Raw genomic sequence first — 72,089 nt, 5'->3', positions numbered from 1 at the left:
ATTAGTTTTGTGGTGCACCACTTTAATGACATAGATATTAATATGTGAATAGACATTACCATTTCCTGCATTGTTGTCTTTAGTGTAACATTTTTTCTGCTTGAGCTTTGTCATGTTTAGGTATAAGTTATAGCATTTGCTGCGGCTGTTTGCCATTCATAGTGCTACTGAATCTCACTTTGTATTACTAGATTAAGCCAATTTTATTACTGATTTATTTTTCTTGTTTGCTGCGCATTGCCTTATATTAGTTGTAATATTGCTGCCTTTTTTGTCAATTTCCATTTTTTTATCATTGCTGTTTGTGTTAATTGTTTTGTGCTGCTGCATTGCCTCGTCCCTTAGTTAGGCATCTTGTGGCGTCGCAACTAGTGCGAGCGCACAGTTTTCTATCAAATATTTACTGTGAAATGTAGACAGACTGTAAAGTAGCCATCAGATTAGCATATGTGCTGTAGCGGGCAGATTACCGGTGTCCGTTCGTCTGACGTCACGACCATATGGCATGTCTGTACCGTGAGAATGTAAGACCTGTGCGCTAACTAGCCGCGTGTATAACGTGGAACTTTCATCTTTAATAACTTCTAACTGAGGAACCTGAGGAAATTAAAAGTTAATATACTAGTTTCTGTTATGAATAAAAATAAGTCATCCAAATTTGAGCTTTGAAACCTGCATATTTTGGAAATTAGAAAAATCTTACAGAAAACGCAAATTTCTACAATTTTCGAGTCTAAATAAATACCATTATGTATAGATCACCTTCAGTGACCATCCAACTATGAAACAAAATCACCTTCCGTGCTTTTGTATTTATTTTGAGAATTTTACTTTTAGAAATTCACCTATAACTTTGTTAAAACCATAAATGTTTTGAATTTTTGTGAACAGTTATTTTATATGAGTAGGTGAGAGTGAATGAGTGTGCCTGAGTGAATGAAAGAGGGACATTCGCCATTCTTTGCAAGTGTATAAAATCTAGGTTGGAACTCGCAAGTGTTCAGACGATGTAACCGTGGGAACAGAGTCGCCAGTGGTTCCCCATCTTAGTGAATGTCGGATGTCCAAGAGTGTATGGTATTGTACAAGCAGCCAGAACGTTCGCGAGTATTTAAATAATTTCTGGAAATAAAGTAAAGTCTAGTTTTCCTTTCGGTTTGTTAAATTATACAGTAAATTTTGTGTAACAAGAAATCATGACGTAAATGATTCAGAAGTCATGACTGGTGCGTGCTAGATTTTGGCGCGAGGCGCACCCAAAGAGTTAATTCTGATTGGCTGTGTGATGTGTGAGCCAATGAGATGCGAGGACGGTTAGCAGACTAGGAGAGTGAGTCGCGAGTGGATGAGGAGTCGCGAAGGAACTGTGATCGAGAAGAGACATGCTTGATGTGTCCTCGCGAATAATGTGTAAAATGAAGTCATAAAACGGCTTCATCGGTTCGGTACTGTGCGATTTGAGACTGGAAGAGTCCAGTAACGCGTAGTGTGAGTTTGAGCGAGTTGTGACTTTTCGTTCCGCGAAAGACGCGAGTAACTTTAATAATTAAAAGCGTGGCGGTACTTCGTAAACTTTTACTAAGTGCTTATGGCGAGCATTAACGTTAAAAAACGAACTATTATTGAACATCGACTGCAAACGTGTATGTTAGAAAATCGTCTGTGTTGCAGTTAAGTAAATTCCGTAACTTTGAAAGCTAATTCTGGCGGGGTTTGAGTGTGGATAGAATTGTGAACTGAACTTTCTTCAAACGTAGATTAGCGGGCTGATGATCAGGCTTAAAGACAATAAAGAGCTTAAATAGAATTACCAACTTCGCGTTCTCGTTTGAGTAAACAATTACTACCATTCCAATAACTCAATTTATTTAGGAAGATTGCTCATAGATTGTATTTCAGCAAACATGTATCGCGGCCTCCGGTGAGCGGCTATTAAATTGCAGTTTCTTCAACACTGCTTTTCTGCAATTTTTCCAGTAGCTGCAGCAACTACCTAAGAAACGAGGTAGGTGGATTTTCTTTCAGGGAAAGGAAACTGCGCGATAAGAGCCTGACCCGTCGCAATCTGAGCTCAGTAGATTTAAGTTAGCTTAAGAGGGGTAGACTATATAAGAAACTAACTATGATGAATTGGAAGAAAAGCATTGAGAAGCTTTAAGAAAATTGTTTGGCCAAAAAAGTAGTGTACAGTGGAGAAAAACTATTTTTGAAAGAGGATGTGAACAGAATACAGAAAGCAGGTTTAGATAGGACTTTTTGGGAATAATGATGAACTAAGCGAGATCTCTATGCAAAATACTGCAGTAAAACAAACCCTGTCCTTTCCTTTCGTATTATCCCGTTATGTGTTTGTGTACTCTTGTGTATTTGTTTTCTCCCTGTCTCTGTGTACTGTTTCATAGAATTTTTGCTCTTCTAATACTAAGCTACATTCAGTATGATGGGGAATACTGTTATCCTCAAATACAATTTGCATTAATAATATGTTATTTACTTTGTAAAGACGTTTACACATTATTTATTCTGTTTTGTACTAATGCTCATGTTTGAAGTTGGTGTTGCAAAAGTTGTTCTGATCTTTTATGTATGTACTTATGTCATAATTTTTGTAACACTGATGTATTTGCTATTTCGATTCCTTTGTAAAGCCTGTACTACTACAAATGTTATCTGTATTATTATGTTCTTCAATGATATATTTTGTACCTTTGTTATTGTATTCTCATATTATAAAATTGTAATTGACACCAGTTCATCAAATTAAGTAACTTGTAAATTACATTTCACCTCACACGTTTCTGTTGGTCATAGTATATGGACAGTATGTGAGAAGTAGGGACTGATAGTGTTTGCACGTGTGTTAATAATTCAGTAAGGGACTGGATAACAGCATTGCTGGTTGTAAGAACATTTCAAAAACATTTTTTGTGAGTCCACAAGTGGTGGTTATGGACTTGCTATATTATACGCAAGACTCTTCAATGGTGATTGTGCACCTGCACAGTCAAACAGATGGCTGCTGGCCATCTCTACAAGGACTACAGTGGGTCTACACCTTTGATGACCCACCAATACCAACATTTCTACAAGGACTTCAATGGGTCTGCACCTCTGGTGGCCCACCAATAGTAATCTCTACCAGGACTACAGTGGGTCTGCTCTGTGCTGACCTACCTACCGATAGTCTTCAACGTCGACTGACTCTGCTGTGGCCTATTACCTGTCTGCATGTCAAGAGTCAGCACTGTCTCTCGTTGGAAGGACAACACTACTTCTTCAAGACTGCTTAGAAATCCACTACTTCCCAGTGCAATTTCTTTTATTGCTCAGACTTTGAAAAAAACACTGCAATTTTACTATGATGAACGATCAGGACTGTCTTTATGGACTGTGAGAGAATTTTAGCTTTTGACCAACATTGTATCGATAAGTGTGTGCATTTCATTTCTTTGTTATTGTAATTATGAAAAAAATTTTCAAATCTGTATTGGCCATGGCCCAAAACAATTTGTAAATTTTTTGTGGGGAGCATGGGGGCTATGTAAGTAGGCTGTTTACATTTTGTTATTGGTAACGCCACGTAGCTTTCTGTATGAAAAATCACTGGCTGTGCTGTGCGCAGTCTGTGGCTGGTTTGCATTGTTGTCTGCCATTGTAGTGTTGGGCAGCGGCAGCTGGATGCTAACAGCGCGTAGCGTTGCGCAGTTGGAGGTGAGCCGCCAGCAGTGGTGGACGTGGGGAGAGAGATGGCGGAGTTTTGAAATTTGTAAGAATTGGTGTCATGAACTGCTATATATATTATGACTCGTGAAGTAAATACATTGTTTGTTCTCTATTAAAATCTTTCTTTTGCTAACTATGCCTATCAGTAGTTAGTGCCTTCAGTAGTTTGAATCTTTTATTTAGCTGGCAGTAGTGGCGCTCGCTGTATTGCAGTAGCTTGAGTAACGAAGATTTTTGTGAGGTAAGTGATTTGTGAAACGTATAGGTTAATGCTAGTCAGGGCCATTCTTTCGTAGGGATTTTTGGAAGTCAGATTGAGTTGCGCTAAAAACAATTGTGTGTCAGTTTAAGCACATTCGTGTATAATTTTTCAAAGGGGAGGTTTCAGAAGTTGTGAACTAACGTAATACTACTGTTGTAGTTGCGAAAAAGAGAATGACTTCTTATTTACTTTATTAAGTAAGAATTAGGACGAACTAATTTTACCAACAGCATCAGTATTGTTTAGTGAGATGAATAATTGCGTATAATATCCAGAGGAGTTAAAACGATGTAAAATTTAGGTACTCCGTTAATTTTTCTCCAGTCTTACGTTATATGTGATATACTAAAAACAGCTGCAAATAAAGGACGGGATTAGCCTCGATTGAGGATAACAAACAATTACATGCAAGTCTAGCTTAGGTATCGAAAGAAACTTATCGAGAATAAGATTATATTTACTTCTGGGTTAATGTTGAATGTGGAAATTACGTGCCCGTGTGAGCAATAGTTGGAACTTCAGCTTTTCAGTAATATTACTGTTGCTATTGAAACTGTATAGAATACCTACTCTATTTGAGCCTAAAACTAATTGGTTCTCACTTGTGTGAACCAGCATGCTGGTAATAAGACCAATTGCAAAAAAAAAAAAAAAAAAATGTAGCGTACCTCCACAGTCGTAGTAACTCAAGAATTATCAATACCGCGATTGAACAGGTAACCTAAACCACAGAGAGGGTAAGTGTTCATAATAGCTCAAGTGAAAATTACCTTACATAGAACTATGTTATGATTTTTAGGTTAACAACAAATAAAATCATAGCAACACATGTTTTTGACGCTTAGCATGTTTTTACTACAAGTTTTGTTTTAATTTTAGTACTTCGACTTGGGGCACTATTTATCTTTAATGTATTCATCTTGGGAACTTATCACTGTAGTTGGTAATGACAGGACACTAGGATAGTTACCAATTTCCCAGAAAAGAAATATTGCCCTTTGGGCTATACTGAGAGAAATTTTTCAGCGTGGAGTAATTACTTCCAACAGAGAATGGTTGTGAAAAGGGCAGCTTCCTCACTATTACAGTTGGAATGAAATTTTGCAGACAAAATAGAACCGCAGTCTCAGGCTACGCAGCAGATGAAAGAAAAACAAATGAGTCTAGAACATCGCCGAAATTGCTTTAAGCAACCGGACTAGGATTACAAGGAGGATTAAATTACTGTCCGTGTTATATTGTGTTAGAGACACGAATTCGCTGCTAACGTAGAAGTAATATTTGGTGAAGAAATGGTTAGTAAAACACCAATTCCAAGAAAATTACAAACTGGTAGAAATAAGCAACGGATGTTTTCTTTCTCAACTCTTTCTAGCGTATGGTAGCAAGCGTTTCGTGCCCTGAAGACAGAAAAGAGATTGAGCCTTGTCTCTGAAACAAAGTGGAGCGCTAAATTTCGATTTCGATTCATTATTTCACCATTATGTTTCTTTCGTCTTTTGCTCACATTAATTGGTGGGAACTGCAAACCATTGTCATTGGATTGGAAAGAAAGTAACCTTCTCTGGTTTTAACGCGGTGCGTTCGACTCCCAGTTGTAAAATCCGTAGGAAATCGAAAACAGCACACTAAGAAAGGAGGACTGCAGAATCAGACGACACTAATTGTGACTAAGTGGATGCTCCCTGGTCTGTGTGGTCTGTAGGATACAAATCATTATACACTGCATTTCATTTGACTGGAACACAGGTTTTCATTAAAGACTGGACGTCTATTGTTTGCTGAGAAAGAGACGCGGATGGTCAGCTTTAAAAGATTTTGTGTAGTGACTGGACTTCTGGCTACGTCCTTAGGCTGTAGATTTTAGTGTGTAGTTCGACAGAACTGACATTAATATGATTTACAGTGTAGCGTGCACGCTCGTAGTTTTGTATGTTTGTGTGTGTGTGTATGTGTGTGTGTGTGAGTGTGTGAGTGAGAGAGAGGGAAACGGAGAGAGGGGGGAGAAGGATGGCTCTTAGGATATTATGTTTTCATTTTCCTTGAATTTGTTACTTATTTACCAATTTTAACCGCACTCGTTTCACAAGCCAATTTAGTACGTGGGTTAAGATCATCAGTGTCGACTGAACTCAACACGGGTCGGGATAGTCATGTCCTCGGAGATCTCAAGTGGCAGTCGAGTCCTTTAACCCTCGCAATACCAAATTTCTTAAAATATTGTTGTACAGGAACAGACTTTATTGTTGCTGTTGTTTTTGTTGTGGTCATCAGTCTGGTTTGATACAGCTGCCCGTACTACTCTATGCCTTGTGATGCTCTTCATTTCCAAATAACTACTGCAATCTTTCTGAATCTGCTTACTTTATTCCTCTCTTGGTCTCGCTCTCTTATTGTTACCCCACACACTTCCCCCCAATACTAAACTGATGATCCCTTCATGTCTCAGAATATGTCCTATCAATTGGTAACGTCATGTTTTTCCAATTCTATTCAGAACTTCCTCAATCGTTAAGTGATAGACCTACGTAATATACACAATGCTTCTGTATCACCACATTTTGAACGCTTCTATTCGCTTTTTACCAAAACTGCTAACGGTACATGTTTCACTTCCATACGTGGGTACAATACTACAGAGATTTAGGAACTAGGTTTTAAATTGTAAGACATTTCCAGGGGCAGATGTGGACTCTGACCAGTGATTGTACAGAGTTTCAGGGAGAGCATAAGGGAACAATTGACAGGAATGGGGAAAAAACAGTAGAAGAAGAATGGGTAGCTTTGAGGGATGAAGTAGTGAAGGCAGCAGAGGATCTAGTAGGTAAAAACACGAGGGCTAGTAGAAATCCTTGGGTAACAGAAGAAATATTGAATTTAATTGATGAAAGGAGAAAATATAAAAATGCAGTAAATGAAGCAGGCAAAAGGAATACAAAAGTTTCAAAAATGAGATCGACAGGAAGTGCAAAATGGCTAAGCAGGGATGGCTAGAGGACAAATGTAAGGATGTAGAGGCTTATCTCACTAGGGGTAAGATAGATACTGCATACAGGAAAATTAAAGAGACCTTTGGAGAAAAAAGAACTACTTGTATGAATATCAAGAGCTCAGATGGAAACCCAGTTATAACCAAAGAAGGGAAAGCAGAAAAGTGGAAGGAGTGTATAGAGGGTCTATACAGGGGCAAAGTTCTTGAGGACAATATTATGGAAATGGAAGAGGATGTAGATGAACATGAAATGGGAGATACTATACTGCGTCAAGAGTTTGACAGAGCACTGTAAGACCTGAGTCGAAACAAGGCCCCCGGAGTAGACAACATTCCATTAAAACTAATGACGGCCTTGGGAGAGCCAGTCCTGACAAAACTCTACCATCTCCTGAGCAGGATGTATGAGACAGGCGAAATACCCTCAGACTTCAAGAAGAATATAATAATTCCAATCCCAAAGAAAGCAGGTGTTGACAGATGTGAAAATTACTGAACAATCTGTTTAATAAGCCACGGCTGCAAAATACTAGCACGAATTCTTTACAGACGAATGGAAAAACTAGTAGAAGCCAACCTCGTGGAAGATCAGTTTGGATTCCGTAGAAATACTGGAACACGTGAGGCAATACTGACCTTACGACTTATCTTAGAAGCTAGATTAAGGAAAGGCAAACCTACGTTTCTAGCATTTGTAGACTTAAAAAAAGCTTTTGACAATGTTGACTGGAATACTCTCTTCCAAATTCTAATGGTGGCAGGGGTAAAATACAGGGAGCGAAAGGCTATTTACAATTTGTACAGGAACCAGATGGCAGTTATAAGAGTAGAGGGACATGAAAGAGAAGCAGTGATTGGGAAGGGAGTAAGACAGGGTTGTAGCCTCTCCCCAATGTTATTCAATCTGTATATTGAGCAAGCAGTAAAGGAAACAAAAGAAGAATTCGGAGTAGGTATTAAAATCCATGGAGAAGAAATAAAAACTTTGAGGTTCGCCGATGACATTGTAATTCTGTCAGAGACAGCAAAGGACTTGGAAGAGCAGTTGAATGGAATGGACAGTGTCTTGAAAGTAGGATATAAGATGAACATGGACAAAAGCAAAACGAGGATAATGGAATGTAGTCGAATTAAGTCGGGTGATGCTGAGGGAATTAGATTAGGAAATGAGACACTGAAAGTAGTAAATGGGTTTTGGTATTAGGGGAGCAAAATAACTGATAATGGTCGAAGTAGAGAGGATATAAAATGTTGACTGGCCATGGCAAGGAAAGCGTTTCTAAAGAAGAGAAATTTGTTAACATCGAGTATAGATTTAGGTGTCAGGAAGTCATTCCTGAAAGTATTTGTATCGAGTGTAGCCATGTATGGAAGTGAAACATGGACGATAACTTTGAGCGAGGGCGTATAGTGGGCATGCGGGAGGCCGGGTGGACGTACCGCCGAATTGCTCAACACGTGAGGCGTGAGGTCTCCACAGTACATCGATGTTGTCGCCAGTGGTCGGCGGAAGGTGCACGTGCCCGTCGACCTGGGACCGGACCGCAGCGACGCACCGATGCACGCCAAAGCCGCAGGATCCTACGCAGTGCCGTAGGGGACCGCACCGCCACTTCCCAGCAAATTAGGGACACTGTTGCTCCTGGGGTATCGGCGAGGACCATTCACAACCGTCTCCATGAAGCTGGGCTACGGTCCCGCACACCGTTAGGCCGTCTTCCGCTCACGCCCCAACATCGTGCAGCCCGCCTCCAGTGGTGTCGCGACAGGCGTGAATGGAGGGACGCATGGAGACGTGTCGTCTTCAGCGATGAGAGTCGCTTCTGCCTTGGTGACAATGATGGTCGTATGCGTGTTTGGCGCCTTGCAGGTGAGCGCCACAATCAGGACTGCATACGACCGAGGCACACAGGGCCAACACCCGGCATCATGGTGTGGGGAGCGATCTCCTACACTGGCCGTACACCTCTGGTGATCGTCGAGGGGACACTGAATAGTGCACGGTACATTCAAACAGTCATCGAACCCATCGTTCTACCATTTCTACACCGGCAAGGGAACTTCCTGTTCCAACAGGACAATGCACGTCCGCATGTATCCCGTGCCACCCAACGTGCTCTAGAAGGTGTAAGTCAACTACTCTGGCCAGCAAGATCTCCGGATCTGTCCCCCATTGAGCATGTTTGGGACTGGATGAAGCGTCGTCTCACACGGTTTGCACGTCCAGCACGAACGCTGGTCCAACTGAGGCGCCAGGTGGAAATGGCATGGCAAGCCGTTCCACAGGACTACATCCAGCATCTCTACGATCGTCTCCATGTGAGAATAGCACCCTGCATTGTTACGAAAGGTGGATATACACTGTACTAGTGCCGACATTGTGCATGCTCTGTTGCCTGTGTCTATGTGCCTGTGGTTCTGTCAGTGTGATCATGCGATGTATCTGACTCCAGGAATGTGTCAATAAAGTTTCCCCTTCCTGGGGCAATGAATTCACGGTGTCCTTATTTCAATTTCCAGGAGTGTAATTTGTACTCTATAAAATTAATAATTTTTCAATGCTGATTCATAAAACACAATACATGGAACATTATATGCAGTATAATAGAATATTCTGCAGTCTTTGATTCATATCTCATTCTACCAGAAGTCCACATATGCCCTCGCTGTTTCGCTGCATCCCAACAGGTCTTGGGCTGTGCACACTCTTGGATGGTTTACTAGTGGACATTGAAGCAGGTGGTTCATGGTCTGGATGGTTCCACACGGACACAAAGCCCTTTCACTAATTCCCCATTCCTGAATGCAGCTTGTTCAGGGTTTTCCATCTCTTCCATTCAAGTTCCACACCTGGTGGTAGCACTTCCTCAGAATCATGAGCAGACTCTTGTTGTTCCTGCCACAGTCTTTTTCTAGAAGTTTTTGGTGGATCTGTGAGTAGTTAAGTGGAGGAAATGTTCAAATGTGTGTGAAACTTTATGGGACTTAACTGCTAAGGTCATCAGTCACTAAGCTTACACACTACTTAACCTAAATTATCCTAAAGACAAACACACACATCCATGCCCCAGTGAGGACTCGAACCTGCGCCGGGATCAGCCATACAGAGTGGAGAAAACTATTTCTTAACTTCAGGCGTTTTGATCCCATTTGGTACCCATGTAGCAGTTGATGTTGATCTTGAACCTGTTTTGTTCGTTCGATTCTGCTCTCTATTGAACGTCAGACATTTGGTGGAGCAATTCCTGATAAGGAGTATAGGTGTTCTACTGTTGTTGGCTTAAGACATCCAGTAATATGCCTACATGTCTGGTTCACGACAGTGTCCAGTTTGTGTGTGTGGCATGACCGCTCCCAGATAGGACTTGCAAACTCAGCAGCAGAGTAACAGAGTGCCATTGCGGTGGTGCGTATAACTTCTGAATTAGCTACCCATTTTGATGTTCCTAGCTTGCCAAGTAAGTTATATCGTGACTGGACTTTTGCCCTGTGAGACGTCCTGCTAAACCAGCAGGACACGACAGGTAATTTAAGTTGTGGAAAGGGGGCTAAAATAAGGGGCTATCATTTACACTCGAACATACAACTTTATTATTGGATCAAACATTACAAAAGCCCAAAAAATTGTTTTAAACACACAGCTTTAATCTTTGGGACTTCATTACGAGCTGAAAGCATTTTAGATTAAAAATGGCTGAAGGCCAATAACTTAAAACGCAAGCATAATCAGAAATTTAAAAGGCAAGCCTTATCTTACAACAGTTCTTTACTTAGTCTGAAGGCTCAAAGAATCTCAGACTTTCAGAGCAAAAATTTAAATTCAGAGTTGACTGAAAGCCCAACACTTAAAGCTAAACAACATTTAAAAAAACCAATGCCTTATGTAAAGCAGTTCTTAATTAGGCAAAACTCAACCAAAACAGAAACTTAAAAGGCAAAGCCTTATCTTAAAACAGTTCATTAATTAGCCTGAACGCCCAAAGACTCAGACACTTCAAGAGGAAAAAAGTTAAATTCAAATTGGCTGAAGGCCTAACACTTAAAATTCAACTACATTAAGGCCTTCGAAAATTTCTGGAAATTTGTGGTAAGGTCTTATTGGACCTAAGTGCTGAGGTCATCAGTCCCTAAACTTACACACTACTTAATTTAACTCAAGCTAACCTACGCTAAGGACTACACACATACCCATGCCCGCGGGAGGACTCGAACCCCCGACGGGGGAAGCCGTGCGGATCGTGACAAGACGCCGAAGACCGCTCGGCTACCCCGCGCGGCATTAAGGCCTGTAAATGCCAAAGGTCTTATGTGAAACAGTTCTTTAAATTAGGCTGAAGGCCTAAAAAACCTTACGCCTGAAGCGAAAAACAACCTTAATTTTTAAAAAAATTGGCTAGAAGCCATAAAGTACAAACAACAAGAACAAAATAAGAAAAAGGCAGTACACCTTAAGGGTGCTCAAATGTTCGAAGCTCAGCATGGAATTCAAACTTCAACGCTCACTTAGGTGAGACCAGTCGGGCCAACCCAGCTAACCGTTAGTCAACGGACCCACCGACAAGATAACTTCCACTTCACCTGACCAGGACACAACAGGGAGTTCAGCGGAACAACGTAGAAGATATTGGCGCCCACAACCAATCATACATGCAGCTGTCAAAATACACACTGCTGGACAGAACCAACAAAATGAGGATACTACACTACTTGAAATTTACGTCAATGGCCAGGGCAGGTAAACGGAACGTTAACGGCCACAAATCAGAAGATTCTGCTGGTGCACTTCAATTCAAATAACCAAATACAGTGAAACTACACTGGAGGGTGGCTAGGATATTCCAACTTTAAAACCACGCTGTTGCTGGCGGGAATATCCCAACAGCCGACTCCAAACGACACCATGTGAACAGTCTTGACCTGGTGGTAGATTAAATGAAAACTGAACTTTCGTGTCTAGGGTCGGCGAGCCACGGACCTCGTAGCAATCGAAACAGCCCCACACACTCCGACACCGTGTAGAGATCGCCAACAGCCCCTGCCAATCTACGTCCCGCAGAGAATTCTTCGCTGCTCCATGCCAACCACCCAACTTCCCAGGCCCAGAAAACGGTGAAAGGACCAGATATACGTCGGGAGATGAGGCGACCAACCGAACGACCAAACAACGATCGTCCCGCTTTAATCTCCCTCCGTCGGACGGTTCATGTGTGTCACCAGCGGTTGGCGAGCACTGGCTGTAGGCGCCTCACCGGCGCTACATCCCCCCCCACCCCCCACCAACCGACTTCACTGCTGCTGCGTCCCGACTGCCCTGGTGGTCCGTCCCGAACTCTTTGACAGATACACGACGACCCGGATATACTATCGGTCGCTCCAAAGATGGTACGACAATGCACTTACCGATACGCGCTGCTGCTGCCACTCACGGGCAAATAAGGCAGGAAGTTAGTGACGCCAGTAAGTGGAATAAGAAAACGAGGCTGCAGTACTGTAATATAAAATGACAAACAATAATCGGGATGAACGCGAGCCGTTCATGGCTCACCCTGATCTTCTCAATGTTGCACTTGAATGACTGTGTCCTATCAAGAGTAACTCCCAAGTACATTGGGAAAGGGGAGTGTGTTACTCTTGTGTCATTCCACCAAACATTCAGTTCTCGTTTCGCCTCTCTGTTATTAAGATAGAATAGGGAAGTTTGGGGCTTACTTGAATTGGGTTTCAGCTGACTTTTATTGTAATAGTTGGTGACATTTGCCAGGTTCTGAGCTAGTATTTCCTCAATGTCCTTGTAGTTTGATGCCTGAACTGCTGTTACCCTATCATCAGCATAAATGAAAGATATTGACTGGGGACTAATAGGCTGGTCATTTGTTTAAATATTGAATAACATAGGGGCAAGAAATCTAACTGCCTTGGGGAAGCCCTTTTTTTTACTCGCCATCTGCTTTTTTATCCTGGAACTCAACAAAACATCTTTTGTTGAATATAACTGATTAGAGTACAGTAGTGGGTTCGGGACTTTTTGTCGTTTTTTGCACTTTCATGATATTTCTGAGCTTGATGATATCAGAAGCTGCCGTCAAATCTAAAACCACTACCCCTGTAGCTAGTCTTTTCTCAAACACATTTTTAATATATTCGGTTAGGCTGAGAGCTTGACTGGTACAAGATTTACCAGGCAGAAATCCTGCTTGCCCTTTTACTAGGATACCCTAAATCAGCTCTTTGAATCTGTTTAGTATCAGTCTCTCTAGCAGTTTGTAAGTTGTACACAACAGAGAGATCTGCCGATAATTCCTAGAATCTTTTGGGTCCTTACCAGGCATAACGACTGCAATAATTTTTCCTGCCTCCATATTTTAGGGATTCGTCCAGTTTCCCAACAGCAGTTCATAAGCTCCAACAGTCACTATTTAGAGCAAACACCAAGATGTATTAGCTGTTTATGTTTAATATAATCTATGCCTGCGGCTTCCCCAATCTTTAAACTTTTCATTGCTTCGTTTAGTTCTGATAATGTAAATGTGTGATCGAGTGTTTCATTATTTTCTTCCTGGCAAGCATTTAGTTTTCTTGTATGCCCTTTCTTCAGTATGTGTTCCGCTTTACCGCTTTTCAGCAACTGGGAGGCCATTTGGTTTGCTGTAACGCCAACAAAGCGTGGTGTACCTGCAGATATACCATCTAGGTTTATGAGCAGTCTCAACGCTTTCCCACTACCGTGGTTCATGTTAATGCTTTCTACAGTGTTTCGCCACTTATTTCTTCTACTTTCAATAATTGTTGTTATGACTTCTTCACCCACCTCCATTGTTTCTGGGGAGAAGGGATTGGCGTCAAAGAGATCACAATATACTTGGAAATTCTGTTTTGTCTCTTAGCTGTAGCCTGGAATTACGATTTTCTGATTCTTCTCGGTATATTTTGCCGTGCACAGTATTCTAAAGCCTTAACAAACTTACTTCTGATAGAGGTTGACGAAATGCCAGTTTGAAAAATCTTCCCAGTTAGCATTTTGGAAACACTGTTGGTTGTATCACTTAGTTGATTTTGCAGATTATTGGCCGGTGCTGGGACTTTCGGATGGGATTCAGTACGACCTTTTGTCTTATGTCCGCCAGAGTATTGGTAGTAAAACATAGATCTGGATTATAGCGTCTTTTCCATCTGCCGCTGTTGAATGATGGAGGCTTTTTTGGATCGTAAATCAAATGGAGCTTGTTGTTTTCAGCCCACTGTTCCATTAGTTCCCCATCTTTGTTAGTTTGTGTATATCCCCAGGCCACATTGTGACTGCTGAAGTCACCCCTTATTATGTCTGGTATATCTTTGTCCTTCCCCAGGGGTGTGCTGAACTGATATTGTATTTTGGGCAGCTTACATACAGAGTGGATTTTTATGTTAGCCAAACTTACAAAGACTATTTCTACGGTATTACTATCATTAGTTCTACCTTCTGTGAATTTCAGATCGTTCTTGATTAAAATTGCCCTTCCATACAGGTTACGGGGAATCTCTTTGATTAGCTGCATGCCAGTCAGGTATTCTTGGCCTTGTGGAGTCTGGCTCTCTGTGCGTTTCATGGAGGCACGGAACATCACACCTATAATCCTTTGCACATATTTGAAATAAGATCTTCTTTTTGATGTGACAGTCCGTCTGTGTTGAATGAGATAATTGTGAGTGTTGGCTCTGATAGGAGCCTTTTGTGACCTCTCATTTTCCGCACTCTCATGAGGTTTTTAGTCACTTGGTAGAAAGATTAGCCGGCAAAATGCCGTTGCTCATGGGACGTCCGAGTGGATATTTCTCACTCTTCTTGGAGGCTCTTTGATTGGACAAATCTGTGTATACAGAAAAAGGGGCAGTCTCTCAGCTTCGACTGACACGCTCCAGCTCATGACTGGCTTGGGCTTAAGTGGTAGCAGTCTAAGATGTACATGTGCTAGCTGACGATGAAAGCTGAGAGAAAGAGAAGTGGTCACTCTTGTACTGGCGATTCGCTAGTAAACTGCATGTCTTTACCTGAACGGCGAGACTTGTGTCCTTTGCTAATGTGCAGCTTAGAGCCTTTGCCTGTCACCATCTGAACCGTGAGAGGTATTGCTTCTAGCATCACGCATACAGCGCGAGTGATGCGTGAGTGTACTTATTTGTTTGAGTAGGCCGTCTAAACATTTGACACTTTCCATATCGCACAGTTGTCGCACGGAGTCAAGCTAGTTTGTCAGACCAGGAAATGAGTCCACCTGCACACTGGAATCCACCTGGGTTCCAGAGGCCCAGAGCCGAACGCGAGGCCGCGTACTTGCATTTTTTCGGGTGAGCGCCATGAATAACAGACTGCCGCTGTCCATGATTCCGGTCGCTGAGAGCATCGTGGTGTGCTGCCCCGGCCTGCTGAAGGGTAAAGTATTCTCTGTTATGTCGTAGGGCTTCAGAATATGCTTCTCACCTCCCTTTTCTTTGGAACCAAATTTTTCTTTCTAAAATAGTAGAGTGTAGTGTAGTTTTTGAGCCAAGCCACGAATTCACATGTATGAAGTCAGGTACAGTCATTAGTTCTTGTTAGTGTCGTGTATTGATCCCCAGCTAATCGTTTTGTTCGCCATAGACCCCATATCATTGAAAGCATTTGTCCAATAAGAAAATGTTTGTGTCTCGTTCCTTTAGCCATTTTTTTTTTTGTCTTGTGATGTTAAGAATGAGTAAATGTATTGCTATTTGGATTACAGCTTCTCCCAGTATTGTGATTAACATTATCTTTCCCATTTTTATAAAAGTGTTGATTACAATTGAATGTTGTAAGCTAGGAAGCTTCTGTGAAGTTTGGAAGGTAGGAGAGGAGGTACTGGAAGCTGGTCGAGAGTCTTGCTTGGGTAGCTCAGATGGTAGAGCACTTTCCTGCGAAAGGTAAAGGTCCCGAGTTCGAGACTTGGTTCAGCACACAGTTTTAATCGGCCAGGAAGTTTCGTATCAGAGGATACTCCACTGCAGAGGGAAAATCTCTTTCTGGGTGTTTATTGCTTAGAACTGTTCTACCGCATTTCATGAACGTTTTAAATCGTTTATGTTACTCTTAACCCAATGTTTAAGTTTAATACTACACATCACTTTTCCCAGTGAACGTATTCAAAATTTTTAGCTGCAGGACATTACTTGCACATAAGTATCTCTTTAACAAGTATTTTGTGAGTAAAAGACAACGACAGAACGAAATATGCATTTTTTAATTCTTTTTTTTTTACGGTGGGCTATACATGTTTCTGAAAGTGCATTGATATTGATAAGAGTGCTTTGAAAGATATTTTTAGGTTCTGGATCCCAATTAAACTTCCTTATCCTCTTTAAAATTATTTTGTTAATATAAGCCATAATGAGAAGGTTTCAGATTCCTCAGGCTACGTGCTGTTGACGCTGATTATTCACACAGCGTACATAATCGATTTTGAAAGATTCATTCCTTCGTGTGATGTACTGCTAACAATAAGCCAATCTCAAATGGTTCAAATAGCTCTGAGCACTATGCGACTTAACTTCTGAGGTCATCAGTCGCCTAGAACTTAGAACTAATGAAACCTAACTAACTTAAGGACATCACACACATCCATGCCCGAGGCAGGATTCGAACCTGGGACCGTAGCGGTCGCTCGGCTCCAGACTGTAGCGGCTAGAACCGCACGGCCACTCCGGCCGGCTAAGCCAATGTTTATGTGATGAAATACTTAGAGGCATAGCTAGCGAATGGTGTACTGCCACACCTTTAGTACTTAGCAGAAATTACGTAAAAAATCTACTACATTTTGCGATATATTCGAAACCAAGAGTTACATGGAGCGTACTAAACAGAACTGAGATTCACTAATAGCCTAACGTTTGCAATGAAGTGGTATGGCAGACCAGAGGTTAGTAGACGTATTTCATTGATGTGACAGTTTTCACAGTTACGCCTGACAATGGAACGAGTACTCTGAAATCTATCAGATATGTTGCATGTATAATCGTTATGAATAATTTTTCAAAATGAGGGAATCTGTAAATTTTCACACACTAAGATTGTTATGAGCATCTAAAGTTGGACGGTGTATGCAGCTCTAAATAATTTTCCGTTACGCTTTCTGGTGTTTCTTTAACGTTTGGGAGGTTAGTTAAGGAATTCGGACCAGTGCCGTATGCGACCTATAAGTACAACCTGTACAATAATGCAGATTTTCCCAAGTGTAGCATTAAGGAGCAGGTCAGTTTAATATCAGACGAACGACGTATACAAACTAGAGAAACTTTAATCTCCTGTATGTAGCTCTCACAATACTACACGTTTTCCTTCCTTTTTAAACAGAAATGAAAAAGCAGCGTTATATGACATGGAAAGAACCAGAAATGTTTCATAAAAAAGCTATCCCCTGACTGACGCGTAATTAATTCTACGTTGCGTTATCGAAAAACACAGTGTTTAACAGAGACACACATACACGCGCAAACACTCAACCAAATACACACACACACACACACACACACACACACACACACACACACACACACACACACATGCCTGCACACTTACGTACGAACTCATGCACACAGGCACAAATATGTTTTGAGCTTGCAGAGCGGGCGTCCGCATACAGACAGCCTGGGGAAGATGAAAGGATAGATACGGGCCCTACTGCAAGCAATAAGGCCTCAAAGAATGTGTATGCAAACATAGCTGCATGGAACTGTCACAGAGAGATAAATAACACATCCATTAATGAGCGCTGCTGAAAATTCCCTTACAAATTATATTTACATAACTCATAGTCCACCGAAAATTATGAATTAGTGAACGTACACTGTACATGATTACAACAATATCAGGTTTCTTCGCGTTCTATGGTCGGTAGGGTAAGTCAGTTTTTAATAAATTACTTATTTCAACAAAAGGCACAAAGAAGGGATTCAACACCATCAAAGCAAAAATTATTAATGGAGAGTAATGAAATTTCAGGAATACGTTTCTCTAGGTAATTTGTAGTTAACGTTGTAAGATCACAGGTTAAAATTAGCACGAGATAAGCATTTCAGAATATGAAACCGGTGAAACCCACAGTATGTTGAATAAAAGCATGCAAACCTGCGTGTATTGTGTTGTACAGGCGCCAGATCTCTGTTTGTGGAAGGGAGTTCCATGCCTGCTGCACCTGGTTGGCCAATATGCTCACGGTTAATGCCGTTTGTATATAACGCTGGGGTTGTCGCCCGATGATATGCCATATGTGCACGACTGGATGCAAATCTGGTGATTGAAGACGATGTAGGGAATGTGGCTGTACAATAGCGATATGTGGGCAAGCATTATCCTTTTAGGAAACAGCCTCAGGAATCCAGGCAGGGTGCGTGGGATAACCACGAGAGTGGTCCTGCTTGCATGCGAAATCGCACCCCAAGAATTCCAGGTGTCTAACTTGACCACGAATGAGCTCTCACTTGAAGTCGCAAGTGGTGGTGGTTTTGGGTCAGTAGAATAGACATTACAGGCGGTCTGGCTCGGAATTGCCCTTGAAGTAACCGATTTGCAACAGCTCGTGTGTCACTGTGGTGTCAACTGCTGCTCAGTTGCTGTTTAACATGCAGACCCGTACGCCGAACACGATAACCTTCCCTCTCGGTAGCGTCACGTTGTCGTATGGAGACACCCCGTCATGCGACAGCACATTCTCGTCACCACAGCAACCAGCCAGCATGCACGCAGTGTGGCTACATTCCTGCTAAGTCTTTCTGAAATATCGCAGATGAAACATCGCGGTTCTTGTAGCCCTAGGAAACGACCTCGCTGAATCTCAATGACGTACTGATAATGACGTCTTTGTCGCCTTAAAGGCAGTCCGACTAACAACTCACTAAGGCCAACCTCAAAGGTAACTATTGCTAACAATAGCTACAGCGTGCATGCTAAGGATACCTGATTTGCGGAATCTTTGATTTGTACTCAAGACGTTCTTGGTCTCGAGTTCGAAAGCCGAAATCGCTTAAATTTTGGGTCGATAATCAACACTAACGGCCGAAGACTTCTGGCATCACCCTCCTTCTGTCACCGGCCTTGTCAAAGAGGGCGGAGGAGCGGACAGAGGTTCAGGGCACTCTCTTGCTCTTGGAGTGCCCCTAAAGGCGGAAGAATAAGCAATGATCAATGATATGAGGATGCAGAAAGCAATGGAAACCTCTGCATTGAAGACACGTAATGTGGATCCACAGGACATGTGACATATAATTGGAAAAGGGTCATGATTATATGTCCATTATCAAAAGATTCCAGAATATTTCCCAGTTCAGATCTCTGGCAGGGGACTGCCAAGGAGGAGGTGATCATGAGAAAAATCTTGAACAACAAACGAAAGGATGTCGTTTTAGGAGTCGGAGCGTGGAATGTCAGAAGCTTGAAAGTGGTAGGAAACCTAGAAAGTCTGAAAAGGGAAATGCAGTGGATCAATCTAAATATGGTAGGGGTTAGTGAAGTGAAATGGAAAGTAGACAAGGACTTCTGGTCAGATGAGTATAGAATACTATCAACAGCACCAAAAAATTTGTATAACGGGAGTAGGATTCGTTATGAACAGGAAGGTAGGGCAGAGAGCTACTGTGAATAGTTCAGTGATAGGGTTGTTCTTATTTGAAATTGACACCAAAACAACACCGACAACGATGGTTCACGAATACATGCCGACGTCGCGAGCTAGAGATGAAGAGATAGAGAAAATACATGAGCATATTCAAAAGGTTATTCAGTACGTAAAGGGAGATGATAATAAAATAGTCATGGGCGATTGGAATGCAGTTTTACGGGAATGAGTAGAAGAAAATTTTACAGGAGGACAAAGCTTTGGGGCAAGGAATGAGAGAGCACAATGACTAGTTGATTTTTGTAATAAATTTCAGCTAGTAATAGCGAATAACCTGTTCAACAATCACAAGAGGAGGAGGTATACCTGACAAAGGCCGGTTGATACGGGAAGATTTCAGTTAGGTTACGTGAACGACCGCCAGAGGTCACGAAATCATATACTGGATTGTAAGGTGTACCCAGGAGCAGATATCGACTCAGATCACAATATAGTAGTGATGAAGATTGATTAATCTGAAGTTTAAGACATTAGTCGGGAAGAATCAATACGCAAAGAAGTGTGATACGGGAGTATTAAGGATTGACGAGATCCACTTGAAGTCCTCTAAGGTTATAGATACAACAATAAGGAATAGCTCAGTGTGTAGTAGAAGAGATATAGACATCTCTAAAAAGCGCAATCATAGGAGTTGGAAAGAAAAATATAGGTACAGAGACACTAACCGCAAAGAACTATGGGCAGCAGAAGAAATACATGTTGATCGATGAAAGAAGGAAGTGCAGTAATATCCAGAGAAATTGCTGAATATAGAAATACAAGTCGCTAGGAATGAAATAAATACAAAGCGCAGGGAAGATAGGACAAAATGGCTACATGAAGAACGTGACGAAATCGAAAATGAAATGATTGTCGGAAGGACTGACTCAGCATATATTACAGGTAAAATAACCTGTGGAGAAATTAAAATCAAATGTGGTAGCATTCAGAGCATAACTGAAGTTCCATTGTTAAATGCAGAGGAAAGAGCGGACGGATCGAAAGAGTACACTGAAGGCCTCTATAAGGCGCAAGATCTGTCTTATGTGAAGAAACAGGACGCGATGTAGAAGAGATAGGGGATCCAATATTAGAATAAAAATTTAAGAGAGCTTTGGAGGATTTAAGATCACTTAAAGTAGAAGGGGTAGGTAACATTCCAGCAAAATTTCTAAAATCATTTGGTCTGTAGAATGTATGAGTCTGGTGACATATTATCTGGCTTTCGGAAATATGTCATCCACACAATTCCGAACATTGCGAGAGTTGATAATTCTGAGAGCTATTGCACGACCAGCTTAACAACTCCTACATCCAAGATGTTTACCAGAGTGATATACAGAAGAATGGAAAAGAAAACTGAGAAAGTGAGAGATGACGATCAGTTAGGCTTAAGGAAAGTTTAAAGCACGAGAGAGGCTATTCTGACGGAAGCAAGTCAAAGACGTATCAAGTCACGTTCATTTGATTTGTAGATCTGGAAGAAGTTCGACAGTGTAAAGTGGTGCAAGAGTTTTGTAATTCTGCAAAAAATGGGGTAAGCTATAGGAAGAGACAGGTAATACACAATACGTTTAACAACCAGGAGGGAATAATAAGGGTGGACGACCAAGAATGATGTGCACGGTTTAAAAAGGGTGTAAGAGGGGGATGTAATCTTTCAGCCCTACTCTTCAATTTGAACATCGAAGAAGCAGCGATGAAAACAAAAGCAAGGTTCAAGGCTGGAATTAACACTCAGGGTGAAAGGATATCAATGATACGATTCGCTGATGGCATGATTTGCTGATTGGAATGATCATTCTAATGAGTACAGAATACGGACTGAGACTGGATCGAAGAAAGACGAAAGTAGTGAGAAGTAGTAGAAAGAAGAACAGCGAGTTACGGAATTCTGCTAACTAGACAGCAAAATAACCAGTGACGGACGGAGCAAGAAAGACATCAGAGACAGAACTGCACTGTCAAAAAGAGATTCCTTGCTAAGAGAAGTCTACCAGTATAAAAAATAGGTCTCATTTTGATGAAGAAATTTCTTAGAATATACTTTTGTAGCACAACATTGTATGGTAGTTAAACGCGGACTGTTGGAAAACAGGAATAGAGGAGAATTGAAACATCTGAGATGTGGTGCTACGGGCGAATGTTGAAAATTTTGCGGGCTGATAAGGTACGGAATGAGAAGATTCTGCATATAATCGGATAGGAAAGAAATATGCTCAAAACACTGACATGGAGTAGGGGCAAGACGTAGGACATCTATTAAGACCTTAGGAAATGATTTCCATGGTACTAGAGGGAACTATAGAGGGCAAGTACTGTTGAAGAAGACAGAGACTGGAATATATCCAGCAAATAACTGAGGACGTTACTTATTTATCATAGCTAATTTATGTATGAAAACGAGTAACATTTGTCTATACCATCGTTTCGCAACCTTCCCTGGAACTCCTACCCCTGAAGGCAGGAATGCCTAACCAAACTTTACAATGAAAAGTGACTTTTTTCGAACACATTTTTTTTTAAAATGACGAAATATAAATAATATTCAGTTTTATAGGTGTTTTATTGAAGCACGAGGTAGTCTGCCAACGAGAAGGTTGGTACAGTTTATTTTCACTAACCTTTTTTACAGTACGATAAAGCAATTCCCAATGAATCGCAAGTCCTTCGTACAAATCCTTTTAAGGAAACAAAGCTAACTAATCGCAATGAGGATTGATACTTGTCGTAAAAGTAGCTATCTCTACTGCACTCCTCTCCACTACAACACTTGTTTCACCCATATCTTGCACCACCAGTTGAATCAACCAAGTCACAATATGTAGACTAAACTTACCGTTTGTAAATCGATTGACTGGTGGACTCCTTATATTTTCATCAGATATTGAAGTATAAGTAATACATTTGTCTTAACATCACTGTCATAGGAGCATACCACAAAGTACAATTAATGTGAGTGATAGGTGTACGACGTGAAGAAGATGTTGATACTCGTTCATTCATTTAACCACATTGAGTCACGCGTTTATTGTTAGTATTTAAAAGAAACGTATTAATAGATAATCTTATGTAATCACTGTTACATTCTCACGAAATGCTGTTGACTGCAATGACCATCTAAAATTAATTAACTTTCTTGTCTGAAACGCAATTGAACTATTTCTGTTTTTAGCCACTCATAAAATTTCGTTTCACCCCTCGTCTGTAATAGCAAAAAACAAACGTTCACCAGGTTTTAGGAGACTATATATAGCACAAGAGAAATTACAAATCTTTACTGTAGACTCCAAGAAGGAGTGAAATGTCTTTCACAATTAAGTCTAGCAACACAGGTAATATGATTTCGACATTATTGTTCATCGTTTCAAGCTATTTTTAAGTCACTCGATTCACCTCAACCCCACTACAACCCTACGTGTAATATTTCAATGCAACGGTCATTAATTTGTCTAGTGAAGACAAAAATATTGGATTTGCCACTAATTTTAGTTCTCTTCGATGATTTTTTACATGTCATCCGTTTTTCTCCTCTATTCTGACTCTGAACAGCTACACGTAAAAGATTAATTTGCCACTAATAACGGCAAATAAAGTGTCACTAGCCTCTCAGAAACACACAACATATAGTAAAGCTAGTTTCACAAACTAGACAACAGTTACAAGACTCCAATGCCATGTTAGGCAATTAGTTGTTGAGAAGAATGTGAGAAAGAGCTGTGACCTGACCCTCATGTAGAACTACAGATTTAACAAATAGTACACGAAACCGAAGGGAAATTTGAGAAGACAATTGAAGATCAGGGGGAAAACACTGTAAATGTTCCAGGGGCAACCAAGTTCGTGAGAGATTGTAACAGAAGCACGTGGTAGGGTTGACAATAATAACCCGTGGAGTCAACTGATTAAGTATACAGTACAATCTCAAATTGAATGATCAGATTATACGATAGTGACACCTAATAGAAACAGCATGCTTAGTACAACGTAGTGACTGCAAGTGACTGTAAGAATGACAAACAGGGTAAAACTACTACAAATGGAATTGCTGCAGCAAAATCTTATTAAGAAACAGTTTAACTTCCATCAAAGTCTGAACAGGATGTTATTACGAAAAGAGTCTTTAGAAACAACAAATAAAAAATCCAAAATTATTACTGTCATAAAACGATAATCTTCATTTATCTCCTTTATCGAAGAACCCATAATCCTGGAACCTACTGGTCTTTCGTTGCACGTTAGACCCCACTGGATGAATACCCTTCGCCGTGCCATTTACAGAAATACAGAAGTCTATAACGAATACAAATAATGCGTCCCTTATATTGTAAGACGCCTCAGCAGCTGCCACTATGCTGTTCAGCAACTCAGCAGCACAGGAAGTATGTATAGCTGGTTTTCTTTATACAGAACCAACACTGCAAGCAATTCATCAGCACAGACCGCGTCCTCGTATACATAAGAGTTAGAGAGCAGTTTATTAAACTGCAACAGCAATATTTTAGACAGTGGAAACAACGACATTTCATAAGTTAACAAATAACATGTCAGCGGCTGTAACGAGTTCAGAAGTGTAACACTGCTACAAAATTATAAGAGAAACGGTCTACAACTTTGGATCCTTAAAAGGATACCTTTATTGTTCCTTTTGAAATACCATTGACACACTACAAACGGCTGAACACTTTTAAATTCAGCGCTTTGTCTCCGAACCGTATATAGTACTCGGTATTTCACAAGAGACAGATAGTGACAAACAGTAGCGAACCATTAAGGGAGGCTTCTTCAGAAAAGAGGCACTGTACAAACACAACTTAATTCATATATTGGCTTCGTACGTGCTTATGTCGCCACGAATGCAGTTATTACATTTGCTGATCAAGCAACTGAAGTGCCAAAGGAACTGGTATAGGCATGCGTATTCAAATACAGCGACATATAAACAGGCAGAATACGGCGCTGTCGGTAAAACATCAAATCTCCGACATAGCTGTGGCCGGAAAACAGACCCTACAAGAACGGGACCAATGACGACTGAAGGCAGGGGCCTATCAACACGGACATTGGACTGTTGATGACTGGAAACTTGTTGCCTGAAACCTGGTCGGACGAGTCTCCTCTCAAATTGTATCTAGACGATGGACGTGTACGTGTATGGAGACAACTTCTTGAATCACGGACCCTGCATGGCAGCAGGGGACTGTTCAACCTGGTGGAGAATCTGTAATGGATTGGGGAGAGAGATGATACCCTGATACGTCTAGATACGACTCTGACAGGTGACACGTACGTAAGTACCCTGTCTGATCACCTGCATCCATTCATGTCCATTGTGCATTCCGACGAATTTCCTCAATTCCAGCAGGACAATATTACGCCTCACATGTTCAGAATTGCTACATAGTGGCTCCAGGAACATTTTTATGAATTCAGACACTTCCGCTGGAAACCAAATTCCCCAGACATGAGCATCATTGACCATACCGGTGATGTCTAGTAACGTGCTGTTCAGAAGAGATCTCCACCCTCTCGTACTCTTACGGATTTATTGACAGCCCAACAAGATTCATGGTATCAATTCTCTATAATTCTCTTTGCCCCTGATCACGCCTCGCCCGCCACGCTTCCGGCTTGCCCGACTCTACTCAACAACCATCTCTGTCTCGGCAGACCAGCCCGCCAGAGAACTTCAGCGCGCCGCAGACTGAACAAAAGTCATTGACCCTTGATGCGACTATCAATAAGTGCCGACATGTTATATGATCAATTGAACGGAATAAATAGTGTCTTGAAAGGAGGCTACAAAATGAATATCAACAAAAGTAAACCAGTCTGATGGAATTATTCGAACGAAATCAGTCAGCGCTGAGGGATGTAAATTAGAAAACGAGACTCGAAAAGAAGTAAATGTTCTCATATATGACATAAAATGCAAACTGGTTAGCCAGAAAAAAGGATTTCACAAAAAAGGAAATTTGGAAATTAATTGAAGTCTTAGAAAGTATTTTACGATGACATTTGTCCTGAGTACGGAAGTAAAACGTGGACGATAAGGAGTTCAGAGAAAAAGATGCAAGATTTTGAAATGCGGTACTGCATTATAATGCTGAAGATTAGATCAGTTTTTCAGATAAAAATGGGAGGTAACAAACCTGACTGGAGAGAAAATAACTTTATGGCACAGTCTGACAAAAATAAGGGATTGGTTGACAGGACACATCCTGAGACACCATTAACTCATCAATTTGGTAAGTGGAAGTATATGGGGGGGGGAGGGGCTAAGAAGAATAATTGTGCGTGAGTACAAGGCTTGAATACAATAGTTTCAAAAGGATGTAGATTGTAGAACTTACACAGGAATGAAGATGTATGCACAATGGTTTTTACCCTCTACAGCTCCTTCTAGTACTGTGTAAGTTATTTCCTGATGTCTTAACAGATGCCCTACCATCCTATCCCTTCTTCTTTTTAGTGTTTTCCATATATTTCTTCCCACGCCAATTTTGCGGACTAAGTCCTCATTCCTTACATTATCAGTCCACATAATTTTCAACATTATTCTATAGCACCACATCTCAGGTGCTTCAGTTGTCTTCTGTTCCGGTTTTTCCGCAACCCATGTTTCACTACCACTCAATGCTGTCCTCCAAACTTGCATTCTCAGACATTTCCTCCTGAAATTAATGCCTATGTTCGATGCAAGTAAAATTTTCTTCGCCATGAATGCCATTTTTGCGCGTGCTAAGCCGCTTTCTATGTCCACCTTGCTCCGTCCATCATGGATTATTTTGCTATCCATGTAGCAGGATTCCGTCCACAAACCACAAATCTGATATAGTGTCACTCTGGATTTTAATCACACTCTCTAACCATCATTTTACCTCCTCCATTGCGTATTTCATGCCTAAGTTGAACAGTAGGACCGAAAAATGACCATACTGTGTAACATCCTTTTCAATCCAAGCACTTCGTTCTTAGCTTCCAATTTCATTAGTCCTCTATTTTGCTCAGAATATTTTGGAGCATTTTATATTGTCAAAGGCGTTTTCCAGCCCGACAGTTCCTGAGAAAGTGGTTTGATTATTCTTCAGTCTTGCTTCCATTATTTACAGCGACGTCAGAACTCCCTTTACGAATGCCAAACTATTCATCATCCAATAGAACATCAATTTTCATTTTCGTTCTTCTATATATTATTCTTATCAGCAACTTGGATACATGACCTCTTAAGTAGATTGTCCGTTAACTCTCACACTTGTCGGTTCTTATTATCTTCGGAATTCTGTGGATGACGCTTATTCGAAAGTCTGGTGGTGTATCGTGGACCAACGTAACAAGTCGCTTTGTTGCTACTTCCCTAAACGATTCTAGAATTTCCGATGTATAATATCTATCCCATTTGCCGCATTTGCTCTTAAGTCCTCCCTGTCGACTTCAATTTCTTCTTTCAGTACATCAACAGACAAATTCTCCTCCTTACAATGCTCTGCAGTGTTCTCCTGTCATCTGTCTGCTCTGTGTTTAACAGTGGAACTCCCACTACAATCATAATGTTACTTCCATTGCCTTTAATTTCACGAAGGTTATTTTACTTTTCCCTAAATTCAGTCCTTCCTTTGGTTTTCAATTTTTTCATGCAGCCATTTCGCCTTAGTTTTCCTGAGCTTCCTACTTCTTTTATTCCTAAATGATTTGTATTCCTGTATTCATGGATTTCCCTGAATATTATTGTACTTTTTTCTTTAAGCGATCAGCTGAAGTATTTCTTCTGTTACCAATGCTTTCTTTGCAAAAAAAAAAAAAAATCTGAGGTTATCAGTCCCCTACAACTTAGAACTACTTAAACGTAACTAACCTAAGGACATCACACACATCCATGCCCTAGGCAGGATTGAAACCTGCGACCGTAGAGGTCGCGTGTTTGCAAACCGTAGCGCCTCTCTGGCCGGCGTGTCTTTGCAGTTACATTGTTTGTAACTTTGTTTTTCTTTCCGATTTATGCGACTGCACTTTTTAGTGCTGCTCATTTGTCTTTAACTGTACTGCCTACTGAGCTATTCTTTATTGCCGTATCTATAGCCTTGGACAACTTCAAGAGTATCTCTTCAATGCATAGTACTCCCGTATCAAACGTCATTACGTATTGATTCTTTCTGACTGAGCTCCTAAACTTCAGCCAACTCGTCATCACTGCTGTATTGGTGATCTGAGTTTATGTCTGTTCCTGGGCAAGCCTTACAATCCAGTCTCTGATTTCGGAATCTTGGCCTGACCATTACGTAATCTAACTGGAATCTTTCCATATCTCCTGGCCGTTTCCTAGTATACCCTGTTCTCTTGTGATTCTCGAACCAAGCATTCACTGTGAGAGACTGAAATTTATCGCAAATCGCAAGTAGTATTTTTCCTCGCTCATTCTTAGTACTCAGACCATATTTTGCCGTAACCCTTTCTTTCGATGCTCCCCAACAACCGCGTTCCAAATCCTATGACGTTTAGATTTTTATATCCTTTTATGTACTGAATTACCCGTCAATATCCTCATAAACTTTCTCCATCACTTCATCTTAGGTTTGCGATGTCTGCATGTATACTAGAAATAATGTTGACGGTGTTGGTTTGCTGTCGGCTCTAATGAGAACCACCCTATCACTGAACTGTTCACAGTTCCCTATTTGTTCTCCATACATAGTTTTCTGCTGCTGTTTATATCACCGGAACCCCTTGTCTTCATTCCATTTCACTTCACTGACATCCATTATATCTATATTGATGCTTAGCATTTTCCTTTTCTGTTTTTCAAACTGCCTCATCACTCACAAACTTATGGCATTCCCCTTCTCAGCCTGTAGAAAGTGGTCCTTTCTTTAATTATTCAAACGTTTTCTCATGGACACCTCCCCCTTTGCCGTCCACTCCTGGAGATCAGATTGGGGAACTAGTCTGGAATCTTTTGCCAATGCAGAGCTCACGACACATTTTCAATTACGTACCACATTTCTTGTGGATACACACTAGTTGGTTTCCATTGCCTTCTGCATCTTCATGCTATTGAGCGTTGCTGCTCCCTTTTTACAGGCCGTTTCCCATCCCAAGGGTAAAGGAGTGCCGTAACGCTCTGTTCGTTCCTCAGCAGTGTTAGGGTGCCATTGCTGAAAATTTTTATTCATAATTTATGCAGAGGTGAGGTTAAAACCCTAGGCGCAGGACTTTTATATTACTGGTCAAAGACGATACGTCTAGACCACGGATGCACAAGTCGTAACAGAATGCATTATGTCCTTAGTGGTTCCAATCTGTAGCCTGATCAAAATCCGTGGTCAACTGCATTCCAAAGAGATAAGACCGTGAGTTTTCTTGTGTTCTACACTGTACTATACAGTCTAAATTTTAAATTGTACTTGGACTCTGCAGACAGCAGAAGTAATTCTCTGCTTGAAGCAATACTGCAGAATGTGATAGTATTCCAGGGAGTATGCTGGATGGTACAGTAGATTTTTGGAAGTACTGTAGCACCCACCATACTCCCCGGAATTATGTCCTTGTGACTTTGATTTGATTCCGAAGATGAAGAAAGCGTTCGCTTTAGAACTGGCAGTAGACATCCCCATTCGCAACATCAACAGAACAGGCTCTACTAACGGTGCACTACGCCTTCCACATCGCTGGCAACAGGCTCTACATAGCGCTGGTGACTACTTTAAAGGACAGCAACAGGTACAAACAAGTAACTCTTTTGCATTGGGTGTGAATAAATAGTTGCCACTATTCAAGTTCCCACCGTCGTAAAATAGGACGAGCATTCGAGGATGTGATAGGAAAGGTGAATAGTCGAATTTGTTTCATTTGAAGAACTTTGGGAAAGTGTGGTTCATCTGTAAAGGACACCGCATATAGACGACGGTGCGGCTTATTCTTGGATACTGCTGGAGAGTTTGGTATCTGTAGCAGGTCGGATTGACGGAGGTCACCGAAGTAATTCAGAAGCGGCCTGTTAGATTTGTTACCGATAGGTTCGAACAACACTGAAGTGTTACGGAGATGCTTCGGGATTGCAAATGGGAATCCATTATCATACGTCACCCTTGATTCGATTTCTTATAATTAAATTTAGGTTAGTGACGCATCGGTGGTAAAGGTCTTCAAGAATTGAAAGTTGTATGTGCTTGGAAAACTGTTGTGCTTCAAGATGTGGCTTATGGAGATGAAGGAAATAGTTTAAGATGCTGTTGTGTAAATTTTTTTTCATCTTCGTATTTCTTACAAGTTCGGGGATTTTCTTACGAATGTAACACGAGTACGGTCTGCTGTAAGTTATTCGATGTTATTTACATACATGAGCATGCTCTCTCAGGTATGAGTTTTATCGATTTTGAGACTCAGATCTGATTAAAAACAAAATGTGAAATTATTGCGAGTGAAATGATCAGCAATAAAAGTTTTAGTGTTGTTTGTCTTATATATGTGGCAGCTTGTTTCGAATTTGTCGTGATTTCCGAGGTTAAACGAGCTTAAATTTCTACGAATGAAACGAACAAAGCTGTAATTTTGTATGAAATAATATATATTGCAAAAAACACTTGTCGCTAATATTTTACTAGTACGACACGTAACGGCATCAGGCTGCCATCATCAAGTGATATTTACACAGTAATTAAAATGAAGTGAGGTTAGTTTCCTTTGCTATGAGTGCCAGTGAGCTTATGTCTCGAAAAAGACATCTGATCAGGAAGACAACTATTTTATAGTGTGTACATTACGTGATTAGCACGATTTGTTAGTGCATTTACTTTTATTTTTGTTGGCAATTTCGTTATCTGGCACACAGAGCACAGCAACAGTTACATCACAACTTAACAGTTTCACAATCAGTTGTTTATATCAATCCAAAGTCTTAAAAGCTAAGGTAAACTAGTTTCTATTCCTAAAACAATAGCATGTAGTGAAGATGAAACGTTTGTATCTAGCTGTATTTATGTCACGGGAAATATTAGGTGAGTAGTTGGCAAACAAATTTTTTTCAATAAAATAGGCATTCCACATTGGAGAAGTTTTTAAAAAAGTTAACATTATTTCTTTCAAGTTTATCAATTAGTAACATTTCTCCGTGTGCTGTGCCATGATCAGCGATAACAATTCCTCATATTCATCGATTTGGTGTCCCTTGACCATTTTAAGTAATATACGAATATCATGTGCGTATCATGGAATGGGTGGCCTGTGTTTTTTATGTGGGTGGTTATTGCAGATTTGCTGTAGTTGTTAGTGCGGTAAGCATTTATACGTTCGTTGTACCTTTTCGGAAGTCTGGTCCACTTTGGCCTAGGTAGAGAGCTTTGGTACTATGTATAGTTTTATAAATGTATGATTGTGTATCTGTATGTGTGCTAATATTGTAGCTCGGGGTGTTACGTGTTGTGAAGCCAATGTTAATGTTGTGTGTTTTGAGAACGTTTGCTATTTTGGAAGAGAGTTTGCCTATGAAAGGAATGTAAGCAGTGAGTTTCTTCTTCATTCTCTGCGTGGATGTTGGTTTAACATAGTTTTTTTTTTTTCTTTTTGAGTGAGGCTGTCAATTAGTGTGTCATCGTAGTCATTTGCTGTAGCTAACATTGTTTGATTGTACTGAGTTGAACAAGCTTTGCATATTTATCCACTGGTATACTGCTGGCGCTGTAAACTAATGCTTTGAGGGTGTGTGAACTGTTTTCGTTAGTGATTTTCAAGTCTAGGAAATTGCTGTCACTCTTAATTCCACTTTCCAATTCATATCCTGTTTATCGAATTTATCTAGTATGTTGTTAACACACTTTTGCGACCCTCTACAGGAGCAATGTATCATCAACACAACGTTTGTATTAAATAATTTTTTTCGTCAAGTTTGATTTTATAGAAAGAGTTTTTTGTCCAGGATGTAAATATATTAATGACATTAATATTCTGTGCTTGTCACAAATATTTGATAGTTTATTTCCGAATACGTCGGGACTTACGAGGGACCTGAGAGGACAAATTACATTGCTGCGAATGAAATATTTAGCTGCAGCTTCTGCAATATCTGAGGGTCCTCTCAGAAACGAGAGAAGATGGTGTCAGCGTAGCGCTCGGCTTAGTCAAGACATACTGCTGCGCACGTGCATGTCTTTTTGATGTCACTTTGAGTAAGCCGGGCGTGTAAATAGCTTCACCCATAGTATCTCGCGGCATAGTGACGAGGGATGCTGGCTGTTGTCAGCGAAGTCCTCTGTGATGGTCCCAGCGCCAAGTGTTGCCTGTTTCAGAATATCGACAACGGTGCGGTTGGGTAACACTGCCAGGTCCTGTTTGAAACCTCAGTTCTAGTAAGAATATAGCTGACCCAGCGCAGGCACTATTATCAATTGCAACCCTACAGGAAGCTATGTGTCTTTCTGCTAGTTATGAGGGACTCTCTATATTTGCTGGTTACAATAATCTAGCTGATTATAATCACCAACTACGTCCCACTAACTTATTCCTACGCAAGCGGACATCCTTCTTCAGTGCAAGAAGCTTACGTAATGGCCAGCGCCATCTTGTTGAACACCACAAATTATGATTTGAAAGATGTTGCCTTAAAATTAAACTAGCCCGAAATTATTCCTATACACAGGGAATAATGTTGAGTACTGTCCATCCCTCTTTCGTCGCATCAGGGGGAAAGGTTTTCACTTACTTTATGAATTTTATAAATGTGTCATCACAAACCTATTCGGCAATCGGAGTCTGCCCGTACCACATTCCTTCTCGCCCTCCTCCCACACCTGGCCCATCCTGGAATTTGTTTTACGCCTTTGAGTGCAATCATTATCGCCAAATCGAACTGTACTGAACACTCGTACTTCTATTGTACCCTACATCCACTACAGCGTTTTTCACAGGTAGATGCGGAAACTGAGAAAGAGGTATAATTTATAAAACAAGTTGCAGACAACAGTGGTTTTCATGCAAACATTTCATCACTAAATAAAATAACTGAAATATAAAAAATTCAAAGCCAAATCACATATACCAGTGCTTTAAGTGGGTTAGCAGGATGAACAACCGACTGTAAGTAACAGGTGTGCATTTGTCCAATCAGTGGTGAGCAGCAGTGCAAAGTAGTGAACGTGTGACTATAGTATTTGAACGTCCTTGTGTCACAAACAACAGTGGAGCAACATCTCTAAATCTGGCGTTCAAGACATCCTGAAGAAGTGAAAAGTGTGTACAAAGTTTGCCGCGAAGAAAAAGCAGCGACGCATGGGCGCCTACCGCCACTTCATTGAAATGCCAATCGAGGATCTTTTCTAGAACAGATCGTCATGGGTGACGAGAGACGTAGTCATGAAAAAGAACCTACCACAAAACGACAAAGTACATAATGAGTACCTGGTTATTCACCAAGACCGAGCTTAACATCGTCCCAAAAAATAGATATTATGACAGATTGACGTGTCTGTATGAGCGTTTTGTGCATTGAACTCAAGTGACGAGGTACAATGTACACTCCTGGAAACTGAAATAAGAACACCGTGAATTCATTGTCCCAGGAAGGGGAAACTTTATTGACACATTCCTGGGGTCAGATACATCACATGATCACACTGACAAAACCACAGGCACATAGACACAGCCAACAGAGCATGCACAATGTCGGCACTAGTACAGTGTATATCCACCTTTCGCAGCAATGCAGGCTGCTATTCTCCCATGGAGACGATCGTAGAGATGCTGGATATAGTACTGTGGAACGGCTTGCCATGCCATTTCCACCTGGAGCCTCAGTTGGACCAGCGTTCGTGCTGGAGGTGCAGCCCGCTTGAGTCGACGCTTCATCCAGTCCCAAACATGCTCAATGGGGGACAGATCCGGAGATCTTGCTGGCCAGGGTAGTTGACTTACACCTTCTAGAGCACGTTGGGTGGCACGGGATACATGCGGACGTGCAGTGTCCTGTTGGAACAGCAAGTTCCCTTGCCGGTGTAGGAATGGTAGAACGATGGGTTCGATGACGGTTTGGATGTACCGTGCACTATTCAGTGTCCCCTCGACGATCACCAGAGGTGTACAGCCAGTGTAGGAGATCGCTCCCCACACCATGATGCCGGGTGTTGGCCCTGTGTGCCTCGGTCGTATGCAGTCCTGATTGTGGCGCTCACCTGCACGGCGCCAAACAGGCATACGACCATCATTGGCACCAAGGCAGAAGCGACTCTCATCGCTGAAGACGACACGTCACCATTCGTCCATCCATTTACGCCTGTCGCGACACAACTGGAGGCGGGCTGCACGATGTTGGGGTGTGAGCGGAAGACGGCCTAACTGTGTGCGGGACCGTAGCCCAGCTTCATGGAGACGGTTGCGAATGGTCCTCGCCGATACCCCAGGAGCAACAGTGTCCCTAATTTGCTGGGAAGTGGCGGTGCGGTCCCCTACGGCACTGCGTAGGATCATACGGTCTTGGCGTGCATCCGTGCGTCGCTGCGGTCCGGTCCCAGGTCGACGGGCACGTGCACCTTCCGCCGACCACTAGCGACAACATCCATGTACTGTGTAGACCTCATGCCCCACGTGTTGAGCAATTCGGCGGTACGTCCACCCGGCCTCCCGCATGCCCACTATACGCCCTCGCTCAAAGTCCGTCAACTGCACATACGGTTCACGTCCACGCTGTCGCGGCATGCTACCAGTGTTAAAGACTGCGATGGAGCTCCGTATGTCACGGCAAACTGGCTGACACTGACGGCGGCGGTGCACAAATGCTGCGCAGCTAGCGCCATTCGACGGCCAACACCGCGGTTCCTGGTGTGTCCGCTGTGCCGTGCGTGTGATCATTGCTTGTACAGCCCTCTCGCAGTGTCCGGAGCAAGTATGGTGGGTCTGACTCACCGGTGTCAATGTGTTCTTTTTTCCATTTCCAGGAGTGTAGAATACGTGAAGCATTAAAACCATCACACTTCTTTAGAGATCTTTTATTAATTCAGACTGTAAACATTTAGAACGGACGAGGTAAAAGTACTAACGTAAAGATAAAATAAGCTAGTGGGAAATATAATGGACATATATCCGATGTACAAGCAGTGATCACACGCACGGCACAACGGACACACCAGGAACCGCGGTGTTGGCCGTCGAATGGCGCTAGCTGCGCAGCATTTGTGCACCGCCGCCGTCAGTATCAGCCAGTTTGCCGTGGCATACGGAGCTCCATCGCAGTCTTTAACACTGTTAGCATGCCGCGACAGCGTGGACGTGAACCGTATGTGCAGTTGACGGACTTTGAGCGAGGGCGTATAGTGGGCATGCGGGAGGCTGGATGGACGTACCGCCGAATTGCTCAACACGTGGGGCGTGAGGTCTCCACAGTACATCGATGTTGTCGCCAGTGGTCGGCGGAAGGTGCACGTGCCCGTCGACCTGGGACCGGACCGCAGCGCCGCACGGATGCACGCCAAGACCGTAGGATCCTACGCAGTGCCGTAGGGGACCGCACCGCCACTTGCCAGCAAATTAGGGACACTGTTGTTCCTGGGGTATCGGCGAGGACCATTCGCAACCGTCTCCATGAAGCTGGGCTACGGTCCCACACACCGTTAGGCCGTCTTCCGCTCACGCCCCAACATCGTGCAGCCCGCCTCCAGTGGTGTCGCGACAGGCGTGAATGAAGGGACGAATGGAGACGTGTCGTCTTCAGCGATGAGAGTCGCTTCTGCCTTGGTGCCTATGATGGTCGTATGCGTGTTTGGCGCCGTGCAGGTGAGCGCCACAATCAGGACTGCATACGACCGAGGCACACAGGGCCAACACCCGGCATCATGGTGTGGGGAGCGACCTCCTATACTGACCGTACACCTCTGGTGATCGTCGAGGGGACACTGAATAGTGCACGGTACATCCAAACCGTCATCGTACACATCGTTCTACCATTCCTAAACCGGCAAGGGAACTTGCTGTTCCAACAGGACAATGCACGTCCGCATATATCCCGTGCCACCCAACGTGCTCTAGAAGGTGTAAGTCAACTACCCTGACCAGCAAGATCTCCGGATCTGTCCCTCATTGAGCATGTTTGGGACTGGATGAAGCGTCGTCTCACGCGGTCTGCACGTCCAGCACGAACGCTGGTCCAACTGAGGCGCCAGGTGGAAATGGCATGGCAAGCCGTTCCACAGGACTACATCCAGCATCTCTACGATCGTCTCCATGTGAGAATAGCACCCTGCATTGTTACGAAAGGTGGATATACACTGTACTAGCGCCGACATTGTGCATGCTCTGTTGCCTGTGTCTATGTGCCTGTGGTTTTGTCAGTGTGATCATGTGATGTATCTGACCCCAGGAATGTGTCAATAAAGTTTCCCCTTCCTGGGACAATGAATTCACGGTGTTCTTATTTCAATTTCCAGGAGTGTAGTTTTCACAACGAAACTTTGTCTCGAAACCTGGCAGAAAATCCAAAGAGATTCTGGACGTATATAAATTATGCTAGTGACAAGATACTATCAATGCATTCTCTGCACCATATCAATGGATAGCGATGACAGATCTGCTAAACACAGCCTTCGAAATTCCTTCAACAAAGAAGACGGAGTAAATATTCCAGAATTCGAATCAAGAACAGCTGCCAGCACGAGCAACTTAGAAGTAGATGTCCTCGGAGTAGTGAAGCAACTTAATTCACTTAATAAAAAGAAGTGTTCCGGTCCAGATTGTATACCAATTTGGTTCCTTCCTGAGTATCTGATGCAATGGCGCCATACTTAACAATCATACACATCCAATCGGTCAACGCAGGATCCACACCCAAAGGCTGGAAACGTGCACGGGTCACAGAAGTGTTCAAGAAAGTCAATGGGAGTCATACACTAAATTCCAGCTCCATATCTTCAAAGTCGATATGCAGCACTATTTTGGAACATATATTGTGTTCGAACATTATAAATTACCTCGAACAGAATGGTCTAGCCGGCCGTTGTGGCCGAGCGGTACTAGGCGCTTCAGTCCGGAACCGCGCTGCTGCTGCGGTAGCAGATTCGAATCCTACCTCGGGCATGAATGTGTGTGATGTCCTCAGGTTAGTTAGGTGCAAGCAGTTCTCAGTCTAGGGGACTGATGACCTCAGATTTTAAGTCCAATAGTGCTCAGAGCTATTTGAACCATCTGAAGAACAGTCTATTGACACACAGTCAACACGAATTTAGAAAACATCGTTGATGTGAAACATAATAAATTCTTTACCCACACGAAGTTTTGCGTGCTGTCGACCATGGATTTCAAATAGATTTCACATTCCTGGATTTTGAGAAGGCTTTTGACACCGTACCTCACATGCAGCTTATATTCAAATTACATGAATATGAAATATCGCCTCAGTTGTGCGACTTGATTTGTGATTTCCTATCAGAGAGGTCACAGTTCGTAGTAATTGATGGAAGGTCGTCGGGTGAAACAAAATTGATTTCTGGGGTTGCCCAAGGCACTGTTATTGTCCCTCTGCTGTTCGTTGGCTGTATAAAGTATTCAGGAGACAATCTGAGCAGCCGTCTTCGGTTGTTTGCCGTTGATGCTGTCGTTTATCGTCTAGTAAAGTCATCAGAACATCAAAAAGAAAATGCAAAACGATTTAGAAAAGGCGCGAAAATTGGCATCTCACCCTAAATAATGAAAAGTGTCTGATCATTCACAAGGATTCTAAGGCTTATGTTACACAATGAATCAATCCAATCTAAACAGCGCAAATTCAAATAAATACCTACGAATTACAGCGACGAACAACTTAAACTGGGAAGAGCACGCAGAAAATGTGGAGAAGACGAACCAATGAGTACGATTTATTTGCAGAACACTTAAAAGATTCAACACATATAGCCTACTAAAGAGAATGCCTACAATATGTTTGTCCGTCCTCTTTTGGAGTACTGTTTTACGTAGAACATCGATAAACGTCAAAGAAGGGCAGCACGCTTTGTGTTATTGAGAAATGTTACGGACGTGATACTATATACGGGGTGGACACATTTAGAACAAAGGCGATTCTCGCTGCAGTGTGGCCTCACGAAAGTTGAATCACCAACTTTCTCCTCCGAAAGAGATAGTATAGTGGGCAGGGGCAGTACAAATGTAATGTGTGGACAGGAAGCTGGAAATGTTGGTCTCACAGGGATAGTGTCAGAGATAAGTTCTTACTGTCGCTCTGTGCTCTCTGTCCTTGATGGCTCAATCGGAGACAGCATCTGCCATGCAAGAAGGAGATCCGGGGTTCGAGTCCCGGGCGGGGTAATCATTTTCAGTTGTTTTGTTGATATTTATCAACGCCTGTAAGCAGGTAATGGTCTGGATTTCATCGAACGAGATAGTATATTTTTTGTCGTCGATCTACATAGGGAGAAACAATCATCGTAATGAAATAAGGGAAACCAGAGCTCGGACGGAGAGACATAGGTGTTCGTTTTTTCCACCCACTCTTCGAGATTGAAATAATTATTGTGAAGGCGATTTGTGAAGGCATGTAAGTGTGATTTGCAAAGTAGCCATGCAGATGAAAACGTTTTAGCTTTTTTAGTAATCTGTAACTGTCTCGTGGTGTATGAGTACTGAGAATGTTATGCACCCGTTTTCGACAAGTGTTATATATTTATCAGTCTGTGTTTTGGGACTATGATACCAGGCACTGTCGAAAGTAAAACACAAAGCTCTTATTGCGTAAATTGAAGGTGGACGGGGTGGAGTGGAGAGGAAAGGGAACAAACTATTGATATCATCTGCATCGGGACTTTATGAAGTATCAGCGGCGATGAGTGAAAATGTGGGCCACATGGGGATTTGAACGTGGGATTACCTGCTCACTAGGCATCAACCACTGCGCCACCCAGACACAGTGTTCGTCGCGATTTTGCGGACTGCCCTGGCACGCCTCTCTCCATGCTCGCTACTTACAATCTTCCACTAAAGGTGGAAGATTCATTGCCCATCGAGGCGAATCAACTGTATTAATGTGTAGTGTCTATTCTTTAGGACATGTCCAAACGAACGGACACCACACACACATATACTAAATCTCTTACTTGAACATCTAATGCTAGTGCATGGAGGTATCACAAAATTCAGTTTATGATTGGTGCATAACATTCTCAGTAATTATTTTCGCAATTTTTTTCAATGATGAGTAAAAATAATATCGTTTTTCGTAAAACTTGAGCCTGATGCCAGTCACAATAATTGAATTGTGCGAGAAAAGCCGTCTACCTTCTATAATTTTAATTATTGCTCCTCCAATCCTCTACACGTATTTAATAAAATGGAAAACCTACGTCCGTCATTTCGATGTTATTTATTATATGGCAACCAGTTTCGGTAATTCAGTGCGTCGTCTGCAGGCTTTAACTGACGCTGAGGGGATTAACGCCAATCGTGTACACGTTTCCATCAGTAGCCAACACCTATGAAGTGGTTTCCGCAGATTGTAACATCGATGTTGCATCTCCAACTGTCAACCACCAGTCGGTAATTGGTTGGAATCGTGCATACGATTGCAGTTAACCCATCAGCTTTAGTTAAGGTCTGAGGATGATATATTGACTCACCAAAACTAATAGTTATATTATAAATAAATATCGTGTTTGAAGAACATCTGCAACTGAGCATGTTACTATAGGTTGAAAATCCGCTTCAGTAGTAAAATTCTTTTACACTGCTGGCGATTAAAATTGCTACAGCAAGAAGAAATGCAGATGATAAGCGGGTATTCATTGGATAAATATATTATACTAGAACTGGCACGTGACTGCAGTTTCACGAAATTTGGGTGCATAGATCCTGAGAAATCAGTACCCAGAAAACCACCTCTCGCCGTAATAACGACCTTGATACGCCTGGGCATTGAGTCAAACAGAGCTTGGATTGCGTGTACAGATACAGCTGCCCTTGCAGCTTCAACACGATATCACAGTTCATCAAGAACAGTGACTGGCGTATTAACCACACGTTTTCAATTGATGAGAGATGTGGAGAATGTGCTGGCTAGGGCAACAGTAGAACATTTTCTTTATCCAGAAGGCCCCAGACAGGACCTGCAACACGCGGTCGTGCATTATCCTGCTGAAATGTAGGGTTTCGCAGGGATCGAATGAAGGGTAGAGCCACAGGTCGTAACAAATCTGAAATGTAACGTCCACTGTTCAAAGTGTCGTCAATGCGAACAAGAGGTGACGGAGACGTGTAACCAATGGCACCCCATACCATCACGCCTGGTGATACGACAGTATGCCGATGACGAATACACGTTGCCAGTGTGCGTTCACCGCGGTGTCGCCAAACACGGATGCAATCATCATGATGCTGTAAACAGAACCTGGATTCATCCGAAAAAATCACGTTTAGCCATTCGTGAACCCAGCGTCGTTGTTGAGTACACCATCGCAGGCGCTCCTGTGTGTGATGCAACGTGAAGGGTAATCGCAGCCATGGTCTCCGAGCTGATAGTCCATGCTGCTGCAAACGTCGTCGAACTGTTCGTGCAGCTGGTTGTTGTCTTGCCAAGGCCCCATCTTTTGACTCACTGATCGAGACGTGGCTGCAAGATCCGTTACAGCCTGTCATCTCGTCTGCTACTGACACGAGGCCGTCGGGATCCAGCAAGGCATTCCGTATTACCCTCCTGAAACCACCGATTTCATATTCTGCTAACAATCATTGGATCTCGACCAACGCGGGCAGCAACGTCGCGATACGATAATCCGCAATCGCGATAGGCTACATTCGCACCTTTATCAGTGTCGGAAAAGTGATGGTACGCATTTCTCTTCCTTACGCGAGGCATCATAACACTGTTTCACCAGGCAACGCCGTTCAACTGCTGTTTGCGTATGAGAAATCGTTTGCAATCTTTCCTCATATCAGCAAGTTCTAGGTGTCGCCACCGGCGCCAACTTTGTGTGAGTGCTCTGGAAAGCTAATTCTTTGCATGTCACAGCATCTTCGCCCTGTCGGTTAAATTTCGCGTCTGTAGCACGTCATCTTCGTGGTGTGTCAATTTTAATGGCCAGAAGTGTATTACCACGACCGACGCGAGGTAGTCCACAGCACAGTTGCGACACCTGAGGATGGACATATGACAGCCTGAAACCGGCCATGATAGTAAACGAAATTTACAACTGAAGCGGATTTTCAACATCTAGGACGGCTGTAGGTGTTCTTCCTTATTTGATAAGTGAACGGCCGAAGCTCCTCAAGGATGAACATTGAACAACTCCTCAACACTTCCGCTATGTGTCTCCGACACCATTTACCAACCGTGATTGCAAGCCAACTTGGCCAACTCATGTCGTTTCGAGACTACCAGATACAGTAGAACCAGCTCGCGACCGGCCTGGCAGCCAGTTCACCCACGCGCGTGTGGTTTCGCGCCAAGGCGCCAGTGGACCTAAGTCCAGCGGCGAGCGCCAGACGCGTCCGTGATGAATGGCGGCGCACTGCCGGTTGTTGCTGCGGCCGCGTATCTGATCCTCGCTCATAAATATAAACTTGGCCGCGGAATATGAGGCGCCAAGGACGCAGACCCTCGCCGCTCATATCGGGAGGAGGCGCCGGCGAGATGCAAACTCTGGCGCCGTGAAATATGGCGCGGTCTCTTAAATCACAATATGGGGAAGGCTGCTCCTCGCCGCGCCGTGCCTGGTTTTAATATCCCGCCATCGTGGCTGGTCTTGCCTGGGAACGGCTCGCAGCTTGCCGGGCCTCACCGCAGCAGCCGGCCAGTTAGCGCCGAGCTGATTTACAGCCGAGACGCCGAGCCACCGTAACACTGACGTCGACTCCCGGCAGCGGTCGCCGCTCAGACGGGGAAACTATTACGGAGGCCGCTCGTAAGGACTTAAGGCCTGATTGTGCGAGAACATGATCGAAGTAAACAGGGGTCGCATTGCCTTCATTGCTAGATACTTCGAGTTCTGATAAAGGGAGTGTGGGAATGCAGCACTTGTGACTGCGGCGTCTCTAGCAGCACGAGCGGAAATCTTTATAAACGAGAAACTGAGTTATCAGGAGCATGTCTGCTAGCCTAATTTGTGATTTCAGTAATAACACCTTGGCTAATCTTGTAAATAATTTATCTAGCGTAGAAGCTGAGCCATTGGTTTAAATATGGTGAATCATCTCATTAAAGTTGCGACATGGACTAGACTAAACATTCCCTGTCGACGGATAAGTAACGCAATTAGTAAATGTCAGGTGAGCGGAAAGTATATTTCCACAGTTCCTGAAGCGTGCCACAACGGTCGGTAGGAGGCCGAACGTAAACGGTTAACAATTAGCGGCAAAATCCACCCTGGGAGCCATAAATATAGCAGACCGCGATGCATGCAGATGCAGGCGGCTCATTTAGCTTTCAACAATAGCTATGGATTCATCATGACAGCGAACCGCCACACAGTGGAATAAATGTGTCTAAATACACTGAACCAAGAAATAAACTGGTATAGGCATGCGTACTCAAATACAGAGATTCGTAATGAATCTTTATAAATACCAAGAAAGAAACTGGTATACACAAACGTACTCAAATACAGAAATATGTAAACAGGCAGAATACCGCACAGCGGTCTGCAACGCCTATGTACAACATTAAGTCTGGCGCAGTTGTTTGATCGGTTACTGTTGCTTCAATGGCAGGTTATCAAGAATTAAGTGAGTCTGAACGTGATGTTGTAGTCGGCGCACGAGCGATGGGACACAGCATCTCCTAGGTAGTGATGAAATGGGGATTTTTCGTAAGACCATTTCACGAGTGTAACGTGAATATAAGGAATCCGGTAAAACATCAAATGTCCGGCATCGCTGCGGCCGGAAATAGATCCTGCAAGAGCATAACCAACGACGACTGAAGACAATCGTTCAGCATGACAGAAGTGCAACCCTTCCACGACCTGCTGCAGATTTCAATGTTGAGCCATGAACAAGTGTCAGTGTGCTCACCATACAACGAAACATCATCGATATTGGATTTCGGAGCCGTAGGACCACCCCTGTACCCTTGATGACCGCTCTGTAGACAGATTTATTCCTCACCTGGGTCCGTCAACACCGACATTGGACTATTGATGACTGGAAACATGTTACCTGGTCGGACTAGTCTCGTTTCTAAGCGCCTGGACGTCTACGGGTATGGAGACAACCTCATGAATCCATGACTCTGCGTGTCAGCGGGGAGGCTCTGTAATGGTGTGAGGCGTGTCCAGTTGGAGTGATATGGGACCCCTGATACGTCTAGACACGACGCTGACAGGTGATACGTACGTAAGCATCCATAATTGCTACAGAGTGGCTCCAGGAACTCTCTTCTGAGCTTAAACACTTCCACTGGTCACCACACTCCCCAGACAGTAACATTATTGAGCACATCTGGGATGTCTTGCAACGTGCTGTTCAGAAGAGACCTCCAACCCTTTGTACTCTTACGGATTTTCGGACAGCACTTGAGGATTCATGATGTCCCTTCCCTCCAGCACTACTTTAGACATTAGTCTAGTCCATGTAACGTCGTGTTGCGGTACTTCTGCGAGCTCGCGTGGGTCCTACACGGTATTAGGCAGGTCTACCAGTTTATTTGGCTCTTCAGTGTATTTAAGTGACCAGGTTCCAAGGATGTGGATTGGTCTTGGAGGTACGATGTTCTGGCCTCCACGTTCCTGGGCCTTAATCCATTAGATTTTTATTTGTGGAACATTTAAAGGCAAAAGTTTATAGTACTTCACCCATGGATACACAGGAGCTAATACTTCACATACATGTCGCTACGGCAATGGTGGATGCTGGTGTATCCTGTAGGATCCAGCAGAGTATAATTCAAGCGAGTGGAAAAGTGTTTGCAAAAGAAAGGCGGCCACTTTGAACATCTTTCTTAAAGTGAACGTCCCACTTACGTGTACATTCCAGCTCTGTGAAGATAACCGTAAGCGTCAGACGTAAAGAATGCAATTATTGTCCTTAGCATAATGTGTAATCTAGTGTAGCCTACCATTTGAGATTTTTTGTACCTCATTGGATACAGGCGGTTTTACTGCGTCCGTTGTTGTTTCCTGTTTCTTTATTTCTGTCATGAACAAAACAAATGTGTCGTGTATATCTGTAAGAAGTTCATGTTCTGTCTCCATGTTAAAATAAAGATAGAAGTAACGGAAAGAATTATGCGAGATGCCACGTTGTAGAAGTGTAAATCAGATACAATTTGATGCTTTAAGTGAAAAGTAATATTTGGTACGAATGTGATTCGAACGTCAGCGAATTTGTATCTTTATTTCTCGTGGCATTGCCTAAGCTCACTGTGCTAATGGGACAGGTCCCGCACAGTGTAGAGTTGATGCTACCTGTCGTTAGCAAGGCACCAAGCAGTTACAGCTTTTCCAGACTAATTTTTGTTAATTGCATTTCTATTAAACCTATTGGCAGGATTATATTTTGCTAGTTTCACCTTTGTCTTTTGAACCGGGCTGAGGGACGGTATGCCGATCGCCAAGTACAGGAGGAAGTAACAAGCGATGTAACAGAGCACAGTTTCTCAAAGACGAAGTTTTTCCTCCATTCTGTGTGTGCTATGACAATATAATAATTGTAGGAGACCTTAACTGAGTTCTAAATCCCACGATCCTGTTCCCAATTTTTATACGTCCATAGAATTAGCATACATAGTGAAAGAGTTGGGTCTATCTGACACGTGTGTGCTTTAAAACGGAGACGCGCCTGGATCTACTTTCATTATATATACTTCAGCAAGCTGTTTAGACAGCATCTAGGTCTCCAGCAACTTGAAGAACAGAGTACTGCAGACCGACGTGTGGGCTAAAAGCTATTCCGACCATGCTGTAAGATGCTGCGTCTCGCGAACGTTTTCGCAGTACGTGGAAGGAATGTAAGATTACAGTTATAGCATTGTGTCTGGAATACGCCAAACCGAAACCACGAAAGAGTAAATTGATTATTCGTGTGGAAAAAGATTTCACTATAAGAAAACGGTTCAGTTTTTTTACCAGTGTCTGAGAGATCTCCATAAACTAGATGCACATATGTCCAGATCAACAAAATAAAAACAAAAATTTTAGCTCTGAAGCTCAAACAGTGACATGGAGAAAATGTTCGGTCGAAAAGGCAGGACACACCTTTCCATGAAGAAATATCAGTTTTTCATGTTGTACGTGAAAAGAAGAGGGGCAAGGGAATATTTTTGCAGAAGTTAAAATGAATGATGAAACCGTTTTAACCACCTAACAGGAAACTGAAGAAGGAATGTATAGACATTTTGTACTACTTACGTTCCACAGTGCTGTTGATAACAACACACAGGCAAAACGTTTCTGAAATCTTCAACAGAAACTTAATACTACAGCATCTCGAAGTCTTACAGAGAAGATCTATGAAGATGACTCACATGCTGCAATATCAAATCGTCTGGCCCAGGGGCCTATCTGTAGAGTTTTACGAGGCCTTCCACGCCCAATTGACGTATAAATTATTACAGACACACTGCCGGAACAAAAAACTAGTACACCCTTTTAGAGATTGCAAGTTCACTCAAGATACACTTCTGACCATTAAAATTGTTACACCAAGAAGAAATGCAGATAATAAACGGGTACTCACTGGACAAATATATTATACTAGAACTGACATGTGATTACATTTTCGCGCAATTTGGTGCATAGATCCAGAGAAATCAGTACCCAGAACAACCAACTCTGATACTCCTGGGCATTGAGTCAAACAGAGTTTGGATGGCGTGTACAGGTACAGCTGCCCATGCGGCTTCAACACGATACCACAGTTCATCAAAAGTAGTAACTGGCGTATTGTGACAAGCCAGTAGCTTGTCCACCATTGACCAGACGTTTTCAGTTGGTGAGAGATCTGGAGAATGTGCTGGCCAGGGCATCAGTCGAACATTTTCTGTATCCAGAAAGGCCCGTACAGGACCTGCAACATGCGGTCGTGCATTATCCTGCTGAGATGTAGAGTTCGGCAGGGATCAAATGAAGGGTAGAGCCACGGGTCGTAACACATCTGAAATGTAACGTCCACTTTTAAAAGTGCCGTCAATGAGAACACGAGGTGACCGAGACGTGTAACCAATGGCATCCCATACCATCACGCCGGGTGATAGGCCAGTATGGCGATGACGAATACACACTTCCAATGTGCGTTCACCGCGATGTCGCCAAACACGGATGCGACCATCATGATGCTGTAAACAGAAACTGGATTCATCCGAAAAAATGAAGTTTTGCCGTTCGTGCACCCAGGTTCGTCACTGAGTACAACATCGCAAGCGCTCTTGTCTGTGATGCAGCTTCAAGGGTAACCTCGGCCATGGTCTCCGAGCTGATAGTCCACTCTGCTGCAAACGTCGTCGAACTGTTCGTGCAGATCGTTGTTGTCTTGCAAACGTCCCCAACTGTTGGCTCAGGGATCGAGACGTGGCTGCACGATTTTCTACAGACATGCGGACAAGATGTCTGTCATCTCGACTGCTAGTGATACGATTCTATATTCTGCTAACAGCCATTGGATCTCGACCAACGGGAGCAGCAATGTCGCGATAGGATAAACCGCAATAGCGATAGGCTACTATCCGACCTTTATCAAAGTCGGAAACGTGATGGTACGCATTTCTCCTCCTTACAAGAGGCATCACAACAATGTTTCACCAGGCAACGCCGGTCAACTGCGAATTGCGTATGAGAAATCGGTTGGATACTTTCCTCATGTCAGCACGTTGTGGGCGTGGCCATTGGCGCCAATCTTGTGTGAATGCTCTGAAAAGCTTATTATTTGCATATCACAGCATCTTCTTCCTGTCGGTTAAGTTTCGCGTCTGCAGCACGTTATCTTCGTGGTGTAGCAATTTTAATTTGCAGTAGTGTATGTTGAAGCAAATGTGTATTTGGAGTATATTAAATTATTACAACTACAGTTCAATAGCACAAGCGGTTCTGAGGAATGACGTATCGACCCACACTGAAACACCCATACTAGCACGTGATGTAGCCTGCAAGAGCGGTTACACAGGCGCAGACTCTGACGTGTACTCGATCGCACAGGCAGCAAATGCTGTCCTTGGGAACATTATGCCACACCTGCTCACCCCGTGCACGTCGTTCTGTAAGCGTTGTTGGCTGGCGAGGCGCACGGGTCATTTCTCGTCTCATTATACCTCACACGTACTAAGCAGGAGACAAGCCTAGAGATAACGCTGGGCAGGGAAGTTGCTACACGTCTTGCAGAGCTTGTTGACTTTCGTGGGCAGTGAGTGTGGACGAGCACTATCCTATTGGAAAAGCACACCACCTTCCTGTTACAAGAACGGCATTCTGCACGTCCCTTCCAGAAACACCAAAGGTGAACGAGAGTTGTAGCTTATGACAGCCCAGAATATAAGGCCTGATCCGGGGCCAGTGTGTCTTGGACTAATTCACTGTACGAGACAGCGCTCATCAGGTACACGCAAACGACCGCCATTGAGGGCATCACTGAAGACCAAGACGCAGAATTCGAAATTATTCGCTGACGGGACCAGCCGATCCAGGCACATTGATGCTGTGGCGTGAGTGGAACATGGGCTAGAGATGTGCTAGGCTGTAGTCGCATTGCTAGTAACTACTTTGCAGAAGTTGGTGTTAACATTGTGAAATGTATGTGCTAAGGTATGATCAGGGTAGCTGCAGGAAATAGTCGGTAGCTGCCAACCGCAAGGTGGAACGAGTATAATATCTTTGAGAAGGAGGATTTTTGATGGTTAAGAGAGCCGGGCGCGCGCAGTAAAAAACCGTAGAGTCGCAGGTAGGTGCCCGGAAGAAGCAGACGTGTGTGCAGACAGCTTTAAGGTAGGAGTCGCAGCTAGTTGCACGGAGGAACTAGACGTGTGGTGACGGCGTTAAGGTAGGTCGCTGCCCCTGACCAAACTTTAGCGTGTAAATGAGAGATAAAACCATTTCAATTTGATTTTTGTTAGATAATGTTCAGAGTTAGGATTTGTATGTCCATGGTTGGAAGCAGTAAGCGTTCTATAAAAAATTTTGTAAGAGTCATTCGTGCTACAAAAATGTTTGAAATAATAGGTTTTGTGTATGACTTAAAATTTTAACAACTTATATATTGAGATCAACCTTGTGTTTAGATCTAACATGATTCATAATTCACATCCTTTGCTTGTACTGAATATCAAAATGAGTAGTAAACTAACGTTACCCACCGATGAAAGAACCAAGTAAACATCAGGGCCAAAAGTTAATTTTTCAGTACCATCTAATGCCATTGGGCATTATTCTCTTAAACTTGATTGCTGAGTCAAATACATTTTGCATTTCTGGAAAAATGGAGGAGTACAAGAAACAAGTTCACAGGTGCAGTCAGATGCAGGTTTGCTGAATAATTAATTTTGAACAATCGTATCAATGATACTTTCACTAAAATAGGTTACAATTTCGGTTGGCCCTGATGTTTACTTGGTTATTTCATTGGTGGGTAACTTTAGTTTATTACCCATTTTCATATTCAATACAAGCAAAGGATGTGGATTATGAATCATGTTAGATTCAAACACAATGTTGATCTCAATATATAAGTTGTTAAAATTTTAAGTCATACACAAACCTAACTATTCAAACATTTTCGTAGCACAAATTACTCTAACAAACCGAGCGAGGTGGCTCAGTGGTTAGCACACTGGACTCGCATTCGGGAGGACGACGGTTCAATCCCGTCTCCGGCCGTCCTGATTTAGGTTTTCCGTGATTTCCCTAAATCTCTTCAGGCAAATGCCGGGATGGTTCCTTTGAAAGTGCACGGCCGATTTCCTTCCCCATCCTTCCCTCGACGGGACGTTAAACACTAATGTCCTCCTCCTCCTCCACCCTTACAAAAAAATTTACGAACCGCTTACTGCGTCAAACCTTGGACATACAAATCCTAACTTTGAACATTATCTAACAAATACCAATTTGAAAAGATTTTATGTCTTCTCTCACTTACATGCTAAAGTTTGGTCAGGGGCAGCGACCTACCTTAACGCTGTCACCACACGTCTGCTTCTTCCGCGCACCTAGCTGCGACTCCTCCCTTAAAGCTGTCTGCACACACGTCTGCTTCCTCCGGGCACCTACCTGCGATTCCTCGGTTTTTTTTTTCTGCGCACGCCCGGCTCTCTTAACCATCAAAGATCCTCCTACTCAAGGATATTATACTCGTTCCACCTTGCGGTTGGTAACTACCGACTATTTTCTGGAGCTACCCTGATCAGACCTTTCAACATGTCTGCGCTCACAAACTCTATCTGTGCTGTGTCAGCTGTACGATCTGCCACTGCTGCCGCGGTGGTCTCGCGGTTCTAGGTGCGCAGTCCGGAACCGTGCGACTGCTACGGTCGCAGGTTCGAAACCTGCCTCGGACATGGATTTCTGTGATGTCCTTAGATTAGTTAGGTTTTAGTAGTTCTAAGTTCTAGGGGACTGATGACCACAGCAGTTGAGTCCCATAGTGCTCAGAGCCATTTTTTTTGCCACTGCTGTCCTTACAATACGACTATCCTGGCGGGCATACGTACTGCGTTGACGTCGAGAACCGCGTCTCCGAGTGTGAGAATTTTCAAGTCTCCACTGATACCAGTATTGTCGGACTACCGAAGCAGCACGTCCGACTTACGTGGCAGTTCTCCGAAAGGATCATCCGGCTACTCGGAAGGCCACAATTTGACCCATTTCAAATTCTCACAGTAGGCTCTAGGAAGCGCAAGTAGATCTCCGTGCAATAGTTGTCTGCTTGTTTCTCACATCTGCAGCATACTGAGCCTTCTGGCTGTGAGCATTCCTTATTAAAGGATAAACGCAGATGGCGCTCTGATAGCTACATCACTGCGCTATCTGTTGGTGGACGACGGTGAAACCATATTAATACATCTCCTATCCCCAAGGTAACGTTTGCGGTCATCGGATCAAAATCGATGTTGTCTTTCCAGGTGTACTAATTCTCTCCGGCACTGTAGATAATTGTTTCTTATAGGGAATGATTGTGCTCATTCGGAAATACCCACCAGAATGATTAACAGTGACTGATAAATAATGGCCCCCATCCTTGCACAACGACACAGCAGCAGAGGCAAGGACATCCCGCCACACAGTGAGTGATTACGGAGATGTTATATCTACAACAGCCGTTGTTGAACTAAGATGTGAAATACTTTTACAAGAATTGAAAAAGGCTTTTGAGTTGGTGAAGCATCAGTGTCTTTTAGAGAAAATGAGCGCAACAGTCTTCCCGCTACGGGTTCTCAACGTGATACATAGAATACTAAGGGACTGATCAACGTCAGTTATGGAGGAGTTTTGATTTCAAAAAAGGACACTCAAATACACACATTATCCAAACTAAACTTTGTGGCCTACGTCTTCTCAGTGCCTAAGGATATTGTCATTAGAATAATGTCGTCATTAGGACACTGCATAAATCGTAGTAATATTTTCAATGCGAAATTTGATAGTCCCTCTCTTCCGACAGGAAACGAAGGACTAACCGTCACTGACGTCGGTATTAAATCGCAAACCTTTATACGTGTGTAACTCCTTCAAGTTGTGGACAGAGTCGCTCAGTACTTTAGCGGCCCATTTACTGGGTGTGATCACTCCTGTTGGTTTGAAACCACCCACTAATTTGTGCAACATTCATAAGAGATTTTTTTTCAATTTAAATTTTAAGCAGTTTTTAACAAACTTTATCCATATCTAATGATTCTCCCTGCTAAAACTATGACAGAAGTGAAGAAATTAGTCGAAGATAACAGAAATACCGATACAAAGACTGGAACCAGATTTGGATAACATTATCCACCTTAACTTATCTTCGGATGTGAAAGCGACGTGGTACATGGCAGGGAATATAAACATACCTACCAAATCCAAACTTAACGCCATCCATCTAGCAGAGGCCCCGTTATTTGTTCCTTCTAGCCTAATGCATACTGAAGAACACAGACTAGTGTATGTGCAAGTAAAGCACATCTGGCAAATGATCAGGCAAAAATTAGCTTGTATATCCAGGACAGCACCAAACGGTATCACACCAGCAGACTTTTTACACCCAGATGCAGTTGCATATCCGAACACGAAAATATATGCCTTTAATTGTCTCTAGGGGCATACGACCCATTACATCCTGACGATAGGTACCCAATGCAGGGAAGACTTTTGGCTATATATTACCACACAGTATCACAAACTTTCCATGATAAAAAATAAGGAGACATATCTAACTTTTTGAAATTTACAATTGTGCAATACGCTAACAAGAAAGGTTGGAAAACCTTTTGTATTTTATTATGAAAAAAATGTGGTTTTTCTTAATGTTTTAAAAGCACGACTGACTGTGAATGCAGGCAGTGATTTAAACTTGCCTTTTTTGTAGCACTGTTATTCAGATCTGTTAACTGATGAAATGTAACTCTTAAAGAGAACAGAACCAGTACAACTCAGTTAATTTTTTCACAGTTACTCTACTGGCTCTGTATTTTTCAGACATCCAGAGAACTTCGCTGACCATAAAAGTATAGAGCGTGAAAGTTAGAAAATTTTGCTTCAGTGGAATTAAATTTGTTTACCCGCCGATGTCTAGAGGTAAAAACATTTCATGGAACCACCAGTGACGTAGCTTACGATACAACACTCACGCAGAGAGAATCTAGATTCCAAACTAAACAACGTAAATAGTAATAATAATAATGAATCACTATCTGTAGTGACGCTAAGAAAAGATTTAACGGCTGAGGTTGCTGACTTAGGTCATCTATCTCTGCAATATGTCCCGATTTTCTTAGATTCTTCATGAAATATAATGGACAGAAAATATTATACCAGTTCTGAAACCTGCTAAACGAAAACACTTAATAGACTGCTAAAGAGCCATCCATTTAACGGTGAACCAGCATTACCCGTGTCCCCCTATACCTTGCCCGAAATTTTCTCGAATTACGTACTTCTACCACTTTTACCTTGCCGAAAGCTTTCTCCAAGCAGAATAATCCTATAAATGTGTCATGACGGTTCTTTAGTCTTGCTTCAGTTATCAGCCACAACGTCAGAACTGCCTCTGTGATTCCTTTACCTTTCCTAAAGCCAAAATGATCATCATCTAGCAGATCCTCAATTTTCTCTTCCACTCTTATGTATAAAATTCTTGTCAGCAACTTGGATGCATGACCTGTTAAGCTGGTTGTGCGTTAATTATCGTACTTGTCAGCTCTTTCAGTCTACGGAATTGTGTGGATGATATTTTTACGAAAATCATATGGTATGTCACTAGACACATACAATCTACGTTAATAGTCGTTTTGTTGCCACTTCCCCCAACGATTTTGTAAATGATGGAATGTTATTTATTCCTTTTGACTTGTTAGAAGTCCTCTTCTGTCACATAAGACAAATCTTCCCCCTCACAGAGGCCTTCAGTGCACTCTTTCCACCTATCCGCTCTCTCCTCTCTCTTTAACAATGGAATTTCCGTTGAATTCTTAATGTTACCACCATTGCTTTTCATTTCATCGAAGGTTATTTTGACTTTCCTATAAGCTGAGTCGATCCTTCCGACAATCATTTCTTTTCTGTTTCATAACATTTTTATGCTGCCATTTCGCCTTAGCTTCCCCGCAATTCATATTTATTTCATTCCTTGGAAAATTTTATTTCTGTATTCCTGAATTTCCCTGAACGTTTTTGTACTTCCTTCTTTCAACGATCATCGGAAGTCTTTCTTCGCAGTTACCTTTCTAGTACCTATGGTTTTCCTTCCAACTTCTGTGATGGCTCTTTTTAAAGATGTCCGTTCCTCGTCAACTGTACTGCTTAATGAGCTGTTTTTTATTGCTGTATCTATAGCCTTAGAGAATTTCAAGCGAATCTCCTCATTCCTTAGTGCTTCCTTTGTGTCCTGATGCTTGTTCACTAATCTCTTAAAGTTCAGCTTACTCTTCATCACTACTAAATTGTGGTCTGTGTCTATATCCTCTCCTTGGTCCGCCTTACAATCCAGTCTCTGATTTCGGAATCTATCTTTAATGATGATGTAATCTAACAGAAGATTTCCCGTACCACCCGGCCTCTTCCAAGTATACCTACTCCTCTTGTGTTTCTTGAACAGAGTATTCGCTATTACAAGCTGAAATTTGTTGCAGAACTCAGCCTTTCCCCTCTCTCATTCCTTGTCCCAAGCCCACTGTCACCCGTAACCTTTTCTTCTACTCCTTCACCTATACCTGAATTCCCGTCCCACGTGGCTATTAGATTTTCATCTCACTTTACATACTCAATTATCCTTTCAGTGTCCTCATACACTTTCTCTATTACTTCAACTTGCTACGTTGACATGTATACCTGAAGTATCCTTGTCGGTGTTGGTTTGCTGTCTACCTTGAAAAGAAAATCCCTACCACTGAACTGTTGATAGTAACTCATTCTGTGCCCTACCTTCTTATCGTAACGAATCCTACTCCCGTTATACCATTTCACCTGCCACTGATATTACTCTTTACTCGTCTCACCAGAAATCATTGTCCTTTTTCCATTTCACTTCACTGAGCTCTACTATATCTAGACTGAGCCTTAGCGTTTCCCTTTTCAAATTTCCTAGCTTCCCTACCTCTATCGAGCTTCTGACATTGCACTCCCCGATACGAAGAACGTTATCCTTATGTTGGTCATCCAATGTTTTTGTGATGATCACCTCCACTTTGGAGTTCCCTCTCGGAGATCCGAAGGAGGGACTATGCGGTAATCTTTGAAATGGAAAGATCATATCTTTTGTAACAGGCCACACGTCCTGTGGATACACGTTATGTGTCTGTAACGCAGTGGTTTCCATTGCCTTCTGCATCCTCATGCCGTTGATCATTGCTGATCCTTTCGCCTTTAGCTGCAGTATCTCATCCCAACCGCAAGATAGTGCCCTGAATCTCCGTCCGTTCCTCCCCCCTCTTTGAGAAGGCCGTTGGCAAAATGAGGGTGATTTCTTATGCCGGAAGTCTTTGGCCGCCAATTCTGATCACTAAGCAAAATTGAAGCAAGGGTGGGTTTCGACCCCAGGACGGAGGACGTTTTCGTTATTATTGAAAGACTCTGACCCCTTTTTAAAAAACTCATTTTTTTTTCGTTGTTGTTCGTTGTACTGGTTCGGGTTGGGTGTCCTATGACACTTGTTCAAGTTCATCGTGATCCACTCAGTTTCATTTATTACAGAGGGCAGCTATCCCTCTGACCGAATACGCTGATCTGCCGTGCCGACGTCCCCTGACCGCGCGTGGTATTTGTTCATTACACTTAAGTTTAATTGTAAGTCTTTCAAAGCTCTTTAATATTCACAGCTTAAAACTAGTTCCACTAAGGTGTGCAGATAACATTAAATACTGAAGATTCGTGCAAACATTACTTCTGTATCAAGGTTATGTACGGAATACCGGAAACTGCCCGTTTTTACACATTAGGGAATATGTTGTCAGGGTAAAGCACAAGACCAGAATCTGAGTGTGACCAGAAATAAGCAGCACATTGCGTTCATGTAAGCGAAGGAGATGCATTTCACACATGGATTACAATGAATAATATCATAGATGTGCTGCCAGTCACTTTCTCCAGCAACATATTAAAGAAATTAAAATCCCTAAAAACTTCAAAAGACAGCTGACTGTCCACCATCTATCACAACAGCTATCTCCTCTGCAGCTCAATCTCGTCGATCCTCCCTCCCTCACCCCATTTCTATAGAGTTATCAGGCAATTACGTTACAGTAGTTTCCGCTCTCATGGTAGACTACAGTATCCTACTCGAAACAACACAACACCCTTTTAGTTAGTCAAACGTAGACTTTCTAGACACGTTCCTTAATTTTCAGACTGTCCACAGTAACCTGTCAAAAGTTATGCCCTTCCTATTCCCCATCAGTGCACAATCCTAATATGGTGCTTCTCCATCCTTTGCTCAGAGCTGTTTAATTGTTTTTAATAGAAATCCGAGGGCATTAATGTTCACTGATCACCTCTCTAAGGAATGTAGGGCATGAGTTTGTGAACACACTTAACTACTTACGAAAGCTAGCAGTACCCTCTGACATTCACCTGTCTACTCGCCAGGCGTCTGCGCGTGCGCAGAACGCCTCTCCTGTCACGGCGTTGTCGGCTCGATTCCGGTCGAGCAGTTGCGTCCCATCTTGGCCGCTGAATAAAACAGAACCAATTATGAAGTTGGCCGTATGTACTTAGAAACGCGCAGCACTCCTTCGAGTTAACTAACTCCTGCGCAAACACTCTTTATCAGCTAGGAGCCGCGCTTGATCAACGTGGCGACGCGCAGAACAAACATTTGCTCATTGCGTTCGCTCTATTTGCGGCTGGACGGGTTGTTCGCAACTTTTCCGCCAAGATTCGTATCTGCTTAACTTGGCCTTCTCGATGACGAAGAGTGTAACTTTTCGAGCTCTGTGTTTTGTTTTGAAATTTTAGGAAACATCCATCCCGCTGCGATTCTATCTTCTTGTGACTTTACTGGCAGCACACAAAGAACTTTTCGTACACTATGAAGTCCATTTTTCATTCTGTAAACTGAGACTGAGGTGCAGTGAAGTTCCCAGGAATGCTAATATACTAAAAAGGTTCGGTACTCGGACTTTGCTCTGCTCACTACAGAACCGCGAAAAAGCTTATCCTAGATACAGTAACCAACGCGTACGACTCCCGGTCAAACACACAGCTTTAGTTTATCCGCAGTGATGGATTCGAAGCGAAACAAAGACTTTTTCCGTCTATTTTGAGAAATGTGCGGATGTTGAAGAGCGTTGCTCCAGAAAGTGAAAGCAGCGAATATGGGTCCAATTGGTGAAACAGCAGTATATTCAGTACGAGGCAGAGAATTTGTTTATGTATTTTAAGGCATGAGCACCCGGATTTAAATGAGGAGATCTACTGTGTACTCTTGTTGAACAAACATCAGGGAGTAGCAGTGTATGTTGCCGTACATGTAATAACTGAATGGAGACGATTTTGAACGAATTATACGAAACTTTAGATAAAATGTACGACATTACGAACATTATTGTCTATCAAATAGCATACTTGTGCTACTAGAGGTAGAATTCAACTATACTAATGCGGACTGCCTAAATCCTCAACATACAGTCTAAGGCGAAGAAAAGAACGCAGCACGGAGGAACTATCCGAATTGGACATTAATGGGTAGATGTGATTTACATGTAAGCAAATAAATGAATGCAGTTTCAGCAAAATTGGATGACTTATTCAAGAGAAAGAACTTCACCAACTGAAAAATTCAATAACGCCTTTGTCCACCTCTGGCCCTTACGCAAGCAATTGATATACCAGGCATTGGTTGATACAGCTCTTAGATGTAGAGATAGTTCGAAGGACTTGCCTATAATGATCCAAACGCTCTAAAATGAGTACACGACTGGCGATTAAATTGCTACACCACGAAGATGACGTGCTACATACGCGAAATTTAACCGACAGTAAGATGATGCTGTCACATGCAAATGATTAGCTTCTCACAGCATTCACACAAGGTTGGCGCCGGTGGTGACACCTACAACGTGCTGACATGAGGAAAGTTTCCAACCGATTTCTCATACAAAAACAGCAGTTGACCGCCGTTTTCTGGTGAAACGTTGTTATGATCCCTCTTGTAAGAAGGAGAAATGCGTACCATCACGTTTCAAACTTTGATAAAGGTCGGATAGTAGCCTATCGCGATTGCGGTTTTTCGTATCACTATATTGCTGCTCGCGTTGGTCGAAAGCCAATAACTGTTAGCAGAATATGGACCCGATGGGTTCAGGAGGGTAATACGGAACGCCGTGCTGGATCCCAACGGCCTCGTATCACTAGCAGTCGAGATGACAGGTATCATATCAGCATGGCTGTAACGGATCGTGCAGCCACGTCTCGATCCCTGAGTAAGCAGATAGGGACGTTTGCAAGACAACAACCATCTGCACGAACGACGACGTTTGCAGCAACATGACTATCAGTTCGGAGACCATGGCTTCGGTTACCCTTGACGCTACATCACACACAGGAGCGCCTGCGATGGTGTACTCAAAGGCGAAGCTGGGTCGCATCCGTGTTTCGCGACATCGCGGTGAACCCATATTGGGAGCGCGTATTCATCATCGCCATACTGGCATATCACCCAGCGTGATGGTATGGGGTGCTAATGTTTACACGTCTCGGTCACCTCTTATTCGCACTGACGGCATTCTGAACAGTGGACGTTACATTTCAGATGTGTAAAGACCTGTGGCTCTCCCCTTCATTTGATCCCAGCGAAACCCTACATTTAAGCAGGATAATGCTCGACCGCATGTTACAGGTCCTGTATGGGCCTTACTGGATACAGAAAATGCTCGACTGCTGCCCTGGCCAGCACATTCTCCAGATCTCTTACCAATTGAAAATGTCAGGTAAATGGTGGCCGAGCAACTGGCTCATCACAAACGGCAATTACTACTCGTGATGAACTGTGGTATCGTGTCGAAGCTGCATGGGCAGCTGTTCCTGTACACGCCATCCAAGCTCTGTTTGACCCAATTCTCAGGCGTAACAAGGTTGTTATTACGGCCAGAGGTGGTTGTTCTGGGTGCTGAGTTCTCAGAATCTATGTACCCAAACTGCTCGAAAATGTACTCACATGTCAGCTGTAGTATAATATATTTGTCCAATGTATTCCCGTTTATCATCTGCATTTCTTCTTGGTGTAGCAGTTTTAATGTCCAGTAGTGTAGATATCCGATGACGTTGCTGACTAAGGTAGCTTTGGCAAGCATGTAGAAAAATAGTGCGATCTCTTGCCGCTTGCGGGCGGGAATTATCTTGCGGAAACGTAAGTCCAGGATGGCTTGCTATGTAGGACAACGCCACGGGGAATAGAATATCGTCGACATAAAGATGTGGTATAAGGGTGGGCGACACGCGGTCGACAAGTGCTCCAACAAACTCGGGACTATGACCATCTAACCCCACATTGGGGCAGAATTTGGCGCAATCCCCTTCAGGAGGACATCCAACAACTGTAGCAGTCAATACCAAGCCGAATATCTGCGTTATTGACGTGCTGAGTTAGAGAAGCTCTTTCTATTGAATAAACCACCCAATTTTTCTGAAAGTGTAATAATTTGTATATGTATATAAGAGATATCGACCTCCATCCAAGTGGAATAATTCCTTCATTGAGTGTCGTTTCTTTTCTTTTAGTTCCGTCTTCTACATAGACACACTGCAAGCCACCGTACGGTACATGGAGGAGGATACGCTGTACCACTGCTTGTCATTTTCTTTCCTGTTCCACTCGCAGATATAGCGGAGGAAAAGGGCTGTTTGCATGTCTCCGAACGATCCCTAATTTATCGTATCTTATCTACGTGTTCCTTACGCCCAGTGTACGAGGGTTGGAACTTTAATAGTGGCAACTATTTATCTACAGCTCGTACAAAATGGATACGTGTTTCAAAGTTTTACTGAACTTGAAGGTTACCAGAGCTGTGCATAACCCGTTGCCAGCGATGTGGAAGTCGTAGGATACTCGTAGCAGTGCAAGTTGTGTTGATAGTTCGAGCGGCGCGGTCTATTGCCCGACGATATTTTTTTAAATTACTTCCCATACTACAGTAATGAGAAGTAATTTAAAAACAAATTAACTAATGGCTGTGCATATCTCAATGTAAATGTATGTAATTCCGTCGCACCTGACTGCAAGTATACCCAGAAGGGTTCAACCCGCCATTTAGTTGAAATTAATCCGGGATTCAGAGGGAACATGCTAATAGTCCGTTAAACTATGTATCCACTACGCTGCTGTAATTCTGTACTACGTTACAATACAACACTGCACAACACAGCATTACACTACACTACTGTACTTGATATCAGAACTAGGCTCGATCTCTCATTTGTCTGGATCGTTACCCCGTGGCGCGCTGAGGTGCAGCTAAGGACTTACAGGGTCTGCGGGGCAGTGCTACGCTAGGTGAAGGGATTGGGATACTGTCGTCAGAGTCTCAGCAAATACTTACCGGTCTTACCCGACGCTCATCTCATCTTTGCTTCCGGAAGGCTGTTATAATAGGTGGATGTGCTGCCGTGGCGCGTCTCGTTTTCATTACTGTAAGATCTTGTCAGTGGCACAGTCTCAGACGATGTGATCCGGGGTGTCGACTGTTCCACATTAACAAGTGTCTGAGGTGCGCTGTTGTACTTTTAAGAAGTGTTGTGGGATATGGAGCATGTCCCGATAGCTAATGTATAGCTCCCATAATGGGAAGGAAGTATGTCATTCTTGTTCTTTCTTTTCACTAAAGCGCTAAAAAACTGATATAGGCATTCATATTCAAACACAGAGATATGTAAACAGTCAGAACACGGTGCTGCGGTCGCAAAGCCATATAAAACAACATGTATCTGGCACAGTTGTAGGATCAGATACCGTTGCTGCACTGGCAGGTTATCAACATTTAAGTGAGTTTGTTTGGACATAGTGTAATAGGCGGCGCACGAGCAATGGGACACAGCAACTCCGAGGTAACAATGAAGTAGGGATTTTCCCGTATGACCATTTCATGAATGTCCGTGAATATCGGGAATCCGGTAAAACATCAATTCTCCGACATCGCTGTGGCCGGAAAAAGATCCTGCAAGAACGGGCTCAACTGAAGAGCATCGTTCAGCATGACAAAAGTGCAACCCTTCCGCAACCTGCTGCAGATTTGAATGCTGGGGCATCAACAAGTGCCAGCGTGCACACCATTCAACGAAGCATCTACATGGGCTTTCGGAGCCTAAAGTCCACTCGTGTGCTTTACGCGTTTGCTGGGGCCGTCAACACCGACGTTGGACTGTCGATGACTAGAAACATGTTGCCTGGTAGGACGCTTCTCGTTTCAAATTCTATCGAGTGGATGGACGTGGATGGGTATAGAGACAATCTCATGAATCCATTGAACCTGCATGTCAGCAGGAGACTATTCAAGTTGGTGCCGGCTCTGTAATGGTGTCTGGCGTGTGAAGTTAGAGTGATATGGCATCCCTACAACGTCTAGATACAACCATGACACGTGAAACGTATGTAAGCGTCGTATCTGATCACCTGCGTCCATTCATGTCCATTGTGCATTACGACTGATTTGGGCAATTCCAGCAAGATAATGCGACACCCCACCGGTCCAGAATTGCTACAGTGTGGCTCCAGGAACACTCTTGTGAGGTTAAACACTTTCTCTGGCCCCCAAACTCTCGAAATATGAACGTTATTGAGCATGTCCGGTATGCCTTGCAAATGTGTTGTTCAGAAGGGACCTCCACCCCCTGGTACTCTCATGGATTTATGGACAGCCCTGCAGGATCCATGGTGTCAGTTTCCTTCAGCACTAACTCAGACATTAGTCGAGTCCATGCCACGTTGTGTTGAGACACTTTTGTTTTCTCGCGGGGTCTCTACATGACATTCGGCAGATGTACCAGTTTGTTTGGCTCTTCAATGTATTTTGGGAAGGAACTGGTAGTTTCTCCTACCTGTTTTTCTCCGTCCTAGATTTCTTACCATTCCTGTCAATACTTGCTCTTGTGCTCAGTAACTCCTTTACTTTCTCATATTCGTCCTGTTTGAGTAAATATTATGCACTTCTCTTTCTCATTACTACGTCTAGAGGTAACAAGGCTATTAACAACAGCGCCTCAGTCGGTGTTGTTCTGTACGCGCCTGTTAGAGCAGGAGTACACTAATCTGTGCTCACTGTCGATCCTGTACTGTTCTTACCTTTCTGCGCCCCAACGCTCGACCCGTAGCCTACAATGAGTAGTAAGATTGCGTCGTGGTACGTTCTAATCCTGCTTAGTGGCACTGAAAATTTCTTTTGCCCATTGTTGTTATTTTAATTAGGATTTTAATGCCTGTCTGGCAGACGACTACTACATGTGCACGCAAGTTTTGCTTTTCGTCGACATTTATTCCAAGGTACGTATATAATTCTTTTCTTTCCACAGGTTGGTAATTTATTCTGATTGGAGGATTTCTCGTTCTTGATGTTGTTCCTTTTAATAACTTACAAACTCTTTTGTGTGCTGCTGTTGGCAATGGTAGGAAAAGCGTTTCTGAAGAACAGAAAAAGCAAATTGTTGGGAAGTCTTTTCGGAAAGTGTTTGTATTGTGTGTATCCATGTCAAGGAAGTCAAAAAGGACGATTCTTCTTCTTCTTCCTCATCCGGATGCACCAATTATATCTTCCCTTCCCAGTAATTAGCAACGTAGTTTGCTTTGTCATGGACTTTCAAAATATCATCTTTAATGCATGTTATAGACATATCTGGGCAAATCAGTAGGTGGTCCAAGTCCTGTATTGCTTCGCATTCACACCTATCGCTATCACTGTAACCCCATTTAAATAGGTTTGATTTGCACCCAGTTACTCCAGTACGCAGCCGGTTTAATGACCTCCGAGTTGTAAAAGGTAGTTGAAATCCTGCAGATCCCTCCTCAAGTTGTTCCATTGTGGAGCGTGGCACCATTTCTTCCCAAAGAGATAGCCGCCTTGCGACGGGCTCGGTGGCGAGCTCTTCAGTAGTTTCAATGAAACTCCTGCGGGATTTCAGCCGGACACGTTGTTTTCGGTGCGTATGCATCGGGTGTCGGGGATCATTCATTTCTTTTGACCTTTCGATCTTGGCGGCTACTTGTCTGCAGATAGTGGGTGGTGCTATGCCTATGATGGGATAAATGATGTCTGTGGGAGTTGGTTTGAGGCAGCCTGTGGCAATACGTACAGTTTCGTTTACGGCGACGTCAGATTGCTTAGTGTGAGCAGAGTTCCTCCAAACTGGCGCCGCAAATTCCGCTGCTGAGATACTCAGCACCAGACCCGTGGTGTGCAAAACATGTGGTTGAGCTCCCCACGTTGAACCTGTTAGCTTCCGCAGTATGTTGTTCCTGGCACAGACCTTTTTTTTAAATGTTGTTACAGTGCTGCTTAAAAGTAAGTGCTCTATCCAATGTTACTCCCAGGTATTTTGGGCTGTTTGTATGTTTCAGCTCTTCCTCTTCCCACATGACTCGGAGTTTCCGTTTGGCTTGTTTGTTCCTAAGATGGAAGGCGGATACTTGAGATTTACTAGGGTTTGGATTGAGATTATTGCCGTCGTAATAGGTAGCAAATTCTGTTAAGGCTTCTGTGAGATTATCCTCCACTTGTTCAAAGGTTTTATCCTGTGTGGCCACTGCTGCATCATCAGCATATATGAACATTCGTGTCTGGTGGCTGATGGGAAGATCATTGGTACAGATGTTAAATAATATTGGAGACAAGACACTACCCTGTGCAAGTCCATTTTTTTGTGTCCTCCATCGGCTGCTTTTAGATTGTAAGGTTACATAGTAGCGTCTGTTCTGTAGCATGCATTTAACGAACATAGAAAGGGTGTAGTCCTTAGTGACATTATACACTTTCTGGGTAAGCAACTTATGGTTAACTGTGTCATATGCAGCACTGAGACCCAGGAATGCGACCCCAGTTACTTCTCCTCTCTGATAGCCGTCTTCGATGTACTGTGTGAGATTAAGGATTTGGCCAGAGCATGATTTTCCTGGTCGAAATCCAGCTTGTTCGTTAATGAGGGCTTTGTCCATATAATCAGCTATGCGTTTGAGGATCATTCGCTCCAGCGCTTTAAATAAATGACAAAGCAGTGAGACAGGCCGAAAATTTTTAGCTTCATCAGGGTCTTTCCCTGGTTTTAGTAACGCAGTAACCCGAGCTTTCCTCCACAGTTTAGGAATTTGCATTGTTGTAATATAGTTATTCATTAGCTCTAGGATCCATGCTTGTACTCCCGGTCCAAAATGTTTAATTTGCTCAGATCTCAGATCATCGAGGCCAGCGGCCTTATTGTTTTTCATATCGTTGGTGGCATCTTGTAGCTCCTGAATGAAGAACGGGCGAGCTAGGAAGCTAATCTCCTCGTTGTTTTCTTTTAATTTTCCTGATCTTCCTTTTAGTTTTTCCGTTCATGAGTAGTCGGTGAGCTATCTGATCAGGTGTAACTTCACTGTAATTTGGTTGTGGTTCTGTTGGGTCGTTGTTGAGACTTTTGACCAGTTTCCATGCCTCCCTACTGCTGTGCTTCATGTCCGTCTCTTGTAGGAGGTTACACCACTTTTTCTTTCTCGCTTCGGAGATACCAGACATTAGTACCTCACCTGCCTGGATCGTTTCCTCTGAGAAGGGGTCCTTATTGTACAGTTCTTCATACTTCTTCAGAGCTTCCTTGCTACCATTGAGTCCAGCGATATACTGTGTGCGGCACCCTCTAGGTTTGCGCCATCGAGAGATTTTCTTGACAAGGTCTATAAAAGTTTCATATGATTGTATCTCTGCTTTAATTTCCAAGATCTCTTTATCAAGGTCCTCTGTGAAAAGGTAACAATGAGGTTTTTTGAAATTGAAGCGTCTCTTGAAGGAAATTACATCTGATTTGATTACTGCAGTAATGCAGCGGGTTTTCGCTCTGTGTTGCGATTTTGGAATTGGGTCGTCGATTTGCTTTACGGTTTGCAGGGATACCTTTTCGGAGACAAAGATGCTATCTGGATTATATCCTCGTTTCCATCTTCCGCTGTTAAATGATGCAGGCAACTTTGGGTCATGTATCAATTTCAGTTTAGCCTGGTCTGTCCAGATTTCCAGCATTTTGCCATCGTCATTTGTCTCTTTATAATCCCATGCGAGGCAGTGACAGTTAAAATCTCCTAGTACAACTTTAATGTTTTTTGAATGGAAATTTCCAGGCTCCGTAAATTTGAACCTCGCACTGGGTGGTTTGTACACGGATGTTACAGTACATGGATGTAGCTCAATAGTTAAAATTTCTATATTTTCTTCGCAGGTCAGAGCACAGGAGCATACGTCTAAGTTCGGTTTCACAAATGTAGCAGTTCCGTACCTTTCGTGTGGTCTCTCAAGAACTAATTTCATGCCCTGTATTTTTGGTCTATGGCTATTTGGTGCTCTGTGTGTTTCTTGTAACACTAAAACATCACAGTTGTTTCGTTTGCACATGTCAGATAATAAAATTTCTTTATTTACAGATAAGTTGGAAGTTGTCGCTAGTGATGGTCTTGATGAAGGCCTTTTTTGAGGCTCTTCGGAGAGTAAAAGGACGATAAACAGTTTAGACAAGAGGAGAAGAGAAGGTTTTGAAATGTGGTTCTACAGAAGACGGTGAAGATTAGATGGGTACATCGCATAACTAACGAGAAGGTACTGAATATATCTGAGGAGAAAAGAAATTTGTGGCACAACCTGGTTAGAAGAAGGGATCGGTTGATAGGACACATTCTGAGACATGAAGGGATCACCAATTTAGTATTGGTGGGACGTGGGAGGGGAAGGGAGGGGTAAAATCGTTGAGGGAGACCAAGGGATGAATACAGCAAGCAGATTCATATGGATGTAAATTGCAGTAGTTACTCAGAGATGAAGAGGGTTGTACAGGACAGAGAAGCATGGACAGCTGCATCGAACCAGTCTTCGGATTGAAGATCGCAAAAAGAACAGCGTTAGTTTGCTTTCAACGCACCAGTTACTTAGTCTGTCAAAAACTACCCTGCTATTTTCCTCCAGTTTAACCCTGGTGTTTGCAGATATAATTAGCCGATCGTCTGCGTAGGTGATGCGGCCTACAACTTGCAAGATCCCCTCGCTTCTAAACTGATACTTTTCAGCTTAGCCGCGAGTCCTTAGAGTGTGGTATATGTGACGTACAGTACAACTGGTTAGCATTTCCACCCGGAATTTGTGAGTGTAAGTCGGGCCTTCCTTGATCCGCCTTGCTGAGTCGTGTCGTCTGATTTCCTCCTAACCGTGCGCGGTGTAGCTCTCGTAAATGTCTTCCCGGCAGATTTTTCGTTGGCGCAATGGATGTCTATGTCGGTGGAATCTGATTATCTGAAATAGCTGTCGATTAACTTTGGGGTATCTATTTACTCGAAACTAACATTCAGAATGCCGTAATATCATTTTATTCCTATTAGGTCAATAATGAAACACTCAAGTCACAAACTACTCGTAACCGAGAGCATTTCTACCATCGAACAAGACAGGAAGATCTCTTTAACACCGACTGCCGACTTTGGCGCGCAGTCCGTTTCTCTTACTAGTTTCGTCACAGTTCGTGGATTTCCGATCAAGATCGTATTTATTAAGATATGCATTTGTTAATGAACGGGTGTGAATTTTACATCTACATCTACATTTATACTCCGGAAGCTAACCAACGGTGTGTGGCGGAGGGCACTTTACATGCCACTGTCATTACCTCCCTTTTCTGTTCCAGTCGTGTATGGTTCACGGGAAGAACGACTGTCTGAAAGCCTCCGTGCGCGCTCGAATCTCTCTAATTTAAAAAAAAAAAAAAAAAAAAAAAAAAGAGCTCCCAGCACTATGGGACTTAACATCTATGATCATCAGTCCCCTAGGACTTAGAACTAGTTAAACCTAACGACATCACACAACACCCAGCCATCACGAGGCAGAGAAAATCCCTGACCCCGCCGGGAATCGAACCCGAGAACCCGGGCGCGGGGAGCTAGAACGTTACCGCACGCCCACGAGCTGCGGGCTCTAATTCTACATTCGTGAACTCCTCCGGAGATATAAGTAGGAGGAAGCAATATATTCGATACCTCATCCAGAAACGCACCATCTCGAAACCTGGACAACAAGCTACACCGCAATGCAGAGCGCCTCTCTTACAGAGTCTGCCACTTGAATGCTAAACATCTCCGTAGCGCTATCACGTTTACCACATAACCCTGTGACGAAACGCGCCGCTCCTCTTTGGATTTTCTCTATCGCCTCCGTCAACCCGGTCTGGCACGGATCCCACACTGATGAGCAACACTCAAGTGTAGGTCGAACGAGTGTTTTGTAAGCCACCTCCTTTGTTGATGGACTACATTTTCTAAGGACTCTCCCAATGAATCTCAACCCGGTACCCGCCTTACCAACAATTAATTTTATATGATCATTCAACTTCAAATCGTTCCGCACGCATACTCTCAGATATTTTACAGAAGTAACTGCTACCAGTGTTTTTTCCGCTATCATATAATCATACAATAAAGGATCCTTCTTTCTATGGGCATGATTATGATAAATAGTCTTAAACAGCCAAAGGCTCCTCCTAGTATTCATGTTGTCATAAATGACTTAAATTATTAAACATAAATAAACAAAATCGGTGAATTTGGCGCCAAGATGGCGGTACATCCCGTCATGTATATTTCCCAGACTGATGCTTGTTGCTACGATCCAGCGCCGAGCCCCACCCCACTACATGCGACATATGGTCGCTTCGTCACCTAGCTAGCCAAGTAGCCATGGCCGGCTACGGACTACAGCACTTCCTAACTATCGTGAATACATCAATAAGAGACAATAATTTATTAAAACTGGTAAAAATGTCTTCCTCACTTAAGAGGCACTTTGGAAACTCTTGTCTATGCTTAAGTACAGTGTACTACGGAGATCCCTGCCAAGCCTTTCTTGGGTTCAGCAAACAGCACCGGCTTGCTGGAGCACGGGCCGGCGTCGCGCTGCGGGGCAGTAACTCAGCCGGTCGGCCGCTCGCCTTCACGCAAAAATTTCCAATTAGCAGCCAGTGTGAGCGCTGTTTGTTTGCCGGCGGCCGCAGCGCAGCCTCGCTCCCCGGCTGCAGTCAGTAGGCGGACCGCAGCCCATCCGTCACGGCTCCTGCTCCTGCCGCGATCAAATTAAAATGCTTATTCATTAGCACCCGACTTCGTTAACCAATATTCTTGACGCGTATTTAATTCCTCCGTCGCCGGAGCGCGGCGCCCTCCCTTGTCCTTGGCGATATTAGCGTCCTTCAGGCAACCAATTAATCTTCCGCACCGACGCCCGGTCGTATATTCCTGCCCCGGCGGAACTGTGAGGAAGAACAGCTCTTTGGCAAGGGAGGCGACCGTAGCCGACCAGCTAACTAAAGGATTGCTTAGGCAGGCGCAGTGCAGAGTGGTGTGGGATCCCATACCCCGGGACGCTCCCGGAGACAGTGCTGTTCCTGACGGCAACGATCGCTTCCTTCACTCAAGCGTGCCTCGCCTGCGGGTCGTATTGATTGCCTATCAAGCCTGACTCGTCTGAAACAGCGACACCTTCCTTCTCGCCATCAGCCTGCCTCTAATATTTCCATCGTCTCCGAGACGGTGAAAGACGCGCTTCTGGTAGTATAGCAATATACACACCCGGATTGCAACCCGGCACAAAAATTGCCTTGCGAAGATGGTATAGTGGTAGGTAAAACGCGCCTTATTTTTTTTTTCAAGTTGTCAACTTTCTGAGGCTTCCACCGCAAATTCCTCTATTCTCCCAATCTCTTTATCTCCGTACAGCAGGTCAACTCGCCCTACTCAGTAGTTGGTGGCTGTATTCTAATGATTCTCTTCCCAATCAGCTCCCTCCAGAACTGGGATTCCCAAATTGTTTCTCCGACTGAACATATTCAGGTCTCTGCTAATTGGTAGGAACAGCTTAGTTATTTAGAAGATTAACAGAATTTTAAAAATGGGAAAAACGTATTTTATTCAGTGACAGCGTCACGTTCAAATTACAACTAATCACACAGAAAGAATAATGACATATTAAAAACATAATTAGTGTTGCCTAAACGTCGAAAAAAGACATGTTATTAGTAATTTTTTGGGGGATTCTTATTCACTTACCGCAGAAAATCAATGCGAGGAACACTGTTCTAGAACCATGGAAATTATTCCGTGATGTTCTGTCCTCATATCCCTTCTTCTTCACAGTATTATGGTATTTTCTTCGCTAAGTCTAAGGAGAACCTCTTCATTCCCTAACAATCGTTCTAATTTAGAACATCACTCTATATCGCCACACTTTAAACGTATCAGTTGTCTTATTTTGACGTTTTCCCGCAATCTATTATTTACTAGCATACAACTCCGTGACCTAAATGTAAAAAATCAGAAATAAATTCCTCCAACGTTGCCGAAAGTTTGATGGTATGGCTCTGAGCACTATGGGACTTAACATCTGTGGTCATCAGTCCCCTAGAACTTGGAACTACGTAAACCTAACTAACCTAAGGACATCACACACATCCATGCCTGAGGCAGGATTCGAGCCTGCGACCATAGCAGTCACGTGGCTTCAGACTGTAGCGCCTAGAACCGCACGGACACCCCGGCCGGCCTTTGATAGTAGCAGGCTGTGAAAGTGTACGATCGTGGTCCCACGCGAACAACCGAGGGGCCGCGAGCACCAGCCACAAAAAGTCCAAAAAATCGGAGGATATCTTTGATGTAAGCCGAAACCGGGAATAATAAACAGATGTTGTCACTATCTCGATCGTTGTTTTTATTCAAAGCTGACACCAGATCGCTGCACTCCATAGAATTTGCTGTCTACATTTATGTATGTATGCCGACTGGTGATCAATCTCTGTCTTTTATAAGTCCATCGCCAGACCATTTTGTGCTCCTGTAGTTACAAAGCACTAAAAATGTTCAGATAATGTATACAACTTACATGCCATCAAGACTGTTTTATTGGAATAATTGTAGTGGATTATTCATGGTACGGCCTCGCCGCAGTGGCAACACAGGTTCCCGTCAGATCACCGATGTTAAGCGCTGTCAGGCTGGGCTAATACTTGGATGGGTGACCATCCCGTCTGCCAACTGCTGTTGGCAAGCGGGTGCACTCAGCCCCTGTGAGGCAAACTCAGGAGCTACTTGAGTGAGAAGCAGCGGCTCCGGTCTCGGAAAGTGACATACGGCCGGGAGAGCGGTGTGCTGACCACATGCCCCTCCGTATCCGCATCCAGTGACGCCTGTGGGCCGAAGATGACACGGCGCCCGGTCGGTACCTTTGGGCCTTCATGGCCTGAGGAGAGAGAGAGAGACGATTATACGTACTGTGGCAACAGCAAATGCTCATCTACTATTCAATAAAATACCACTGAAAAGCTACGTAGGATGTTCATAAACTTAAATGCTTGGTGCAACGTATGTTAGTACTGAGTACGTATTATCGTGTATACGTGGGGCAGTTAAAGAATCAATCGTCAAAGCTGGTGGTGTTATTTTAGTTCCATCCGTTAACCAATTGTGTTATTTTAGTTCCATCCGTAATACAAATTGGCATATAATAGCAGAAATTGCGCACGCTGCTCCGTGTAGCATGCGCTATAAGTTTCGTCATATCAATGAATGTTTTTAGAGACAAGTAGCTGGGTAAAGGGGCTGCTAAAACAAGCGCTAATTCTCTGCCCGAGGATTCACTCTTCATGTGCGCTCCATGCCTGGAAGCCCGCGTTGCTTTGGAGGAAGGCAATCTGGTGGTGTTGTGATTGATGGGCGTCGGTAATTGCTATTAATTAACATGTACTGTAGCGCGCCGCGGGCCACGCCACACCAATAACGGACTGCAACGCGCCCCTGCCGCTCCCTGCTTTGTTGACTGTACGCGGTACTGTGTGGGCCTTCCAACACTCCACTGGTTACGGCGATACACGCCTGAAAGCGTAGAATGTAGTGTAGCGTCGTCAAAGAAGGTTTTCGTCGGAAGTCTCGACTGATACTAAACTAAGCTAAAGTCTTACGTCCCCGATTTCATTACTTTGAACATTTGTTCCGTCTGTGATACGTTCTCTCCGTATGGGCCATCACCCAGTAACCATTTGACAATTTTTTATTTGTGGCCCTATTCAGTTTCGGGCTATCGTAAACTTCATTGATGCGGTATGGGATAAGGCATGCTAAAACATTATGACCACTGCCGACCGCGAGATTGAATACCACTTAGTGATGCGCTGACAGGGAAACAAAGGGCGTAAGGAAGCTGAGACGAATAGGAAATCATTAGAGCGTCGATATGGATCGCTAATGGGGATTATCACTGACGAGGTAATTTGATAGAGGACACATTTTTTATGGTGAATCCGGTCGGCTGTACGCCTCCTACTAGCGAGGGAATGTGTTTCACAGGGTGATTGAATTACAAGTAGGTGACCAGCTGTTGGACGTCCACGATGCACCAGTGAACGTGGTCGGGGGTTTTCAGCTCTGCCAACCCCTCATAGGCGTCGATCTTTGGCAAATCTGACCACACAGTACAGTGATGCTGTAGGCACATTTCGGAACACACTTTCCTGAGGACGTTCTTGAATGCGGGGATCTTCAGCAGAGGACCTCTACGAGTCCCCCTTCTGATCCAGCGACATCAGAAGGTATAATTGCTGTTTGAAGAACGTCATAATAACCACCATGAGCTACTTTTAACATCTGTAGCCACCAACCCATTTCGGTAGACTGAGTATCAAGTTCCTCTATGCCAAATTGAAATAATACATAAGTATCGTTTCAAGATGAAAGTGTTACAAATCTGTTATATTATGTACATTTTAGTAACAGCCCACACCTAATGAAATGTCACTTTGTCACATAACATCCTTTACAGCAGGGGTGTCCAACCCGCGGCCAGTGCGCGACATGCGGCTGAAAGCAAGTATCAATGCGGCCCAAGAAGTGAGCATAATAATTAAATGTCTTATGTAAAAGGTAAATTTAATTCCTTCCTGTTTTTTAGAATAAAGAATCACAAATTAATAAATTCCTAATTACTTGTATATGTTGCCTATATACCGCCTATCTCGGTATAACTGTATATGCGTGTTTGGGACCACTTATCACGGAATAATTATACACTTTTATTTTTATAATTATATTTTCGGATTTTGATTGGGATGTCTTTAAATACTGTAGGCTAGTATGAGACATTTAATTAACTTATCCCGTGATAACACTCGTACGGACATCGGCTGCCCTGAAGTACGTACGATATATTTTAAACACAACGCGCCACTCACCGCCTTCTAATAAATATTTTGAGTGAGCCCTGCTATTTAGAAAAGAATATATGCGTATTCTTACGCAAACTGTAATTATTAATATTGGTCTCCGGGGCTACTGGTTATTTATGTACCAAATGTCACAAAGATTAACTGAGATATTGAGGAGCTTATTGAATGGAATGATGTTCAATATTTCTTTTTTATTATTTTCAAGGGAAATCTGGAGAGAACCTCATCTGCCGTTAAGCTGCCAAAATGAAACATACTGAACTCATTCAGTGCTGTGAATTTTGGTAAATGAAATCTATAACTACTCTTCTTAACTTTGAAACGAATAAAGATCAAAACTGAGAAATCTCTCGCATTTACATTTAATAACATGAATCGTCAACGCTATGGCCGACCAAATGCTGCTAGGGAAGAAGAGCTCCCCGCAACTCTAACTTCTGAAAAAACTTTGTTAATTATAATTAATGATTACTATCATGAGAGGTGCCCACTAACACACTTTCTAATAATAATTTCTATTATATTTTGCAAAATACAGAAAAATTTACATTAATTATTATTCAGCGCTACAAAGGCGGCCTACCTCTAGACGAAACAAAAACAGGAGAGAGTTCAATCAAAGCATTGTCTCTGATCTTCATGCCATATGTTACACAAAGATTATGCAAAAAACTGTGTTTTGTTAATTACATCGATATTTGTGTTTTGATAATAATAACTTACATTCTTTACTATTTGTTATACATCGCGCAGACGTACTTAGTCCTTAGATCATTTATGGTCCACACGTCTCATAACAGAAAGTTCTTTTCCCTTTCTCCAAATGTTCATTAAAGTGAATTACCGCCACTCCCCGACCATTTCCGTTTTTTTCTGCTCAGAGATTGTTGTTAGTGTTATGTACACTGATCGGAATGAACATTATCAGCGCCGACCTACTATCAGTATAAACCAGTCCTGGCGACTGCAGCGTCACCTTACAAGGAATGACTGCCAGTCACACGCACGGAATGAGAATGCAGTATCAGTGAGGGTGATTTGCGTGTCTAGAATAGGGAAAGCCTGTGGTATATTTGACCGAGGGCAGATTTTGATGGCCCGGAGGCTCCACACGGACATTTCAGAAACTGCACCACCTGTCGAGTCTTGGAGAAACCAAGGTTACACTGTGTCCAGACGTTGAGGGTATGGGCAGCCACCCTTCATTACAGATGTTAGAAATCGTGGGCCGGACAGTGTCTTAGGAAGAGTACTAGCGGCGAACTAATGTCAGACTTTAATGCTGGGCAGGGTACAAGTGTATATGAACACACAGTGCATTGGCGTCCACAGCTGACGATCCATGCATGTGCCAATGTTAACATGACGTTGGCAACTACGACTGAAATGGGCATGTGAATATCGGCACTGGACGTTGGTGTAGTGGGACAGCGTTTCATGATGTGATGAATCCCAATACCTTCATTATCATGCCGATGGGAGGGCGT

The sequence above is a fragment of the Schistocerca gregaria genome, chromosome 4, assembly GCF_023897955.1.
Source record: "Schistocerca gregaria isolate iqSchGreg1 chromosome 4, iqSchGreg1.2, whole genome shotgun sequence".
NCBI lineage: Eukaryota > Metazoa > Arthropoda > Insecta > Orthoptera > Acrididae > Schistocerca > Schistocerca gregaria.
This window is presented reverse-complemented; position numbering follows the sequence as displayed.